The sequence below is a fragment of the Schistocerca serialis genome, unplaced genomic scaffold (assembly GCF_023864345.2).
Source record: "Schistocerca serialis cubense isolate TAMUIC-IGC-003099 unplaced genomic scaffold, iqSchSeri2.2 HiC_scaffold_1261, whole genome shotgun sequence".
In the NCBI taxonomy this organism is placed as follows: domain Eukaryota; kingdom Metazoa; phylum Arthropoda; class Insecta; order Orthoptera; family Acrididae; genus Schistocerca; species Schistocerca serialis.
Window position 1 is genome coordinate 2,982,409 of NW_026047471.1, and position 72,089 is coordinate 3,054,497.

A 72,089-nucleotide genomic window follows, 5' to 3' on the forward strand; every position below is an offset into this window, starting at 1 on the left:
ATTAATTTGGAACCCTCTCACCACATCCCCCTTGTCCCTTCCCTTCATCTCTTGCATGCCTGTATTAATACTGTACTTTTGTTCTAATGTGATCTTTGCACTCTCAATTGTGATTATTACTTTTCCTAAAGGAATTAAAAATCATTTAGCATGATGTGCTGTCTTTATGGTTTTTCAGTTGATTTTTGTTAATTATCTGTCAAAATATTGTATTGTATTGTATTTTTATTGATCCAGGCAATCATAGTATTGTACAGCTGTACATATGGTACTGGACAGGTCAAGAGAGCTATTTACAAGTAATTTTTACAAATTGATTTTTACATTATTTTGTAGCAACGAAATTATCTATCTTAAACAAAACAGTTAATACAAATCATAGAATTGTACATATGATGTTGGACAGGTCAAGAGAACATGTTTGTAAGTAATTTTAATAAATTGATTTAACATTATTTTGTAATGAGGAAGTTAGCTATCTTTAACAAAACAGTAAATACAACTGTTGCATAGTAAAATACAAACAGCCAATACAAATGTAATAGTAAAACAGTCCAGTATATGTCATCGACATGCACAGTATATAATAAATCCAGTATACTTCATAGACATGCACGGTATATAATTTTCAGAGCTGATTGAACATTTATCATAAAGTTGTGTACAATTTTAACCCCTTTCAAAAAAATGATCAGCTGCATAAAAGCAATGGTCCAAGAGATATTTTTTAACTTATGTGTGAAGGCTCTTGGGTTCTTTGTTGCTTTGATTTCATTTGGTAAATTATTATACATTTTTATCCCAACATTTAAAACACTTTTTTGGTAGCAGGTAGTTCTGGACTGAATCATATGTAGATCAGATTGCTGCCTTGTTGCATAGTTATGAATATCTCCATTGAATTTTAATGTACAGTCATTGTTTAACAGGTATGACTTGACAAATGAGATGATATTACAAATGTAAGCAGAGGGCAGTGTCATAATGCCATTTGTTTTGAAATGTTATCTGCATCATTTGTCATGTCCTAGGTTACATATTATGCGTATTGCCTTTTTTTTTTGCATTTTGAAAATATATCCACCTCCAGTTGAGTTCCCCCAAAATATGATTCATTACTGTAACGTAGAGTGGAAGTAAGCATAATACACATGTATGAGAACAGATTTTGTAACTGATTTTTTGAGTATCCTTAAAATGTAACACACAATTGATAGCTTTTTTGAGATATAATTTGTGAGAGTCTCCCACTCAAGATTTTCTTCAAGCCATATGAAAAAAAAAAAAAACTTGACAGAGTCCACACACATAAGCTCTTGGTTATTTAGAATCACATTGGGCACTTCTTGTTTTTGGGATGAGAATCTGAAGTTTATGTACGTTGTTTTCTGTATATTTATAATCAGTTTATTCTTGTTGAACCATTTGCTGAGTGACGACATAAGCGTTTTAATTTTTTGGTTGTGGTCCTCTGTATCAGTACCTGTTATTAGTATACTCGTGTCATCAGCAAATAGTGTGGTATGTCTTGTAGAAAGCTTCATGCTTATGTCATCGATGTACAGCATAAACAGTATGGGTCCCAGGATTGAGCCTTGTGGCACACCATATCTAATAGGCATTGTGTCAGAGGAGTGGACAGTAGATTGATGGGTGGTTGTATATAGCTTTTTTTTGCCTCTGTATATGTGTGGATGGATGCGTGTGTGTGTGTGTGTGTGTGTGTGTGTGTGTGCGCGTGTATACCCGTCCTTTTTTTCCCCCTAAGGTAAGTCTTTCCGCTCCCGGGATTGGAATGACTCCTTACCTTCTCCCTTAAAACCCAAATCCTTTCGTCTTTCTCTCTCCTTCCCTCTTTCCTGTTGAGGCAACTGCTGGTTGCGAAAGCTAGAATTGTGTGTGTGTCTATCGACGTGCCAGCGCTTTCGTTTGGTAAGTCACATCATCTTTGTTTTTAGATATATTTCTTCCCACGTGGAATGTTTCCTTCTAAAATATATATATATATATATATTTTCAAAATTAATTTCAACTTTTTGAAATCTCTTTGACAGGTAAGATTCTTACCATTTGTTTGCGATTCCTCTAATACCTTTATTTGCTAACTTCTTAAGGCGTGTGGTCTGGTCAATTACATCAAAGGCTTTGGATAAATATAAAAAGGTACCAGATGTGATTTCCTTATTATCCAGTGCTTTTAAGGTTTTGTTAAGATACTCATAAATAGCTGTGATAGTTGTCTTTTGCTTTCTGAAACTATGCTGGTGTTTTGTTAATAAGGATAGTTTATTAGTAAAATCTTCCAATCTGGTGTAAAATAATTTTTCAAATATTTTTGAGAATGAGCTGAGTTGTGCTATGGGCCTGTAATTGGCTACATCATTTTTAGGGCCATTTTTGTGAAGTGGGGTAATTTTAGAAGTCTTTAGTAGGCCAGGGAAAACTTCATTTGTACAGGATGCATTTATTATGTGGATTAGGGGTTCTACAATGGATTCTCCACATTTCTTTACAATTACATCAGGACTTGTCACTGCCACTGGAGTACTTATTCTTTAGTCCTTTTATAGCTGTAAGTACTTCAGTATTGGAGACTTTGTGAAGAAACATTGATGCCTGTACTGGTATGGTTTCTATTAGTGTTTGGTGTTTATTTGGTCTGTGGCAGTTTTTCTTTATCAGGTTTTCAGCTATTTTGCTAAGATAGTCGTTAAAACCATCTATTTTTTGGGGATCTGATGTGATTTCATCATTTAGGTTTAGTTTTAATGTTTTGTTTATAACATGCTGCTTACTGTTTGTTTCATTTTTTACAACTGTCCACAAGCCTTTCATTTTATTGTTAGATTCCTTTATAAATTTATCATTGTATAATTTTTTTGCTTGTTGGATTACTTTTCTGTAGATTGCAAAATAGGTCTTGTAATATGACCTAAACTGATCATCGACTTCATGGTGTTTCATGTGATTTTTAAGTCAGCTTTTTTTTTTTTGCTGGAAATCCTTATCCCTTTTGTTACCCATGAGTTTGTGTGTGTTTCCGATTATCCTGGATTTCAGTGGAAATGCAATATTGAAGTGGTGGAGAAATGTTTCATGGAAGGAATTAAATATGTAGTTTGTATCATTTTCTTTATAGACCTCTGCCCAATTTTCAGCCTTTAACAGACAGTTAAAAAGCCTTATATTATCATCATTAAATTGCCTTTGCATTTTAGTTATTGTGGGATATGACAAATTAACTCAGCACTTCTACAACCAAGTCAGTCAGTGGTATGATGTGATGGCAGAATGCTGTGAGTCGAGAGCTCCAATGTTATGATAGATAACACTTGGCATGATACTCTGAAGTAAAGTTTTTTTCTCTGGTATGTTAACTTATTTGCCTATGAATCTAAGTACACTTAATGTGTCATATATATTTTGTGATGTTTCTGGACAGATATTCTGATGATAGGCAATGTCTGAAACATTACTAATTACTGGTCAGAAGTGGCTAAAACATATACTGTTTGCTTAACATTTCCTGGTGATTTACCCATAATTTAATCCTTGCCCACTATTTCCTTTTGCATTTATTTTAAAAAATAAAAGTAACTTCCTATACATATATAATGGTACACTGTACTTGGAAATTCAATCTTTATTTTTTGCTGTTTTGAGTGTTCACTTAAATTATGAATTATTTAAAAATACATAAAACATGAATCACATAACCCGCTGGAATACTAAGAAACACTTACACAATTTCTGTAGAATGAGTTAACACCATTATTCCAATCACTTTACAGAAAACTATCAGAACAATTATTTTAACTCTTTCACTTTACAATTTATTACTATATTTGGTGGGATGAATTTGTGTAAGATACACTACTTCTTGAAAAGCTGCTGGCAACCAAAACATTTTTATTGAAAATGTATGTACAATATTGTGCAAGTGTTTATTTAGGCAAATAGTAATAATTAAATAAACTGAAAGTAAGTTGTTTCTGTACACTGCATGATTTTGAAATATATTCCAATTAATTCACAAAATTTACTTCCTTTATGCAATTTTCAAGTGCATCTTTACTTCAATGGTACTTACTCTTTACTTTCACTTGCCTCTTTTTTTCCATCACCTCAGTTAATTTCCTTCATTTCATTCTTTTACAAATGTCTGCCATGTCATCAGGCGTAGCCTATCTAACCCATAACCAGTTTAGTTGGGTCATACGGATGCCAAGGAATTTGGTTTATGTTTAGACTGAATACTTGTAAAATTGTAGTGCTGTAGGTCTACATACTTTGCAGACTTTCCACTCTGAACTGTAAAACCAAGTGGTTGTTTTTAGAGCTGGTAAGGTTGGGGCCAGACTGACCCCACCATACTGTTTGTGGGATTTCTCTAACGAATTATTTCCTGTTCCTATAGATTGAAACAATGTTATATTCTCATAAAGAAATGAAAGTGATCAACTTGATGAATGGCTACAGTCTATCCTTGACTAAGTACAGCTACACACACTGATTAACCAGACATTTTTGCATGAAATCAATGAAGCCTTGATAGGTCGCTGGAGGGAGTTGGCACCAGATCTGCACACAGAGGTCACCTAATTCTTGTAAATACTGAGGAGTGAGCTCTGATGCCACGGTCAAGTTCAATCACATGCCAGTCTGTGTGATGGGCAAAATCAAGTATGTCTGTGTGATCACCCTGTGTGAGTTCTTAAATGCAAAATTTAGGACTTCTGCCTTCCTTTTGCCCTCTTCTACAGAAAGTAACCAGCTACAACTCCAAGTCAGGCCTTTATCCGGATTATATAGCAGCCATGACAGTAATGAAAACGAGGTAGAAAATGAAGAGGTGTTGGAAGAGGTCATATTTTGATCTAGCACTTATCAGGCATTGGTCCTGCATAGGTCTCCAAAATTCTTGTTCTGAATGCAGCATCTGGTCATTCCATGTAATGGGTAATATTTTCAGAGAAATTCTTAGTGCAATGAATGATTTTTTTCTTTTTTTGTGAATCCATCGGAGATGGGATAAAGGACTTCAGATGGCTTCAAATTCTTGTGAAAAACCTTGTACCAAACAGCTGTTTTTCTATTTATAAATCCTTTACTATATGCAACTAGTTTCGGCATCCCATTAATCTTAAGGCTATATGTAAAACACCGGATAAATACATCACATAGTTGGTCTGCATTGTGCAGGTGCCACCAGTTTTTTTTTTTTACTAGATGCCATGGACTTATTCAGACCAACGTGGACACCTCAGTCATAAGACAACTAGTTATATTTATACAATTATATGCATGGTATCCATTATTTCAGACATCCGAAAGAACAGTCACCATGCATACAATTGTATCTAAACATAGCCTAGCTTGGCATTGGGGAACTTTCTTCAGTTCAGATGCACTCATATACTCAGAGCCATTTGCAGGAATAAGGGTACTACTGCAGTAGTGACATATGGAATTTTGGGCTGGATGGGAGACTTGCTGAGGTAATCCACATAGTCGGGAAGGGCACTGTGTTTGGGTAGTGAAGTAGTCAGTGTAACTGCCTTGAGAGCAAGAAACAGGTTCAAATCCCAATCCAGTAAAAAATTTCTTGTGTCACCATTGATCTAGGTCAACAACACAGCAAGGAAGCATTTAACAAAATTATCATAATATGTTTATGTCAGAGGTATCCACATGGAACTGAAGGAGACATTCACAGAATCTAATAACGAAACTGCCGGGACCTGCACAATGCAGACCAACAATGTAGATATGTTTATCTGGTGGTTTGCATACAGCCTTAAGATGGCTGCCATTGGGTCACCGAAACTACATGCATGCATGTAATAATGGATTGATCGTAGAAAAACAGCTGTTTGATCCAAGGTTCTTCACAAGAACAAATGAAAAAAAATCTGAAAAACCAGACTATTTCTCCAACAGAAAATACCTGATTGGTGATATATGTCATACAATTTAAGGAACTCTTGAGATTATTATCCTATTCAGCTTTCTTAAAGTAAAAATGTTTTTACAATGATGTCTACACAAGTTTATCTTGTCCGTCTTTTCTATAACTTTTGCAAGCTTTATAATAAAATTTATATGAAAAGTTTTCTGTACATGTTTACTTATCCTGTAACTACAGCTAATTGATGCATAACATAGTGCTATTGTGATGGGGTTTACTCATATGTTAATCCAACCGACAGGTTTGGTTCTTAAGGTTTCAAGAAAATAGTCTGGTTTTTCAGAATTTTTTTTATTTGTCCTTGTGAAGAACCTTGTATCAAACAACTGTTTTTCTACGATCAGTCCATATATTATGCACATGTCAGAACCATTTCAATGTAAACATTTAAATTATGGTGAGGAGTATGATTTTTAACATGCTTCACAAGTTTGATTTTAATTGCTTTAACCAAAGAAAACTAGGTTGAACCTCTTGCACAGCCCACTTTTGTATATTATCCCTTAACTGTCACAAAGTTGCCAGCAGCCATGGCAGATGGCTCTGCTGTGGCTGGTGTTGGCCTCACAGCACTTACCATGTTAAGTAATTAGCAGAATTAACTGAATTATTGGGCAAAAAACATGACATTAAATGGAAATTCCTCAGACATACATTAGAATGTTGGATGCACTTTTTAAATAAGACTTCTAGATGCATATACTTCATGCTCAAGGCCACAGAAAGCTGTTAACACATCAACTGCAGTTTTGTCACTGGAAGCCACACACCTGATGCCATATACCTGGTGACAAAACATCCATCACCAAGCATGTCATAACTGACATGTTAAATATAGAAAATTAGACCAAGAAATTCAGCAAAATAAATTCTCGGGGACTGTTTTAATACAAAAAATAATAACGAACTGAATAAACAATTTTCAGATTGTCCACACAAATTTTGCTTTTTGACTTCATTCAGTTGTCAAGTGGAAAACATTTGTACTGGAGGATTTTGGTGAATACTCATACTTTACCTGTGAAAAATAGCAAAACCATTTGAAATGGCTATGTCCATAGTCCAATTAATGTTATAGGATAGTAGATATTTCAGTTACATTTTCTTTATTAAGAACACTCGGATTTCCACATCACCCTGAGGTACCGAGTATGATGCGTTACTCATTGTTTTACATGGCGAGTTTCCCCAGTAGGCCTATAAACCATGATACACAAACATGCACACACAACTGTAAAAATTTAATTTTTAGAGTATGTGTGATCAAAACCAACATGCACACTCAACACTTCCCTGTCGGGTTGCACCAAAGCACTTGCAACATTCGACTTTTCAGCCAGGGTTGGTTTACCAAACAAACTTTTTGGACTGAAGTTCTGGTTATTAGATGTGCGTTGCACTTGCAACTTCTCATTGCTGGCACAGTGTGGAACTTCTTTCTTGGAGCGAGAGTTAACAAGTGACAGCAAATGGTCAACTGCTTTTTCCACTGTCTCTTCCGTTTCAGTATCTAATGAATCTACATGGTTTAGCAGGACTTTTAATTTGGCTTTCAACTGTGTTCCCCATGAAGCAGTTGCCTCATCATTTTGCTTTTTCATTGAGGACAAAATAGCAGATGCCTGTTCTATCGAAGTGGTTTCTTTATCTTTGACTGTTTTACTGAAATGTAAGTCATATGTCATTGATATAGCATGAATGTGTTTACAAATGTTCAGATTTATTAAATTGTCTGGACAACAGCAAGAGAAACTATGAATGCAAATATTACAAGTGCAACACAAAAGTCTGCAACTGAGGTTGCATTCTAGTGCTTTTAAAGTAACAGTGTATGTGATGCCACTTGTTGATTGAGATTTCACATAAAATCGTTTGCCATCACTATTGGCCGTGATTTGGCCTCTGTCAATTTTTTTGGATTCTCTATGCCGTTCTTGAATTTTCTCTATTCGATGAGTATGTCCACCCTTGTAGAGCTTAATAATTCTTTCAAAAGATTTGTCTCTTACTAATTTCATTAGTACCAGCAGCAACTTGTCCAGTCTATTATTGGTCTTGCCATCAAGGTAGCAGTACTTTAATACTCTATGCATGGCTTCCAGATGCATGTTTGTGTTTATGTTTAAATTACGGCGATAACAATACGCCCAATGTTGGGGCCTGAATCCGTAATGATTTGTGAAATACATTCCAAATTCTCTCGTGTCTTCGTCCTCTTGTAGCTCCCTCTCAAACAACTCTAGCAACTCACTGAACTTTTCTATATCTGCTTCTTCTAACAGCATACGCAAAGCTTTGTAAACCTGCGTTTGCTTGTTTGGGCCACCATGCACTTTCCTCAAGTTGCTTCTCCAGCTGCGGTCAATATGCCACGTACATAGCAAATTGTGTTCTGCCAGACCCATTACACCTGCCCAAGCACATCGAAAAACATTTGTGTCGTCTGACATAAACACAGTTGATTTGATAACTCCTGCTTTCTCCCTGACACAAGTAAAGAACTGTGTCATTATGGCTGTATTCTCTTTATTAGAAATGCAAAATGCCACTGGAATACCACTCCCAAATTCATCTAACTAGCAATGTTGTCACTAATAATTTGTACACGTTTGTGCAATGTGTCGAGTCTACACAAACAATATTGGAACCGAATTTTCTAAGCAATTCGCTTTGGAATGGTGTCATTAACACTATCATTGTGTCTTCACTTGATAAATTTCCCATGTTTTGACCAGCTTGTTTGTGCATCAGAACACAGTCTTTCATTCTTTCTAAAAAAATACTCACACTAATTTCATCACTAGAATGGTACTGGTGAGGATCAATTAGAAATTCCCTTTTGATATTGTGAAGATCCTTCCGAGTAAGGAGGTGCAGTCTCTCAACCCCCTCACAATGTATGGAATCTCTCACATCATCCAAAATCCTCTGGAACGTCACACCCTCAGCAATTTTCCCTGCAACATTTCTACTATGAATAAAGCTACAACCATAACATTAAACAAATACTACTACCTATACCTAATATTTCACTGTTTGCGCAATTTTGTCAGGACAAATACTGGTTGCCAGTAAATAAACAGTTAACACAATGCATTGTCATTGCTGCAAGTTATGATGTTAGGGTCACAAAAACAGTCATTACAACTCAAGTATATAGAAATTACACCTTTCACAGATCTAAACTGTATCTTTACTTCTAATTATATTGGTAAGGTATCCAGACAGCATGTATTCAATTGCGTATAATGTAACAGGTGAAGAATACATCAGGTGGTGGGCAAACCTTCTAAGGTCACAGTAGCACCTAATTACTACAGGGTGGATGAACTAAAAATGTCCTGCAACAAGTGTTTAGTGAAAAGTGATTACAAGACAAACAATAGAAATCTCCTACATACTATGAAATGCACATCCATTCACTAACAACAAATTACTTCCTCAAACATCAGCCAACAGTTCATTACCAACATTTTATTATACACAGGCTGGCACATTGAGTCATGGCACAGTGTTAAAATTGCCAGTCAGCGGTACTTTCAAAACCAACTGTTCATAAAACTACCACAAGGGACATTTTCACTTCTGTCACCTCAAATCAAATATTTATTACATTCTGAATTAGCACAATATATTAGGTTACCATGCAATGTATATGAAAGTATTAACTATATCAAAGACAGAAAAAGAAAATATCAAAGAATTAAAAAAATGGGAACTGATCACTAAATATAATGTTCCAGTTGTAATGTCATGATTTACCCAGGAATATGCGATCATTCGAGTGTACGCACCCAGAAAGGCAAAGACTAGTAGAAAGATACTTCCTGGACATCCAAGAAGTCGGAGAAAAAAAATTTGAGGAAGGAATTTGTTATTATAGGAAACATGGGTGCAAGAGGAGGAACCAGGTAGCCTGTTCTCGTATAGCAGTGGAGGAAACTAAAGTACTGGTAATAATTACAATAGCAAAAATCTGATGGAAATTTATGAATAATTCATGATCAAAAAATTAACAATACTTTAAGAGAAAGATATTAACAACTTCACACATTCAATGTATTTCATTCTGACTCCACACCTGAATTGTGACATTACTCAGAAATTTGTTTAGCATTTGGTTAGCAAATGGATTTGCAGAGCAGTATCATTGTGACATTACATAATTTTGCTGTGTAATGGCATGTGCAGCACCTATTCTTTCTAGTCTGTTGATGAAGTATTGTCACTGTTTTGTCATCTATAAACAAAGAGATATAAGTGTTTTGGTAAACATTTTGTTCACATAACTGTTGCAAATACTATCAGTTAAAAGGCAAGGAGCTTAAAATGGCTAAGATCATCTGAGCATCTGTTGATTAATGAGTCTCTTTACCCAACCTACCTATAACTCTGACTGCACTACAAGTTGAAGTCAACAAGCAAGAATTGAGCGTGAACCACTCACTGTAAAATTTAGTCCCACAACCTATTCAAGTAGCCTAAAAGGTTATTCAAAGTGTGCTCCCAGACTTTTCCCGTCGGTAGAAAACTGGAACTATTCATTTCCAAGAAAATAGCATTACCATCACACAATGATTTAAGATGATCACTATCTACATTCCTCATGTGAATTCCACAAGCAGGAACGCCAATCATCATGTCATATCAGATGGCAATACTTCCACCAGCAAAATGTTACGAAAATAATTCATAATTTCTTATCCAATAACGCTAACATTACATAATGAATACATACGAACCCACAGAAATCTCTTTTGAATGAATAACACACCAGATTACCTTTACACAAGGTTGATTCTAGATAGGCAACTAAATTTCATTGCCTTAAAAATTATAAAAACTGCTGTAGCAAAAACATTTATTCTAATGTTGAACTCACCCGCAATAATCTCCCTTTCAGATTTACTAAGGTGCAGAAAACCAATGTTCAGTTCATGGCCGAAATGTGTTTTAAAATAAACACAAGTACACGTTCCATTTTTTTCTTGGCTGACCTCAATGGCAGACGTGCAGTGGCCACCCATTTTGTTACTGCCTTGAGACTTCAGTAGCCTCTTGCCCTTTGACCGAGATATGAATATCCCAGACCTGTGACATACATAAGTGATTTTGGTGGCACCCTTCACATGCTTCGCACCACCATGCATCACAAAGCTACATCTCGCTAACTTCTCCTCTTTGGACTTCCATTTTAGAAAGTCTGAAACATCAAACACGAAAAACATTGCACTATTTGCAAGCCTTGGTTGTTCACTGTAAATCGGCCATACCTTTTTGGCTGTAAAAGAGAACGGCTAAAATGGCTTGTAATTCTAAACATTCAAAAGTTTTCGTGAGTGAAAGAATGTTACTGAAAGCAAATATTTGAGCGATACGTAAAAAAAGGAAACAGTTGCTACACAATTTATGGACAGTAAAAATAAAGTTTATTAATTACCCATTGTGGACTACAAAGATTGCGACTTTGTCTTCTAAGACTAGGCCGTTAATACAAATGATCCTTTCATATGAACTGAAAGAAGCTTTGCACTACAACATTGCACCATATTACTGAATGCAGAAAGAAAGAAATTCTACAGTTTTACCAGAAACATTCCTACTATTGAGTAGTAAAAACTAATTATTATACGGTGTTTCTTACCGTCCATTGACTGGAATACAATCTTTTCATCCGCAGTTCGAACCATGTGCTTTTCCTCCACATGTGCTCTCAAACAAGCCAATGGGTTGTATGAATAAAAACGAGAACATTCTCCAGAGTTGATACTCAGAGCAAAAGAACATTCTCAAAGAAAGTTCTCACTTTCGTATGAATAAAAACTAGGAAGCATAATCTCTGACCCTGGAGTACTTTCTCTCTACTTCCCCTCCTTGCTGAGTAAGTTCTCAGCAAAGATATTAAAATCCAACATCTTTGGTACTCACTCACTCTCAGTTTGTTTCGTTAGCGACTTTGCGCGTGTGTTCACTGTGTTGTGTTAGCGAAGGTTTTCTGAAGTTATTTCTGTGCCGAAATGGAAGACTCAGAATTAGCGTTTGTTAACATTATTAAAGATTACCCCGCAATTATCAGCAAATCACAAACTCCGGCCGCAAGAAAAGAGAAAGCGGATTGTCTTAAAGAAGTTCAACACCGTTATATGGTTCATTTCGGGAAAGAAATAACGGACGTGCAGATAATGAAGAAGGTGCACAATATGAAATCCCGTATCAAGGCGAAAACGGATGTGAATAAGACGGGAAACATCAAGATTTCACTGAAAAATTGGGAGCAGATATTTTTAAAGTTTTTGAACGGAGATGACTGCAACCCAACTATCCACAGAGTTCCTGGTAAGTCCCATACTTTTCGATTTTTTAATTACGCGCTTAATGCTTTGAAATTGTGATTCAGACAAATACGCATTTTTAACATGTGAAAATGAAACAATGTTTGGTAAATTTCGTTTACTACATCACCACTTTTCAGTGAAAGTATCACAGTGTACTATGCATGAAATTGGACGAACCTCCCCCACATTTCTGCGTAAATCTGTTTGGTATATTTACTAACTAGAAACTGAATCCTGACATACTACTATTACTTTTTTTTTTTTTTAATTTTCATTAGGAGCTTGTGCAGTAGGTGGTGGTTCCACCTCTATCATCCCATCACCAAGCAATTCGGAGGTAGCTGACACAGACTGCATGTATGAACAGGAGTCAATTTTGCAGCTACCACTAATTCTTCCAGCCGACCATATGGACCTCGTGGGCCCCGAAGTCGTCGTACCTTCACAATCGCCTGCTTCGGGGCATGAGAGTGTGCTTAAACGTCGGCGATTAAGCATGGAAACGGATGAGACACGTAATTTGTCTACTCCAGAGCTGCAAAGGCTGGTCCTATTGTATCAATTGGACATACTCAAACGCAAGCGGCAGAAATTGATGCGCGAAGAAGACAAACAATGAAACAAATTTTCTGTAATGTCTTATTTACATAACGAATTTATTAATAAAAACATCTTTTTAAAGTGAATGTTCATTTTCATTCCTCATTCACCAAATTCCATATCCTCTTACAAAAATTATTCAGTACAAATGTCTTTACAACGAAACAATAAGAGTAATATAATCCAATCTGAAATGTTAACAATAGTGTATGCACTTATATTGTTGGGTCTGGCCAGTATCTTCACATCATTGAAACAATTTCTGGTAAAGTAAAGCAAAAAGAGTAACTTGTTTGTATTTTAAATGCTGAGGGTTAGACAGTTGTGCACTTATTCACTGTAACACCTGGCAAATACCTTCACCACATCCTTGAAATAGTTTCTGGTAAAGTAAAGCAAAAAGAGTAACTTGTTTGTATTTTAAATGCTGCAGGTTAGACAGTTGTGCACTTATTCACTGTAGCACCTGGGAAATAAGTTCACCACATCCTTGAGACAATTTCTGGTAATGTAAAGCAAAAAGAGTAACATGTTTTACTGTAGCATCTGGCAAATACCTTCGCCACTAATTTTTGGTACAGTAAAGCAAAAAGAGTAAGTTGTTTGTATTTTAAATGCTGCAGGTTAGACAGTTGTGCACTTATTCACTGTAACACCTGGCAAATACCTTCACCACATCATTGAAACAGTTTCTGGTAAAGTAAAGCAAAAAGAGTAAGTTGTTTGTATTTTAAATGCTGCAGGTTAGACAGTTGTGCACTTATTCACTGTAGCACCTGGCAAATATCTTCACCACATCCTTGAAACAGTTTCTGGTAAAGTAAAGCAAAAGAGTAAGTTGTTTGTATTTTAAATGCTGCAGGTTAGACAGTTGTGCACTTATTCACTGTAGCACCTGGCAAATACCTTCACCACATCCTTGAAACAGTTTCTGGTAAAGTAAAGCAAAAGAGTAAGTTGTTTGTATTTTAAATGCTGCAGGTTAGACAGTTGTGCACTTGTTCACTGTAGCACCTGGGAAATATCTTCACCACATCCTTGGAACAGTTTCTGGTAAAGTAAAGCAAAAGAGTAAGTTGTTTGTATTTTAAATGCTGCAGGTTAGACAGTTGTGCACTTATTCACTGTAGCACCTGGCAAATACCTTCACCACATCCTTGAAACAGTTTCTGGTAAAGTAAAGCAAAAGAGTAAGTTGTTTGTATTTTAAATGCTGCAGGTTAGACAGTTGTGCACTTGTTCACTGTAGCACCTGGCAAATACCTTCACCACATCCTTGAAACAATTTCTGGTAATGTAAAGCAAAAAGAGTAACATGTTTTACTGTAGCATCTGGCAAATACCTTCGCCACTAATTTTTGGTACAGTAAAGCAAAAAGAGTAAGTTGTTTGTATTTTAAATGCTGCAGGTTAGACAGTTGTGCACTTATTCACTGTAACACCTGGCAAATACCTTCACCACATCCTTGAATCAGTTTCTGGTAAAGTAAAGCAAAAATAGTAAGTTGCTTGTATTTTAAATGCTGCAGGTTAGACAGTTGTGCACTTATTCACTGTAGCACCTGGCAAATACCTTCACCACATCCTTGAAACAGTTTCTGGTAAAGTAAAGCAAAAGAGTAAGTTGTTTGTATTTTAAATGCTGCAGGTTAGACAGTTGTGCACTTGTTCACTGTAGCACCTGGCAAATACCTTCACCACATCCTTGAAACAGTTTCTGGTAAAGTAAAGCAAAAGAGTAAGTTGTTTGTATTTTAAATGCTGCAGGTTAGACAGTTGTGCACTTGTTCACTGTAGCACCTGGGAAATATCTTCACCACATCCTTGGAACAGTTTCTGGTAAAGTAAAGCAAAAGAGTAAGTTGTTTGTATTTTAAATGCTGCAGGTTAGACAGTTGTGCACTTATTCACTGTAGCACCTGGCAAATACCTTCACCACATCCTTGAAACAGTTTCTGGTAAAGTAAAGCAAAAGAGTAAGTTGTTTGTATTTTAAATGCTGCAGGTTAGACAGTTGTGCACTTGTTCACTGTAGCACCTGGCAAATACCTTCACCACATCCTTGAAACAATTTCTGGTAATGTAAAGCAAAAAGAGTAACATGTTTTACTGTAGCATCTGGCAAATACCTTCGCCACTAATTTTTGGTACAGTAAAGCAAAAAGAGTAAGTTGTTTGTATTTTAAATGCTGCAGGTTAGACAGTTGTGCACTTATTCACTGTAACACCTGGCAAATACCTTCACCACATCATTGAAACAGTTTCTGGTAAAGTAAAGCAAAAAGAGTAAGTTGTTTGTATTTTAAATGCTGCAGGTTAGACAGTTGTGCACTTATTCACTGTAGCACCTGGCAAATATCTTCACCACATCCTTGAAACAGTTTCTGGTAAAGTAAAGCAAAAGAGTAAGTTGTTTGTATTTTAAATGCTGCAGGTTAGACAGTTGTGCACTTATTCACTGTAGCACCTGGCAAATACCTTCACCACATCCTTGAAACAGTTTCTGGTAAAGTAAAGCAAAAGAGTAAGTTGTTTGTATTTTAAATGCTGCAGGTTAGACAGTTGTGCACTTGTTCACTGTAGCACCTGGGAAATATCTTCACCACATCCTTGGAACAGTTTCTGGTAAAGTAAAGCAAAAGAGTAAGTTGTTTGTATTTTAAATGCTGCAGGTTAGACAGTTGTGCACTTATTCACTGTAGCACCTGGCAAATACCTTCACCACATCCTTGAAACAGTTTCTGGTAAAGTAAAGCAAAAGAGTAAGTTGTTTGTATTTTAAATGCTGCAGGTTAGACAGTTGTGCACTTGTTCACTGTAGCACCTGGCAAATACCTTCACCACATCCTTGAAACAATTTCTGGTAATGTAAAGCAAAAAGAGTAACATGTTTTACTGTAGCATCTGGCAAATACCTTCGCCACTAATTTTTGGTACAGTAAAGCAAAAAGAGTAAGTTGTTTGTATTTTAAATGCTGCAGGTTAGACAGTTGTGCACTTATTCACTGTAACACCTGGCAAATACCTTCACCACATCCTTGAATCAGTTTCTGGTAAAGTAAAGCAAAAATAGTAAGTTGCTTGTATTTTAAATGCTGCAGGTTAGACAGTTGTGCACTTATTCACTGTAGCACCTGGCAAATACCTTCACCACATCCTTGAAACAGTTTCTGGTAAAGTAAAGCAAAAGAGTAAGTTGTTTGTATTTTAAATGCTGCAGGTTAGACAGTTGTGCACTTGTTCACTGTAGCACCTGGGAAATATCTTCACCACATCCTTGGAACAGTTTCTGGTAAAGTAAAGCAAAAAGAGTAAGTTGTTTGTATTTTAAATGCTGCAGGTTAGACAGTTGTGCACTTATTCACTGTAGCACCTGGCAAATACCTTCACCACATCCTTGAAACAGTTTCTGGTAAAGTAAAGCAAAAAGAGTATGGGTGAAGTGGGGTAAGTGTAGCCATGGGGTTAATGTAACCATGGCTTATGGTGCCTTAAAGAAGCTGTATTTTTACCTTTGATTTATCACACATGTTAATTTACTCCTTTCTTTGTTATTTTTAACCAGAAGTTGTCAAATCTGACATAAATTGGTAATTAATTTTTGGACTTGAATGGACGTCTACATTTTCACTCTGCGAGAGAGTGACATACTCAAAATTCAGTTCTGCCTGAGCCTACTTTGGGTCACAAGGGAGACCTGACATTTGGTGTTACGTTTGATTCATACAACGTTCAATGACTGAATAATAGTTAGGGCCTAAGTGTGAATATAATAAGTTGAATTAGGGCAGTTTAGCATTAAACACAAATTGCCTACAACTTTAGTTCAATTTCCATGAAAAATAATAGAAAGTGAACTTATAAAGTGAATTTCTCTTGAGGCTACATATTTTATTATTTTTGTTAAATTGCCTAGTAAAGAAAAAAAATTACTTTTGTAGAATTTAAACTAATAAATTACTGGCCTAAAACAAAAATAAGTCATCTATGATGCATTCTGTTTCAGTGTTTTATGGTTTAGGCTAACACTTATTTTTTAGTTTAGCTAACATTTTCTGTGTATTTCATAATATACAAAGAGGCGTGTGCTTTAGTTCATATCTTGAGTAAAATTTAAGATATTTTAATAATTTAAAAACCTTCAAATTCAGTAAAAATTGGATAATCAGGTCACTTATCCCAAGTCTCTTTTACAATGCTCTGTATGGGTACAACAATGCGGGGTTACACTTGCCCCGAACCATGGGGCAAGTGTAATCTCACAACACAAAATTTTGAAAACAATTATTTGACCATATTATTATTTTTTTTCAAAAACAAAATGTGTATTTATTAAAAGTCAGTAAGTCAAACTTTAAGCATGAGAAATTTCAAAATCATATCTTCAATAACAAATTGCCAATTTGGTGTCAAAGTTGAACTATGCCAAAACATGGTTACACTTACCCCACTTCACCCTAACTTGTTTGTATTTTAAATGCTGCAGGTTAGACAGTTGTGCACTTATTCACTCTAGCACGTGGCAAATACCTTCTCCACATCCTTGGAACAATTTTGGTAAAGTAAAATAAAAACTTGTGCCATCAATCTGCTGAAGTTACAGTACAGAAATTACAGTAAGGTTCCAGCAGTTCATGTTAACCTGTTGTGTCCAAAGCTATTTACAGTAGTATCTCTGTTCCAAATAGTTACACGTTAAACAATTTTTGTTGAAAGTAAAATCGATGATAGAGAATGAAAAAAAACAACACTAAACAGCATTTTATTACGTAACATCAGAGCACTGTGCTTTATTTTCATGAGGGAATAATTACAAAAAAATATCAAATTGGGTTTAATTATGAAATTTTTGGGCAGACACCCGTACATTACAGTTGTCGTATTACATTCACAATTTCCCGTCTCCTATTTGTTCCACGTACACGTACGTTTGCTGCTTCCTCTTCTCCCAGTACTGGAAGATTGTTGTCGTCATCACTAGGTGCCTCAAAATCCTCATCCCCTACATGTTTTGCTACGTTGTGCAAAACAAAACAGGCTACTATCACACTGGGGATTTTTGTTTGGGCAAGCCTTATTTTATTTTGGAGAATTGGGAAACGCCTTTTCACTTGTCCAAAGCACCGTTCGATTATCACCCTTTCCTTAGAGTGAAGTCTGTTGTATGCCCTCTCATCAGGTGTTTCTGGATTTTGAAAGGGTGTCATTAACCACGGTGCAATGCCATATCCTTCGTCTCCTAAAATTAGGGCGTTGCACTGGTTCTCACGCAATATACGATAGACATCGGAGTTTCTCCATATCCTAGCGTCATGTACAGACCCTGGCCATGAAGCATCAACACTCGTAAACATTTCACTGTTGTCACACGTCGCCTGCACGTTTATAGAAGGAAAGCCCTTTCGATTGACGTATTCGTCTCCATGTGAAGAAGGTTTCATTATAGGTATGTGAGTGCAGTCTAGGGCCCCTACCGCACATGGAAACTTGTATCTCGATTGCCAATTAACTTTCGCTGTTTCTAATTCGTTAATGTTTCTCGGAAATCTGATCCACAACGGTGCTTTCCTGTTGACCTGTTGCAGAACGTACGAAAATGTTATTGATACTGTAGTCTGGTGTACTCCCAAATCTTCTCCTACACCTATCTGAAAACCAGGATCCGCTAAATAGCGCAAAAATATTTTCATTTTGCATTCATTGGAAAGGGCGCCTCCTCTTCTTTCGTGATTTTCCGGAAGAAAATGATTCGCCAGCCAATTAATGTTTTGACTGTTAAATCTATACAAACTTCTACAGTTCCTTTCTTCTGTGTTCCTGCGTACTACGTATATCTTTCTTTGCCTTCCAAGAAACATAAATTCCGCCATTTTCGCTAAAAACACTCGGTAACGCTTAATAACAACACAACACAACACAACTCACTCAGCTCGAAGTATGCTATGGAGCTCACTCACAAAAACAGAGAATGTTCTCCGCTTGTGAGAAACTTCTTTGGCTTTATTCATACGAAATCGGAGAATATACTTTGCTTTGAGCAACTTCCCCCACCCTTCACCCCACATTGAGAACATACTCGGGTGAAGTATATTCTCAGACTCGCTTTATTCATGCCAACCAGAGAACTTTCTCCGAACTTCTGAGTATAAAGTATATTCTCTGTTTTATTCATACGACCGAATGTATTTAAGGAATGGCTACAGTCGTCTTGTGGGCACTTAATCGTACCTTCTGTATTTGGCTCTACATCATGCATTTTCCTGATGTGCGCGTATAAAGTTTTTCGCAGCTGAAATGCTTTATCGCACACAAAACACGTGTTGGAATCTGCCATTATAAACACAGGCCTAGAACACACAACAGCGAAGTAATATATCGAGTTCGCCACACAACGTATCGACAGACAAATCGCCTCCTTTAAAGAACAGCGCGTTTCAGAAAGTAGCAACGATCTGGATTGGCTGGTATGGGAGAAGACGTCATCGCACGACGTAGCCAATCAGCAAACCCGATTCCCTGGCGTCCCCTAGACGCAGGTGTAATGGAGTATCTTCGAGATTTATAACCAGTGTTTCTGGCGGGTGTTCGGATGTTTACGTTTGAAGTTAGTAAACATGAAAATGATAAACTCGCGTGTGTTTTCCTTACTACGAGTCTGTGTAGGAACTCGCGTTACTTGCAAAGGTAAATTTCTGTTTCGCATCAAATTCTCTCGTACGGAGTTGCTGATAAGAATTTGCGTTTAGTGTTTTTGGTTATCACAGTTCGTAACGTGGTAAATAATTCACTTTTGCAACTTCTTGGTTTAAAGGAAATATTAGATGTTGCAGTACTTCAGGAAAAGAAAGATGGGATTTGCTGAGCGGCGTATGTTTGGAGAGAGACCCGATTATTACAGCTGATATGACGGACATAGAGAAACGATTTTCGGAGTACTTGCAAACTATTGAGTTCGAGAACAGCATGAAAAGCGATCATGAAATACGTCACGAGCGAGACAGGTACTTTGCATGGAATATATTAACGTGTTTCAGTCACAGTAACACATTGCTGTATTAACTGTAAACAAACGTATCTGCACCTTTTAAAGAACATGGAGTATCTGTGTTGGCCCTTTTCAGTTGGATGAACTGCTTTAAATCACCTTGAAATTCTTCTTGCACGTAACTCTAAGTAAATATTAAAAATTAAAGTATAGCATGAAAAGGTGAACTGGTCATGTATTGTCATAGCTTTTTGAATATTTCAGTGATATTGTATGTTCTTTTACTACGTTTTATAGTGGCCCTGAAAAGTAGCAGAAATAATTGTATGTATAGCCTGAACGCATGGACAATAATTGCTCATCAAAACCAATTCCGTTTCAACATTGTTATTAAGTTATTTTTTAAAAAAAATTATTGTAAGTGTGCCAAATCTTCCTTGTATATTTCTAACTTGCTGTGTGGAAGTAGCTACATCTTATGGACTATACATTGATCATAAAAATGCGTGTGAGACATGGTTGCTGATTTACAAATATTTTGAATTTTGTTACTGTGAGGACTGGTTTGATATAGCTCTCCAACCTTGTCCATCCTGTGTAAGGTCCTTCATCCTACATAACTGTTGCATCCTACATCCATTTGAACATGCTCGCTGCAGTCAAGCCTTAGCCATCACTACAATTGATTCTTCCCACTTCTCTTATAACCGAATTGACTATTTCTTGATGCCTCAGGACATATCCTGTCAAACTATTTCTCCTTTTAGTCAAGTTGTGCCATAAATTTGTTTTCCTCCTGTTTTGATTCAGTACTGTATGTCTTTATTAGTTATCTGTTCTAGGCCTACCCATGTAATGTTATCTTTCAACTATAGAATTCATCATTTCATAATGTACTGAAGTATGCCAACTATAGGCCTGTAAGCTTTTAAAATATATCTTGTTGTAGCTTTGAAATTAACTTCTGTAGAACACCTAGAAAAAAAATATTGGTGTATAGGTCTATAACTGAATTACAGGCTTTTGGCATTATTACTACTTTTTTTATTGTTGTTGTTTTAAATCAGGAAACAAGCTGAGCTGTTGAAAAAAGGTGATATTAAAGATGTAGACTTAGATCAGGTGGTGAAGCAAACTGCACAAGACTTTGAAGATGCATGCCAAGAAGAACTGAATAAATTTCAGTCTGCATCTAGGTTAACAGGTTAGTAAAAGAAAAGTGGCGGAAAATTTATATTGTGGACTTCTGTATAATAGAAAAAGTGAATAGTTTTCATTTAATTGTCTATTATAACCAACATTAATTATGCTATCCAGTTGTTTACCGTAGTATTTCCTTGTGTGTTCTTTTTTTGGAGTCACCATTCTGTGAACAAACCTGCGTTGAACTTGAGTTTTGTAGATTTTCTCCATTAAGCAAAGCATTCCATGTTTATTTTAAAAAATATTCAACATGTTTAAATGGAACATTAGAAGAAACTTAATTTATTGAGAGGTAAGGTTAATTACTATAGGCCTATTTTCATCTCCCTCCTATGTCAATGCAGTGGCCATAAGTGAATAAATATCTGTCCGGTTTTGGCTCCTTTTAAAAACTGATATAAAACTTATGTAATATAGAATTGTACTGCATCAACGGTTTTCAAACTTTTTGGGCCAATGGCTCCCTTGATCTGAACATAGGTTCCTTTGGCTCATTTTGCGCACTAAATCTGTCTTGAAATGTGGGATAAAAATTTCTTTGTCAAATGTTGAAGTAACACACTTTGATCATCTTGTAATATTTTTACTCTGAAGTCTTGCAACAAAGTCAGTGGGAAAAATGAGCTTCCTTCTTCATATTCAGTTCTTCAAATTTTGACACAAAATTGGAAGTTGCTACATGCATCTTTTTCTCCACATTCATTTGCAATATATATTTCGTGTTGATGACTTCAAATGCTGAAAAACCTAGCTCATATAAGTAGGATGTTGCAGAAGGCATCCCAGCTTGTAGGTAGGGTCTTGTTCCCTACTTGCAGATACTCCTACTTCACTAAACTCCAAAACTCAGACAGTGATGAAGAAGTAAACTTCAATTTCAGTGTAGAATCTGGAGAAACATAATAGATTGCTCTCGCTCTTCAGTGATGAATGTTGATGGAAGTTCTGCATTAAAAGCATCTGTGTTGCTGTTGTGTTGATCAACTTGTTTTAAAAAGTACTTCAGAAAGTCATCACTGAGTTTGGTTAAATGACCCACAAACACAGGCTTCAATTCTTCACATAACTGAAAGTTACTGTCTGCTGAAACCGTGTGAAGAGTGGAGAAAGTGTAATGTACATATTTATCATCCACCATTTCTTCCACTGTAGTAGATGCGTTCTAAAAGCTGAAATTTTTTTTCTGGAAGCTGCAGAATTCTCATTACCTTGAAGGGATACATTCAATGAATTTAGTTTTTCAAAGATGCCACAAAGATACACCAGCATGAAAACGGTCACTGTCTGCAAACTTCTCATTAGTCAGATGTTTCTCTTGAACAATATTCCTTAAAGCCAACTAGAGTTGCTGTAGTAAATTAGGAAAATGTGCTCAGTCCCCACGTCAGTACACATTTGTTGGAAACGTCTCGATGTAAGTGGTTGTTATTTAATAAAGGTCAACACAGATCACAGAGGACAAACAACAATTAAAAATGACGTGCATTCAACAAAACTAATCTTTATTATTACTGAATAAAAACAAGTGACCTGCTTAGTATGATGAACCAAAATGTAACACAGCCATAGCAACCACACCTTTTTTTCTCCACATCTAGATATCAGTACTGGTACACACATTGTTCCTTCATTCAGAAAGCTAATAAACCAAATTATTATTTTTGTGGAACCACTGTGACACCATGATGTAAGGCTGCAACATCCCAGGGAGCCGCAACGCTCAATTTGAATTTATTTTATTTAAGCAAGATTATTTGAAATACTTGTGGTACTTTTTTTATACCATCTTAGAACTAATTCATAGCACTGCCTCGACATATCATATTAATTGATCTATGCTTGTAACATAGAACAATATGCAGTAAGAACTATGAAAAATATACCGTTTTTAACTCAAGGTCTTTGTGTTTTACTTATATGAAAAGTAAGTTAGCCAAAGAATAAGAGATTTCAGTATTCTCCCAGTAGAGATAAAAATGTGCTAGAAGTTATTGTTGAGAGACAGTTGTACAACACTTCAAGAACACCATTAGGAAATACAATTTCTGGTATATCTTCAATAAAGTGTACTGGGTACTGTGGCACACATTCTTAAGAGAGAGAAAAAGGATTGGTTGACTTTGCGTAATTTAGTTTAAGTTAGATTAAGTAGTGTGTAAGCCTAGGGACCGACGACCTTAGCAGTTTGGTCCCTTAGGACCTTACCACCAACACCTGGCTCCTAAAGGGGAATTAGTCATAGATCCTCAGGGCTGTCAAGCTTATGATGAGTCTTCTAACTCTGATTCAGATCATTGTTTGCAGTGATTGGTACTAGAGGATATGCACATTAGAAAAATGGAAAATGGACAGATGAGCTGTGAAAGTTCCTTCAAGCACACAAAGAATGTATTTAACTCATTCTTGAAAGAAACTGAGATTCCCCAGCCTGCTGTAATATTTGAGACAGACTGACTCTCCATTTGAGCAGATATTGCTGGAAAAACCACATCATATTTCCCACTTTACATCCCAATTCTGTACATATCTTACATCTACTAGATGTAGCAGTCTTTGGACTAATGAAAAAAAAAACTATTTCAGACATTGTGTTCTGACAACAAGAGGTTTAATATTTCAAAATCTGAGGTACCTGCTATTTTGTTACAAATTATTTCAGAATGTAAAACGGAGCAAATGTTCAAGCAGGCTTCAGAGCAACTAATTTGATTCCATTTGATGCAAACAATGTGAATTATACCAATATAGTTGCTTGTCATATGCCAGCTTCAGCTACAGTCCAGTCAGCTATGGAGCTTAAGATTCATTTTATGTATATAAAAAACAAATTGATGCTGTCCTTCTAGATGAGTTTAAAGTAACCGAGAGAAGGAATTTTGACTGGGGAGGAAATCTGGAGGCATTATTACTTTTAAAGTTCTAGAACAAAATAGCTGATGACGTAGAAATGCTTGCTGCTAGTGGTTTTCATGGTTCTTATTGTATAATTTACTATGTTACAAACAAAGATAAATTGATATGAGATGTCCAGGAAATGGTATTAATTAATTTGATCAGAGTCTACTAGCTGAGGCCCTTTGATGACAATCCATCAAAGAAAATTTCAGTACATGAAGATAGGCATAATCCTTCATCCATCCAGAGTCTTGGTACTATTCAGATATCTTCATCACATAGTAGCAGTTTACATAATAGTGATACTACTTGATGGCCCACCAAAAGTCTTGTTCCTTTCTAAATATTGGTGACTCTAAATAACACTTCACAGAATTTGGATACTTCAACATCTTTTGTCTTTGATGATATTCAGTCATCACAACCAAAATCAATAGCAATAATTTTTGGAAATGTTATTTATCACTGTGATCAGAATCTGAGCAACGAAGCACAAAGAGAAAGAAAGAACACACACCTAGTGTTGTGACTAGTGATGGAACATCATGAATTCAAGGAAAAAGAGAAGCAGGAGAGGAACATGAAAAAGGAACAGAAAAGATATGAAGGAGATAAAGTGAAGGAAAAACTATTGGCAGATTTTCATTCAAAAAGGTGTTAAACAAGAAACAGACTGCAATTAGCTGATGGGCAAACAAGTTCTTCGGAGTAAGCAGATTAGATGACAGCATAGAAGAAGAAAAGGATAAAATGCATGTTGTTGTTGTGGTCTTCAGTCCTGAGACTGGTTTGATGCAGCTCTCCATGCTACTCTATCCTGTGCAAGCTTCTTCATCTCCCAATACGTACTGCAGCCTACATCCTTCTGAATCTGTTTAGTGTATTCATCTCTTGGTCTCCCTCTATGATTTTTACCCTCCACACTGCCCTCCAATACTAAATTGGTGATCCTTTGATGCCTCAGAACATGTCCTACCAACCGATCCCTTCTTCTTGTCAAGTTGTGCCACAAACTCCTCTTCTCCCCAATCCTATTCAACACTACCTCATTAGTTACGTGATCTATCCATGTAATCTTCAGCATTCTTCTGTAGCACCACATTTCGAAAGCTTCTATTCTCTTCTTGTCCAAACTATTTATCGTCCATGTTTCACTTCCATACAAATACTTTCAGAAACGACTTCCTGACATTTAAATCTATACTCGATGTTAACAAATTTCTCTTCTTCAGAAACACTTTCCTTGCTATTGCCAGTCTACATTTTATATCCTCTCTACTTTGACCATCATCAGTTACTTTGCTCCCCAAATAGCAAAACTCCTTTACTACTTTAATTGTCTCATTTCCTAATCTAATTCCCTCAGCATCGCCTGACTTAATTCGACTACATTCCATTATCCTCGTTTTGCTTTTGTTGATGTTCATCTTATATTCTCCCTTCAAGACACTGTCCATTCCATTCAACTGCTCTTCCAAGTCCTTTGCTGTCTCTGACAGAATTACAATGTTATCGGCGAACCTCAAAGTTTTTATTTCTTCTCCATGGATTTTAATACCTACTCCGAATTTTTGTTTTGTTTCCTTTACTGCTTGCTCAATATACAGATTGAATAACATCGGGGAGAGGCTACAACCCTGTCTCACTCCCTTCCGAACCACTGCTTCCCCTTCATGTCCCTTGACTCTTATAACTGCCATCTGGTTTCTGTACAAATTGTAAATAGCCTTTCGCTCCCTGTATTTTACCCCTGCCACCTTCAGAATTTGAAAGAGAGTATTCCAGTCAACATTGTCAAAAGCTTTCTCCAAGTCTACAAATGCTAGAAACGTAGGTTTTCCTTTTCTTAATCTAGCTTCTAAGATAAGTCGTAAGGTCAGTATTGCCTCACGTGTTCCCATATTTCTACGGAATCCAAACTGATCTTCCCCGAGGTCGGCTTCTACCAGTTTTTCCATTTGTCTGTAAAGAATTTGCATTAGTATTTTGCAGCCGTGACTTAAAACTGATAGTTCGGTAATTTTCACATCTGTCAATGCCTGCTTTCTTTGGGATTGGAATTATTATATTCTTCTTGAAGTCTGAGGGTATTTCGCCTGTCTCATACATCTTGCTCACCAAATGGTAGAGTTTTGTCAGGACTGGCTCTCCCAAGGCTGCCAGTAGTTCTAATGGAATGTTGTCTACTCCCAGGGCCTTGTTTCGGCTTAGGTCTTTCAGTGCTCTATCAAATTCTTCACGCAGTATCATATCTCCCATTTCATCTTCATCTACATCCCCTTCCATTTCCATAATATTATCCTCAAGAACATCGCCCTTGTATAGTTCCTCTATATACTCCTTCCACCTTTCTGCTTTTCCTTCTTTGCTTAGAACTGGGTTGCCATCTGAGCCCTTGATATTCATACAAGTGGTTCTCTTTTCTCCAAAGGTCTCTTTAATTTTCCTGTAGGCAGTATCTGTCTTACCCCTAGTGAGGTAAGCCTCTACATCCTTACATTTGTCCTCTAGCCATGCCTGCTTAGCCATTTTGCACTTCCTGTCGATCTCATTTTTGAGATGTTTGTATTCCTTTTTGCCTGCTTCATTTACTGCATTTTTATATTTTCTCCTTTCATCTATTAAATTCAGTATTTCTTCTGTCATCCAAGGATTTCTACTAGCCCTCGTCTTTTTACCTGCTTGATCCTCTGCTGCCTTCACCACTTCATCCCTAAAAGCTATCCATTCTTCTTCTACTGTATTTCTTTCCTCCATTCTTGTCAATTGTTCCTTTATGCTCTTCCTGAAATTCTCTACAACCTCTGGTTCTTTCAGTTTATCCAGGTCCCATCTCCTCAAATTCCCACCTTTTTGCAGTTTCTTCAGTTTTAATCTACAGTTCATAACCAATAGATTGTGGTCAGAGTCCACATCTGCCCCTGGAAATGTCGTACAGTTCAAAACCTGGTTCCTAAATCTCTGCCTTACCATTATATAATCTATCTGACACCTTCCAGTATCTCCAGGCATCTTCCATGTATACAACCTCCTTTTATGATTCTTGAACCAAGTGTTAGCTATGATTAAGTTGTGCTCTGTGCAAAATTCTACCAGGCGGCTTCCTCTTTCATTTCTTACCCCCAATCCATATTCACCTACTACGTTTCCTTCTCTTCCTTCTCCTACTATCGAATTCCAGTCACCCATGACTATTAAATTTTCGTCTCCCTTCACTATCTGAATAATTTCTTTTATCTCATCATACATTTCTTCAATTTCTTTGTCATCTGCAGAGCTAGTTGGCATATAGACTTGTACTACTGTTGTAGGTGTGGGCCTCGTGTCTATCTTGGCCACAATAATGTGTTCACTATGCTGTTTGTAGTAGCTTACCCGAACTCCTATTTTTTTTAAATTCATTATTAAACCCACTCCTGCACTACCCCTATTTGATTTTGTATTTATAACACGGTATTCACCTGACCAAAAGTCTTGTTGCTCCTAAAATGCATGAGAAAGTGAAATTGTGTTCCAGTGGGAACTTGGAAATAGGGGTAACTGTTCTGGTAAAATTTTGTTCAGTTTGGGAGAGAACAACAAGGCCTGCAATTTTTAAGTAGGTGGCTCTTATTTTGGAAGTGGCATCTGATTCCGAATATGGAATTCAATGTCTAAAAAAGTTCTAATGCTCAGAAAATTCATTTTGATTACAATGAAAATGATGTTTCAACCATAACAACCAAAGAAATTTTAGGGAAACTGCCAGGACCAGTTTTGATGCAAGGAGTACAGGTACTAAAAACAAAGTTACCCAAATCTGTTGACACATGTGAGAGATAAACTTGTCTAGAGGTTGATTTAAGTAGTTTGAAGGCCAGTGATTATCATATTTATTATTAATTGTTTTCTGATGCACTCAGTTCACTTTTAATTACTTTATTTGTGTTTATTATCTTTTTTGCTTGAATAAAGGTCAAATTTCTTTGTAGAAAATAGATTCTATAATTATTAAAGCCCCAATTTTATTGTAATATGTAGTCTTCAAAAGTGAGGAAATGATTAGCCATAGCTAGGGTTAACATGGCGAATACTGGGGAAGTACACTAACTTAGAACACTTGATCCAACTTGATTGTAACATACAGATTTTGAAACAATAGACACTTTTTTTAAAGTAATACATAAACTTTTTTCGTATACTAAACATATTGTCTAAAATATCTCATTCATTGAACAGTAATCTGTATTCAAACACACCTTGCCAAAAGGGGCAATTGTATGAACATAGAAGTTGTGAATACTCGACATTTTAAAACCACTGTGCATGATCCACTTCTGTAATCTCTGATTTAGGCTGCCTGTGGGAAAGCAGTAGTTGGAACTACAACCTCATTTATGGGCTTCGAGATGTTAGGCACCTCAGGAAAATTCACCCCAAACTGATGTGGAATGTTTTGTGAGTCCCCTGTAGCTGGTCAGCACTTACTCAGTGGAAGATGAACAATTCAATTTTCAGAGTAGTTTGCAGTTAAGATTTTGCTACTTGTTAGGCAGTATAATGTGCCTCAAATGCACTAACCTCATTATTGCACAGCTTACACTTTCATTCATCTTAATGAAATTTTTAGTAACAGACTATCTCAGTGCTTTTTGATATTTTTACTAGTCTCTTTTGCATGATAAATTATTCTGAAAACTAGGTCTTTTTTTTTTCTAGTTTCTTTCTCCCCCTCTATACCCTCCCTTACCATTGTCTTCAAAGAAAAGCTCTGTATTATACAAATTTTGGACCAAGAGTGTGAATGCCATCAGAATTCAGTTCTTGTCACTCCAGTTTCTGTTTTCTTATTGTTCCAGATTCTGTTTTCTTATTGTTCCAGTTTCTGTTTTCTTATTGTTCCAGTTTCTGTTTTCTTATTGTTCCAGTTTCTTTTTCAATTCATTTGACTTGAGGAAATTTAAAATGGTTTCTTGTGCAAAGCATCTTTTTTCCACATAGTTTATGAACTGTTGCAAACCACTGTAGCACTCTACCTGTTGAGTGGGTCCAGGTATCACTATTTAATCCTTTGAGTCTCAGCAGTAAGAAAACTTAGATAATTTTTAAAAATTTGCAAAATTAATGTTTATTATTGTAGTGAGCAATGAATACACGAAGGAATTGGTAAAAGTAAACAATCAGTAGTTTTATGAAGATGGTTTTACTTTTGAACCATCAGTGCATGCAATGAAAACTTTGTCCATCCATAATATCAAGGAGATGTTTGAAAGAAAATTTGCGTTTTTTTTAGACACAGTCCCACATATCGAAATTTCCAGAATAATGATACCTAAAACAAATCTTAAACCTAAATAATAAGCAAAAATAGGCCTAAAATTTAGTAGTTATGTATCAACAGTACATACTGTCTCAGTAGTTTCATTTCAAAACCATCATAAAAGCAATAGTACAAACTCAAATTTACATTACAGCAATTGTAGATATAGTTACTTTTGCTGTGAGTGATCACAGTAAGGTCACTGACAAAAAGCTACATATCACAATCTCCTACAATCACGTAGCGTATCTGCACCAACTATTGCACTGAACGTTATATCTGACTATTACTGTACATTATATTCGTAGACGTATCTCTGTATGCTACTAGATGTTTCTGTCTTGCAACAGCATTGGCAGTTTCCTGACAAAGGTACTGGTACTTCACAACAAGCTTAATAAAATGGTGGTTTCAGGCAGAAACCATTGGTACTCAACGGTTTGATGTAGATGATGGTAATGAATGCACAAGTTGTGTGATATTGTATTATCTTATGTAGGAGAGAGAGAGAGAGAGAGAGAAGTTGGTTAGTTAGTTACATGTTCCTTGTAAACGTTATGATGTGTGACGTATCAGCATAACAAACCTAAAGCCCATACTCAAAAAAAATTATGTGGCTACATGCTGCTCATTTACAGATTTTTTGCCGTATAAATGACTAATCAATTTTATTCAAGACTTCCTCAGTGGTCTAGAATAAGCTATTAAGCCATTGTCAGCCCATAACATCCTACTCTTGGACAGGTAATGAAAATGTCTTCCATCCTTGGAGTCAAACCAGTTACGTCTGGTCTAGCATCTGATGATCTTTATCACATTTCAATAACTGTTCCAGTCCTAGTGATTATTTTTGATGACCTCAGTGTCATTGGGGTCATTGAATTCCAAGTGACATAGGAGTTCAAGCTCAACCATCCTTCATTTTGTTGAAATTTTTACAGATTACACTTGACGGACCAGCAGAATATTTACTAACTTTCATCTCTGTCTGTAAGATTATTTAGCTACTAGAGCCATTTTCACAAGGGCTACTTCATTTGAAACTGCTGTTATGCTGTAAAATCCTTGTTTGGCTGCCATTGTTGCTGTCCTAGTAGAGATAGGATCCTCGGACCTAGCAGAGATGGGATCCTGCTACCTACTATTCTGACACAACATTTTGTGCAGAATACAGACATAATGTAAATGAAAATCTGAAAGCAATGCTCGTGGCACTATCTCTCTTCAGACTTATTGAAAAATTTTGTAGTGACAGTTTTCACCTGATGTTAACAAAGAATAGATAATGACTAGAAGTTACTGGAAATGTGATCATTTGTCAGTGTTTTGTCTGCTTACCTGTCAGAAAATTAGAGAATTATGCCTTATCTGTCAGAAGTTAAGAGGATTATGAACTTTCCTAGAAATGTATTCACTCTGTTGCCAGTCTCTGAACTTATCAAATATACCAAATTTTGCCGATCTTAAAACCACGTATTTCGAAATTCACAACGCTGATATTACAGTTATTGAAAATACTAATAAATGCATTTAAGGGTGTCGGAAACATTTAAATTATAATGTCATTTGCATTAAGATGTGCAAATTCGGCTCAAATTGTGGTGTTTTATCAGTAACTGTACATTTTTAATTTAGTGTTAGATAACATTTACATTACTTTTTGTGGTTCAGGAGGGAAGCGCCAGACTGTATATCCAAAGGTCTGGGGCTGGATTCCTTGTCAATAATAGGATTTTTGCCTGTTGCTTCCAGTCTATCATCTCTGGCACTGTTTGTTACTGTGGAAATTACAGAGCTGCAGCGTGGTTTGAAATTTATACTATAGATCTCCCTGTAATTGACTGAATAAATAAGTCCTAAAGGTCAGAGAAAGGCAAGTGCATCCTATCTCCAATAGGCCTATGTCTGTTACAGCATATGTGAAATAAGTGATAAGTGACAAAAAATAAAAATCCCAGGACTGACGAGATCAAAACCATAGTCTGGCAGTTAACCACTGAAATACATGCAACTAATGGGAATGCTATCAGGCTCTAAATTAACCCAAAAATTTGAGCCAAATTTGTACTTCTTAACCAAACAACATCAAAATTAAAATGCTCCTCATAGACTTAAATGCACTCTTTTTTTGGTAGTGTCAGCATTTATAAAATCAGTGGTGACTGTATTAAGACACATGCCGTTAACGGTAAGCAAAATTTCGTACATTTGGTATTTTTGGTAAATTTAAGAGGCTGATGATAGTGGTTACATTTGTAAGTAAGTTCATGATTCACTCATTTTATGACAGAATGTTGGCAAATGAAGATATTCCCAATACCTTTCACTAATTAGTTACTCCTGATTAAAATGTAGGGAAAATTGTCACTACAAAATTTTGTAGCAAGTTTTCTATGAACAATGCTTTATGATTTTCATTTATATGATAAAGGAAAACCCTTTTATTTGATTTGCACAGCAAGACAAAAACAAGTGGTCTTGGTCCACTATTGCCCACATCGAAACTGAGTTTATTGTGCAGTTTCACTCCCTATGATTCTAGTAAAGCCAGCCAAGCACCCTTGAAGATAGTAGGAGCCCTTTTAATAATTCATTATTAGACATGGATTCTTCACAACTTAATGAACTGAATATTTTGTGTATTTTGACATCCAACACTTTGTACTGGAAGATTAGGTTTGGTGCAGTTTCATAACCCTCACCACATAGTCTCTACTTAGGGGCTTCTTTCTCTATACTCATCACATGTAGGTGTCTCTTAAAGTCCCATAGCCAGTCATTAACCCTGCAATGAATTTAATCTGCCTCCTGTTCAAGTTCAGGATTACAGAACTTCTCTTGAAACATGGCTTTCTCATCATTAGCTTACCATGTTTTTGTTTTCGACTATATTTTAATATCCTACTTGCTGCTTCCTCACTCAGCTGCGCAATTTTGATTGTACCATCACCTTGATGATGATTAGCACAGTTTCTGGTCCAATATAGGGAGTCATCACACCTGCCCTGGCCAGCTATGAGCATTTTAATAGCCATGGAGCTTTCCTATGCTTTCCCATTGTCTGACAAGGGCATCATGGTATGCTGCTACAATCTCTGATCTCATTGCAGGGGCTGGTAGGTATTTCAGAGCTGCTTGTTTGTCTAAATAAATGTAGATGCTATGATCCTCGTAGCATGTTGTACATGTTGTACATAAATTGAAATTGTCCTACACACACACACACACACACACACGCTCATAGCAGATACAGAAAACCCTTGGTGGAATATAAATAATTTAAAGTGTGAAGGAACAACTTACAAGTAGTAGAATCACAAAGTAGTTGAAAGGGACAGTCTTCTACATATAACTGAGCATCCCTAATATACATTTGTTATTTCTGTATTCTGAAAAAAAAAGTTTTCAATATGGCAGGTTGCAAGGTGTATTAAACCAGAAAGAATGGCTTGCCAAACTTCAGAATTTTATAGACATCTGCAGTTTCAAAGAACGTGGCCCTTGTGAACAGGCTGAAGTACCTACATCAAATTACAGACGGAGACAAAAGCTGGCAGAACTTCATGTGGATCCCATGAATATGTTCTCTACACATTTCATCAAAATTGAAGATGATAGAGATGGGGAATGATCTATTATGGATCAAATTGCAACTTTAATTTTCTTTTCATTTGATTTATCTTCTGGCCAGACATCTCCCATTGCACTTCTCTAACCATTCTTTTCTTATAATAATAGTGATTTGCTCATGGATGTGTGGAACATTAAGTAAAATAAATATTTGTCCTCGAGATTCCTTACTCTATCATGCATTTCGACATTCAGTTTTCAGTCTTGTCTGTTGCATTACGTTTGTTGGAATTGGTGTAATTAATACTGATGGACTTAATAATTCTGATTAATCTGATACCAAAGGATTAAGGCGAGATACTGGCAGAAGTAAAGCTGTGAGTACCGGGCATGAGTCGTGCTTCGGTAGCTCAGGTGGTAGAGCACTTGCCCGCGAAAGGCAAAGGTCCCGAGTTAGAGTCTCGGTCGGGCACACAGTTTTAATCTGCCAGGAAGTTTCACCAAAGGATTAAGCTTGACAGGAAACCCTTTATTCAGTGAAAACAGGAAGCTAATGAATTGTAATCCAGAGCAACAGTACAGAATAAAAAAAAGAACATGGAACATGAAAAACACAGGAATAAATCCAGAATGAGATTTGCACTCTGCAGCGGAGTGTGCGCTGATATGAAACTTCCTGGCAGATTAAAACTGTGTGCCAGACTGAGACTTGAACTCGGGACCTTTGCCTTTCACGGGCAAGTGCTCTACCAACTGAGCTACCCAAGCATGACTCACAACCCATCCTCACAGCTTTAATTCTGCCACTACCTTGTCTCCTACCTTCCAAACTTCACAGAAGCTCTTCTGTGAACCTTTCATGCTTGCCCGTGAAAGGCAAAGGTCCCGACTTCGAGTCTCGGTCCAGCACACAGTTTTAATCTGCCAGGAAGTTTCACAGAAATAAATATTGCACATGGAGAATGGAGAATAACACATGAAAAATAAAAAACCAGCACCCCAGCCAATTGGACATAGAAGCCTCTGACAGCTGCAATTCACTTATTACATGCAAAACACAGCACCTTGATCAGCCTGTTTAGCTCTTTATAACTACCTCGACAGCCGCAATTCAGCTGTTACATCACACGACACTGCACATACACAGACTATGCGACACATCATGCCTCCACACTAGCAGTTAACAGCTATTGTGTTGGGCTCTGTATCAGCCCCATTGATTGAAGTGGAAAATTGGTATCAAGAAAACGGGCAGGGAACTGGACACAGCATCCAGAGTTCCTCATGTGGCCAGAGCATAGAAGTCAATGGGATTCATCACACTGCTCACACATGAAAGACAGTCCGCCACAACATTACCAGTTCCCAAAATGTGTCAGTAGTGAACTGGGCTACAAACTCTAGATGCTTGAATTGGCAAGAAGGGCAGTTGACACTTTCATGTTTGAACGCAAAGGTCATTCGTTTATGGTCCGTGAATATAAGGAACACTTGCACTTCAATTTTAGGGTGGAAGTATTTCACTGTTTCACATACTGCCAGGAGTTTGCGATTGTAGGCGCTCCACTTTCTCTGAGATGGTGACAATTTTCAAAATAAGTATGTCAATAGTAGCCATGAACTGTCTGACCACTGCTGTAGCACCACGCCGATAGCCATCTGGCTTGCATCCACCAGTACTGCTAGAGGTGCATTGAGCTTAGAATCAGCTAGAAGTGGTATGTCTGCCATGCTCTGTTTGGCGGCCTTGAAAGCAGAATACACAAACTCGGTCCACTGCACTGGGGAGTTGCCCTTCTTCTGAGGACTAGTCAGTGCTGCAGTCAATGGTTCCTGCTGGTTTTTTATCTGCTGTACATATGAGGCCAAATATGCCTTTGTGTGGTTATCTGAGAGCACTGTCTCTACTTCCTTGTTTGTGTAGTAATTATCAAGTTGAGTTAGAATACTCGTAGACGTCTTCAAATATCCAACTTCTGTAGTAAGATTTTTTTTTACTTTTTTTCTTAGATGTAGTTTAGTGACATACTTATTTAAGTGTGTTAAAATGTTCATATATTTGTCCTTTGTAGCAAGATTATTTAGTTTTTTTGTAAACATCGTATGGTGACTGCATCATAATAAATTAATGGATCAATTACATCTACGAGCCTTTAGCCTTCTATGTTTAAAAGAAATACAACCCTCATTTGTTTTGAGGATCTTACTCAATTCTGTTTCTAAATGCTTTTTGTTCACTACAGCATGTTGCATGAGGCAGGTGGCAGTGATAAAGATTCAACATACCAAAGAACCGACAAATTCCTTGATTGTGATTGGCCTAGGTAACTGTAAAATTGTGTCCACTTTCTGTGTCGGAGATAGGGAGCCCACAGTAGAGATTCTGTGTCCCAAGAAGGTCACTTCAGATTGTCCAAAAACACACTTGGTGACATTCATCCTGACTCCACAATGCTCCAAACTCTTCAACACCTCTTGTAGATATTGTTGCTGTTGTTCTTCAGTCTCCGAGAACATGAGCACATTGTCCAGGTACGCAAAACAGAATGGGTGGCCTTGAATAACAGAGTCACTGAATCTTTGCCATGTCTGCGTTGCATTTCGTAATCTGAAGGTCATGCCCCCCATACACTCAAACAGAGTGAATGGTGTCGTAATTGCAGTCTTTGGAATGTCCTCTTTAGCCACAGTATCTGAGTATAGGCTGTAGCATAGTGTAAGATGTTGAATATCATCGCACCATGTAATGCGTAGTTGTAGTCTTTAGAAATGGCACTGTTCTCACATTCAGTACCCAGTAATCTCACACAGGTGCCAGGCCTCACCTTCTTTTGGCACCAGATGTAAGGCAGAGGACTACACACTGTTCAATGGTCTAATAATGCCGTCTCACTGCATGCTGTCAGATTCAGCTTTTGCGGTTTCAATATGGCTCAGTGCTAAACTTATACATTGGCACGACACTGATGGTCCATCTGCGGTCCTGATGCAATGCGTTGTATTGTGTTGAATGTGTTCAGGTGTACTGGGTGGTCTGATCGAATAAGGAAACTGCTTTAACATGTACTGCATTCACCCTCAGGTGCCTGCATGACCTTTGCACTACAGATGGTTTCATTGCGATGACAACTGATGACAGTTAAATCAGTAATGCTGTCCACGAATTGGGCATTTGCCAATATCCAGGAACTGGTTGTAACGTGCCAGGAGATATTCACTGATGGTGGTGTCTGTGATGTTTGCAACAGTGAAGTTCCATGTGAACATATGACGTTGCCCTAACATCAGCTCCATTCTCTGTGTTCCATAGGTTGCAATAGTCGAGTTATTGTCAGCTGTAGACAGTTGGTTGCCTACAGTGATCCAACAAAGACTGGCAGAATACTGATGTTCAAACCAGTTTCTATAACAAATTTCAAGCCAGAATCTCTTTTGCTGATGAACAGCCACCTGGATGGTGACAGGCGCCTACGATTGACTGCCGCTGGTATTTGGGTGGAAGCACAGTGATGTGCATTTTCATGCATTCTCGGCAAACCTGCAATGGTACCAACACAGAGGCTGCTTACCTTGCGGAGATGTAGTGTTGCTCAAAGACCAGTTCCTCCAATGTCTGCGGTAACACACTCTGTTGTTTTCTGTCAGTTTGTAATGCCACTACGCCATAATTTGTGCTGGTAATCTACTGCTTCATGATGTACCGGTATGCAATAAGTTGTCTGGCACTGTGACAGTTTTCACTTTACTGTGCAGATACCTCAGATATTGTGACGGCTTACGATCACCGACGTCTTCTTGTGTAAGAAAAACAAATTCAGTCTTCCTGTGAAGCAGCAATTCTTCGTATTAGCTCTGCCTTGAGTTTCTTTTAGAAATGTCCCTCTGGGGTGCATTGAAAATTTCTTGCACTTTGGTGACGAAACGGTGGTCCGACTGGCTAACAACAAGTGTGAACTTCATGGTATCGGCTGTAATTCCAGCACAACAAAAACTTGTTTCCATAAGATGGGGTTATCAGGCCAAAACGATGCGAAGTGGACTGCTAGTCTTGATACAGTAAATTCTCCAGACATCCCCTGGCCTCAGTAGGGAAAACAGCTGTAGTTAATTTCCTTCAGCATGAGTATCGTGTCAGAGTCACCACTTGCCAGGTTCGGTGTAATTAGAACGGATCATCTTAATCATTATTATTAATCAGACACCACAGGAGTAAGCTTCACAAGAAACTCTTTATTCACTGAAAACAGGAAGCTAATGAATTGTAACCCAAAGTGACAAAAAAAGAAAAAAAAAGAGGAACATAGATAACTCAGAAATAAATATCACGCAGGGAGAAATACACAAGCACACACAAAGAGTAAAAAAAAAAAAAACATCCCACCTGTTGGCCAAGTGTTGGCTGAAGTGGAACTACCATAACAGCTGCGGTTCAGCTGTTACAACACGAGAACATTGCATGTACACACACTATGCAACACTTTACTTCTCCACACTAGCGTGCAGCAGCTGTCATGTCGGACGCTATATGTTGTTTGTGCCAGGATATTATAACATCAGATCAGTAAACTTCTCTATATTTTAACCATTCAGAGCAGCATCCACTGCCATAATTGTATTGTAGTCAACAAGAGTTCACATAGAAGGGCACCTTCATTGAACTGAACAAGTGTTAAAATTGAAAACAAGACAAGAAAATAGTTTTTTTTTTTTTTCCCCCAAAAGTAAAATAAAAGGGAACCTGGCTAGCGATACAGGCTGCCAAAGGTGGCACCTCAGTTGACATTTTTGACATGCAATTTTTGGTTAAATATACACATCAAAAAAAGTTTTGCATCTCCCTGGTGCCCAGAACTCCTGAAGATAGACATTGACAGTGGATATTGTATCACAGACACAGTACCTTTGACTGTTCAGAGATGTCACTAAACCTGCCCAAAGATGTAAACAACGATGCATGAGCAGCACCTGTTAGACGGAGGGGTCTAACAGCAAAACAGTTCCAGCATTCCACCAGGAAGGAGGTGCACGGCTCGTGTTGTCTGTAGTTCAACCATGCCTAGGTGGTCACACATTGTTACTTTGTGCCAGAAAGGGCTCTCAACAGGGGAAGTGTCCAGGCATGTCGGAGTGAACCAAAGCGATGTTGTTCGGACATTGAGGAGATAGAGAGAGACAGGAACTGTTGATGACATGCCTCGCTCAGGCCACCCAAGGGCTACTACTGCAGTGGTTGACCACTACCTGCGGATTATGGCAAGGAGGAACCCTGACAGCAACACAACAATTCTGAATAATGCTTTTTGTGCAGCCACAGGATGTCTTGTTATGACTCAAACTCTGCACAATAGGCTGCATGATGCCCAACTCCACTCCCGATGTCCATGGTGAGGTCCACCTTTGCAACCACAACACCATGCAGCGCGATACAGCTGGGCCCAACAACATGCCGCATGGACCGCTCAGGATTGGCGTCATGTTCTCTTCACCGATGAGTGTTGCATAAGGCTTCAACCAGACAATTCTCGGAGACATGTTTGGAGGCAACCTGGTCAGGCTGAACGCCTTAGGCACTCTGTCCAACGAGTGCAGCAAGGTGGAGATTCCCTGCTGTTTGGGCTGATGTATGCTGTTGGTGATCATGGAAGGTGCTGTAATGGCTGTATGGTACGTGATTGCCATACTCTGACTGATAGTGCAACCATATCAGCGGCATATTGGCGTCTTCATGGACGACAGTTCACGCAACCATGATGCACATCTTGTGAATGACTTCCTTCAAGATAACGACATCGCTCAACTAGTGCAGCCAGCATGTTCTCCAGACATGAACCTTATTGACTGTGCCTGGGATAGATTGAAAAGGGCTGTTTAGGGACGATGTGACACATCAACCACTCTGAGGGATCTATGCCAAACCGCAGTTGAAGAGTGGCACAGTCTGGACTGAGAGTGCCTTAATGAACTTGTGGATAGTATGCCATGACGAATACAGGCATGCATCAATGCAAGAGGATGTGCTACTGGGTATAAGAGGTACCGGTGTGTGCAGCAATCTGGACCACCACTTCTGAAGATCTCGCTGTATGGTGGTACAAACATGAGCATTAGAAAGGGCAGAAATGATGTTTATGTTGATCTCTGTTCCAATTTTCTGTACAGTTTCCGGAACTCTTGGAACTGAGGTGATGCAAAACTTTTTTTGATGTGTGTATTAAAATGCATTAACTCTGTATTGGCTCAGAATATTCGTTCTTTGTTTTGGGTACCATAGCAATGGGTCTATTAAAAGAAAGTGGCATTTTCTAATTTTGCTGGTAAATGTCTTTAAAATACATTTACATTCCCATCATTATTTTATATTCGGAGAGTAATATGATGTATTGTATTTTGTACAGAATGACAATATCACTTGAGAATGGCCTAGAAGGCTGAAACTAGTCATGCACAAGTAAAATTAATACATTAAAAGTGGGAAACGCCATCTTGTTTCAAAATATTTTGTTACTTGTAATTTTATTTCAGATATGATGCTCTGAGTAGTTTGGAAATGTTTTTCTCGAATAATCTCATTTCATTTTATTAAAGTTCAAAAATAATTCCTTCATAAAGTGCCATTTTTCCTGTTAATCATTATCAACAGTAAGAACAGAAAAGAACTCCCCTTTTCCAGTTTAACAGTTTTTTAACCGGTGTTTGTGTTTTAACTTCCTTATCTAATGCCTTTATTGCTATTATTTTATAAATCAAAATAACCAATCCCAGAAATTCAGATAATTTTACAAGAACTGTATATCAAAGGCTACTACATATCTAGAAAAGGGAAACGCACCATCTTGTTCTGGAATATCTCACAAACATTCTTCAAATTAACCCTTGGACTAATATGGTGGAATAAAAACAATAAATCAAATAAAGTTTTATCTTGGTGAATAGAACCCTACAAAGTGTCAGTCTTTGAAATAGTATGCAAGCTTTGAGATCATTTCAGAACGTAACAGAATCTTCTAGAATAATCTGAAAGTGTCTGGATGATTCTGCATGTTTGGTCAAGTGTATAAAGGTGAGGATACATGGACTTACAGTTCACTTTCTTTTCCCCCCTGACTGGTTTGATGTGGCCCACCCCGAATTTTTTTCCTGTGCCAACCTCTCCATCTCATCTCAGTGTAGCACTTGCAACCTACATCCTCAATTATTTGCTGAATGTATTCTAATCTGTGTCTTCCTCTAAAGTTTTTACCATGTGCAGCTCCCTTTAGTACCATGTAACTTATTCCCTGATGCCTTAAAAGCTATCCTACCATCCTGTCTCTTCTTTTCCCTGTTTCCGTATATTCCTTTCCTCACCGATTCTCCAGAGAACCTCCTCATTCCTTAACCTCTTGGCTCTTGTACATGTTATATATTTCCCATCTTTCCCTATAGCTTAACCCAATTTTTCGCAGAATTTCAAACATCTTCCACCAGTTTACATTGTCGGGCGCTTTCTCGAGGTCGACAAACACTAAAAAAGCATCTTGATTTTTCTTTGGTCTGGTGTCTTAACTCTTACTAAAGCCAGACTGATTATAATCTAACACATCTTCAGTTTTCTTTTGTATTCTTCTGTATATTATTCAATTATCAATAGACAAACTAAGGTATCAGGTAACAAAATAATGTTGTATGTTAAACTCAATAAGCTTTTGTGAAATTACTGTTTTATTTTATTTTTATGTGATTGCATTTGAAGTACACTACTGCCCATTAAAATTGCTACACCACAAAGATGACATGCTACAGATGCGAAATTTAACTGACAGGAAGAAGATGCTGTGATATGCAAATGATTAGCTTTTCAGAACATTCACACAAGGTTGGAGCCGGTGGCGACACCTACAACATGCTGACATGAGGAAATTTTCCAACCAATTTCTCATACACAAACAACAGTTGACCGACGCTGCCTGGTGAAACGTTGTTGTGATGCCTCGTGTAAGGAGGAGAAATGCATACCATCATGTTTCCGACTTTAATAAAGATCAGATTGTAGCCTATCGTGATTGCAGTTTATCGTACCGCGACTTTGCTGCTCGAGTTGGTCGACATCCATTGACTGTTAGCAGAATATGGAATCGGCGGGTTCAGGAAGGTAATACAGAATGCCGTGCTGGATCCCAACGGCCTCATATCACTAGCAGTCGAAGGCGTCTTACCCGGATGGCTGCAACGGATCGTGCAGCCACGTCTCGATCCCCGAGTCAACAGATGGGGACGTTTGTAAGACAGCAACCATCTGCATGAACAGTTCGACGACGTTTGCAGGAGCATGCACTATCAGCTCAGACACCATGGCTGTGGTTACCCTTGAAGCTGCAGGAGCGCCTGTGATGGTGTACTCAACGATGAACCTGGGTGCACAAATGGCAAAACGTCATTTTTTCGGATGAATCCAGGTTCTGTTTACAGCATTATGATGGTCGCATCCGTGTTTGGCGACATTGCGGTGAACGCACATTGGAAGCGTGTATTCGTCATCGCCATACTGGCGTATCACCCGGCATCATGGTATGGGGTGCCATTGGTTACATGTCTCGGTCACCTCTTGTTCGCATTGACGGCACTTTGAACAGTGGATGTTACATTTCAGATGTAGCTGTACCCTTCATTCGACCCCTGCGAAACCCTACATTTCAGCAGGATAATGCACGACCGCATGTCGCAGGTCCTGTACGGGCCTTTCTGGATACGTAAAATGTTCGACTGCTGCCCTGATCAGCACATTCTTCAGATCTCTCACCAATAAAAATGTCAGGGTCAATGGTGGCCGAACAACTGGCTCATCACAATACGCCAGTCACTACTCTTGATGAACTGTGGTATCATGTTGAAGCTGTATGGGCAGCTGTACCTGTACACACCATCCAAGCTCTGTTTGACTCAATGCCCAGGCATATCAAGGCCGTTATTATGGCCAGAGTTGGTTGTTCTGGTTGTTCTGGGGACTGATTTCTCAGGATCTATGCACCCAAATTGCGTGAAACTGTAATCACATGTCAGTACTAATATAATGTATTTGTCCAATGAATGCCCGTTAATCATCTGCATTTCTTCTTGGTGTAGCAATTTTAATGGCCATTAGTGTATGTTCTGCTAGAGAGTGAACCGTACTGATTATTTGCATGTTCATAAAAAGAGAGATGTATAACACTAGCAAAAAGTGAGACTGACTTTGGGTTGGGAGTACAAGTCCTGTTTTAAGTAAATATGATTCCAGTGAGAAAACTTCCTCTGTTCCAGATGCTTTGACAGAATATCAATAATGACAGCAAGTGGACAAGTAATTTCCCATAGTATGGACAATATAGATTTTGTGTCTGTAAACGTGTATATTAAAAGGCCAGAGAATTTACTGATGCTGTGGATGATTTCATCAAAACAAAGCTGACCAATCTCTTCAGAATAGAAGTTCTGTCTTCATAAGAAAATAAACCAAACTATCCTAGTACAGATTGTCAGGGATTTTCCTCAAACATCATTTCAGTTGTTCAGTTGCATGCATTGTACAGTGAAAAGGTGAAAGTTCTATCAGTTATCCCAGTATCCACTTTGAAGAAAACTAGCTTGCACCAAATTTCACGTGCATTAAAACACGTGGTGTAAAAAGCAAGATGTGCCCAGATAGTCAGTTCCACACCTATTACTTATTACTAGAGATATTTGTGTATGTGTTTATTGCAAATTTTGAACTTCAAAATGGCTCTGAGCGTTATGGGGCTCAACTTCTGAGGTCATTAGTCTTTTGAACTTCACTTGTTAGCTTTTAAGAACTTGCTTGATTAGTGACATGACAAATGCGAAATCATTTGTAATATGTGATGCAGAGTCAGGTATCTGTTGGCTTCAGGAATGTGGACACTGCTCTCACAGACATTTGGTTTGGAAAATATAACAAATGACTATAAAGTTATATATGGAGGAGGTTAACTGCATTAACAGGACGTATGTGAATTACTGTCAAAAAATTGATTCTCTGTATTTTACTGAACTAGAAAAAGCTTACTTCCAGGAAAATGGACGACAGAAAGTACCGTAATTAGAGGAATTTAAAAGTGTCTGCACACACCACAACATCCCCATGGTGCACAGTCAACTCTGTTAAAAATAAAGTTTCGCTCTCATTTGTTTTGTTTTTATGACCTTTCAGTACCTTAAGGGGCCCACACCCTGTGTATCTAACCCATGTTAATGTAGGCAAGTATTTGACCCATTCTTGAAAAAACTATTTGATGTAGGATCTTAATATTTGTACTGTATGTTACATGATGCTAATAGTGTCAACTGTACTAAAATCTAATTTATCCATTTTATAGTTATTAAGAAATATTTTTTGTGAACTTTCTAATGGGGGAATATTAATGAATGTAGTACCAGAGGTAGCTTTTTTGTTATGCAGAGTCTCTGAAAATTTCATTCATTTGTCTATGATAGTTTCTGATATGATGGAGCATATGTACTGAAAATTTTAGTTTGTGGGAAATTGACTTTAAAGAAAAAAACTTTTGAAATTTGTTACTTACAGTTAATTAAAACTGTCCTGCTGCATATGATAGCCCTTCTTTAGCCTCTAGCATGTCTTTCGGTTTCCTTTTCACATTCCTGGATGTTTGTCTTGCTTTCTTGGCCATATTAGATGCAGACCTGTTTGCACTGGCTATCCTCATTTAATTGCAGTGTTGCAGCCCAGTGATCATATTTTCACCAGGATTAATTCCCAGCTTGTTCAGTACCCAACACATTCCGGCACTACCACAATTGAATGTAATAACAGCATCATGAACCCCTAGTTTCATTGTATGCACGTCTACAAATACAGTTTTAGGAAGGCGGTTCCAAATTATGCTGTTGAAACATTCATTTGGGTTCTGTGTCTGCCCGTGCAGACATTTCCTTAGAAGGTCAGGATGAGCCAAGTCTCTGAAAATAGGTTTAACTGCAGTAATAACAGTAGCAGGAAGAGAATGCTGGTGAGAATAAGATTCTCCAGTTGCCTGAGCCCTGTTGTATTAGCACCACAAATGTTTTCCTGATGGACACAATCCATGACATGGCTTATCATCAGTAGAGGACTTACTGGAGAATATGTCCCAAACATCTCTCTTCATTGCCTCCAAAGGTCCCGAGTTCGAGTCTCGGTCCAGCACACAGTTTTAATCTGCCAGGAAGTTTCATATCAGCGAACACTCTGCTGTAGAGTGAAAATTCCATTCTTTCTAAACTTGTTTCCTCTAAATTGTCGTTTCTTGAAAATGCCTTTATGTTTCATCATCTTCAGTAAACACAACTAAACACATGTAAACAAGCACTACAAATGTAATTATAACAACTACTCACAATCACACTTGAACAAAACTAACTTCGTGTTTGAAAGCATGTTGTTTACAAACAGCAGAAACAAAAGAGTGCCGATCGTTGCATTCCAAGGATAGCCAACACAAAAAAACCCTAACATGCAATGTAGGGGATATGTTGTGTTGTTGCTGTGGTCTTCAGTCCTGAGACTGGTTTGATGCAACTCCTCCATCCTACTCTATCCTGTGCTAGCTTCTTCATCTCCCAGTACCTACTGCAACCTACATCCTTCTGAATCTGCTTAGTGTATTCACCTCATGGTCTCCCTCTATAATTTTTACCCTCCACACTGCCCTCCAATACTAAATTGGTGATCCCCTGATGCCTTAGAACATGTCCTACCAACCGATCCCTTCTTCTTGTCAAGTTGTGCCACAAACTCCTCCCCAATTCTGTTCAATACATCCTCATTAGTTATGTGATCTACCCATCTAATCTTCAGTATTTTTTTGTAGCACCACTTTCGAAAGCTTCTTTTCTCTTCTTGTCCGAACTATTTATTGTCCATGTTTCGCTTCCATACATGCCTACACTCCATACAAATACTTTCAGACACGACTTCCTGACACTTAAATCGATACTCGATGTTAACAAATTTCTCTTCTTCAGAAACACTTTTCTTGCCATTGCCAGTCTACATTGTATATCCTCTCTACTTCAACCATCATCAGTTATTTTGCTCCCCAAATAGCAAAACTCCTTTACTACTTTAAGTGTCTCATTTCCTAATCTAATTCCCTCAGCATCACCCGACTTAATTTGACTATATTCTATTATCCTCGTTTTGCTTTTGTTGATGTTCATCTTGTATCCTCCTTTCAAGACATTTTCCATTCTGTTCAAGTGGTCTTCCAAGTCCTTTGCTGTCTCTGACAGAATTACAATGTCGTCGGCAAACTTCAAAGTTTTTATTTCTTCTCCATGGATTTTAATGCCTACTCCGAATTTTTGTTTTGTTTCCTTTACTGCTTGCTCAACACACAGATTGAATAACATGAGGGAGAGATTACAACCCTGTCTTACTCCCTTCCGAACCACTGCTTTCCTTTCATGTCCCTCAACTCTTTTAACTGCCATCTGGTTTCTGTACAAACTGTAATTCTTCATACTAGTCATGGACCGAGCGAGGTGGCGCAGTGGTCAGCACACTGGACTCGCATTTGGGAGGACGACGATTAAATCCCACGTCCGGCCATCCTGATTTAGGTTTTCCGTGATTTCCCTAAATCGATCCAGGCAAATGCCGGGATGGTACCTTTGAAAGGGCACGGCTGACATCCTTCTCTAATCCGATGAGACCGATGACCTTGCTGTTTGGTCTCTTCCTCCCAAACAAACAACAACAACAACATACTAGTCAAGGACAATATTTTAATATTAGTAGTATGTGATTATAGATTTTTTCTTTCGTTACTTGAATGTCAAAGATTTTTAACTTGTCTGTTGTATGTTACATTTGATGATTAAGAGAAAATATTTTTTGAAAATAATGTGGTGAAATTATCAATTTTTGTTAATGAGTGTGGTATACTAAATTAAAATTTTTCCCACAGATGCAGATCGTAAAGGCAATAAGAAATCACTGGAACGTTGTTTATCAACAACTTTAATGCTTTTGGGACAAATGAAAATTGGTAATGGCCATGTGTGGGCATTTCCTCAAGGCGTGCGTGTTGAAGGTGAAACAATGCGACAGGTATTTTTACACATACAGTTCTCAGAAACATATTCATTTTTAAATATATTAATAAATTGAAAATGAAATTAACATAACAGTACAAGATGATGATTAAAATACATTGAAGATAGGTGAGGCAATACTCACTAATGATGCTGGTAGATTTCCCATATAATTATTGAATAACTCCAAAATGAATGATAGGTATGAATTTAAGCAAAAGAGGGCAAAATTTTGTTGCACAAAAATCAATATTGTCTCCACATATCACAATCCATTACCTGTTTTGCCAAATTTCAATTAACCGGCCACACAGTTTCATGAGTTTACGATATTTCAAGTGTAGTACATCAGTGTAACTGATTATAAAATATCATCACTTTGATAAAAATAATCTCGCGCATATTTCTTGGAGAAATAACTTTACCTCACCTACAATGAAAGAGTAATGCAAACAAGAGAGATTGACAAAATTTGAAATTTTGAGGCTTTGGAGAACTTAACTTCCTAGAGAAATGAACAAGGAAAATACTAGAGGCCTAATAACTGTGTTACATGCTAGTTTCATTGGTAGCTTACCAGATGAGATATGTGCTGAAACTTAATATTTTGTTTTGTGTCAGGACTTCAACCTATTGTTTTATTGCTTTTAACCACACTTGTCTCTCCAGATTTTTGTGAGAACGCTAAAGTTGTCATGCAACTAACCCAACATACCATGAAGATTACCATTTTATTTTTCTGAAAACTTATGTAACATAACTGTCATTGCATCTGTTTTTCTACAGTTCTATCACATACTTAAGAAAAATTAATCCAAATGTAAAGATACAAGGGTTGCAAATCAACTTGTTGAATGATCGTTTTTTAAAGCATTTTGAATGTTATGAAATTAAGCTTTTAATGCCAACAGACAGAAGTATAACTTTTATGCTGATGTCATATAGAGCCTGGTGTTGCATCCAGCACAACAGTGACAACAGGAACATATGGTTTCATTGTATGTTCCATGTTCATACTTTCTATCTGTAGTGGAACATCACAGTTTCGTACAGTCCCATCTCTCATCCCCTACTCACACTTACCCATTGTTTTTTACCATTTCTCTATCCATAGTCTACACTCTTACCTGTGCATCTTCCTCCACCTCTTTCCATTCCATGAACAGGGGTGGCAGAAAGGTGTGGGGGTGGGGAGTGGGAGGTGCTGGTGCTAACCTAAATAAAAAATATGGAAGATACAATTCCAATTGGTTACTGTTATGAAGAGTTTCATCCCATTGAATATAGCTGGAATACTATATATGTAATGTTGTGCCATCTCTATATCACTGAAAATGGCATGTTCTTGCTTTACACTGTTCCTCACTTGTTATAGTTGGTAGTTGAAATATCTACTATTACATACTGATCAAGTATACTAAGATCTTTAATGGATGACCAGTCAGAGGACTTCGTAGTCCAAGATGGCACAGTAACGTATCATAATTGGGTGTCACTAATACTCTCTGAGACTCAGCAGTATTCTGTTGGAGTATGTAGATCGTGTACTACTCTAGAAAGAGGAGGAGCTTTGACTGCAGCTTTTTATGGCTGTGCAGTAATGCAGTAATGATGATTTCCGTTTCTGCAGTCTGGCTTAAAAACTGTGCCATTATGCCGATGCCTCTTCTTAAGTCTTTCTCTTCTTGTATATCCCGGCTTCTTGAGATCCCTTGTGAAGAGACATGATACAACAAGTTCCGCAGTGGTGTTGAACAATCACTGAAGTTACACAACAGTTAATAATTTAACTTTTGAAATTGCCGGTTTATTGGCATTTGTGGAAAGAAAAACACTCTCATGCAGTCAGCAAACTTTGTGTAACATTTTGTGTGTGTAATGGGCTTTACTACATCGCAAATCATTCTAATGAATTAATTAAGCTGCCTTACAGTGTTGCTAGGCAACATAATCAATAAAGTGGTACATGTCTCAATTTAAACTGGACCTCGATATTTTGAATAAACTTTTGCTTAATTTTTGTCAAAATCAGCACTTGTCTCAAAATTAATTTCCAACTTCGTGCTTTAAGTCCACACACATTTGCAACTATTGTATGTGATTTACTGGACAGCTCAATCACGCGCTGATGTGTAACATATTTCAAACCGAGCATGCAGGTTTCAGTTTTCCCCAATGGGGTAAACGACTCTTTTGTAATAACTTGGTGTGTCTTATCTTATGTAAAGTTTAAATGAAACTGGATTTACTCTCCATTCAGGTCAAGGTCACAAAATAAAATTCACCACACAGGTCAGCGAACTGTACACATGCACTTTTAGCACTCTTAAGTGATAACTCGTCTCAGAGTAAAAGCCGCACATAAATTCACACTTTTTTTATGCATACAAAATTCAAAACACCTTTATATTAAACAAATAAATTATGGCATGTAATTACTAATTAAACATTTCCAATTCTGAATAAACTTCAAGAACTTGTATTTCATAATCAATAAAATTTTATTGCCTGAGAGAAACTATTAGTTTGCTAAAACGGATTCAGATTACAGTCAACTCTTGTCTAGATGATGACATCATGAACGACTCTTGCTTGGAATAAATGAAATACCTGTATTGAAAAATACTGTCCATTGAGTAATTTACTGATTTTCATAACAAATTTGGTGCCCCTTCCACTGCTACACCATTTCAGATGAGGCCTTCTTGGTGTGTAGTTGGCAGACCTGTATGCTTTGATACTCTGTAGTATTATACATGAAATTCCCAGAAATGATTTCTTATTCTTAATTCATTCTTCCAGGCATACATTATAATGCGTAGGTTTTTCAGTACTGTTTCGAAACGCCTTGAATGTAGTGCATAATATTATAATTTATCGTTGATAAACTGTGCATGAAGCTCAAAACAGTGAATTTGTTATGCAGAGAATTGGAACACGCAGTGTTAGAGAGAAAAGTGTAACCCTAAAATTTTGATTTAAGGATGTGTACTTGTTCCACAAATGACAAATTGACTAGTCAAATGAAAACAAGACAGATGGAAAAAAGTAAGTAAACTGTTTGTTTTTTCAAGTGTAATTGCAATAACTGTTACAACATTTATCCCATTTTGAGAAAAGATGATCAATGCCTTCATGGAAAAATGTTTGTAGTTGCCTACAAAACTGTGATAGTACCCATGTGTACACCTCTTCATCTGAAGCAAATCGTTGGCTGTGAATGTCTTTCTTTAGGGCTCCAAAAATATGGCAATTGCATGGGGAGAGATTAGGATTGTATGGAGGACATGTAAAGGCTTTCCTGAGTAACTACCGCTTTGTAGTCAAAACAGTATTTGGAGGTGGGGTGCTGGGGGGGGGGGGGGGGAAGCACATATTGCCAAGCTGCAAAAATTTCTTTAGTAAGCCCCCAACACATCCACTATAGAGTCCCGGTATCTCCCCATCTGATGTTTTAGGAGCCCTGAAATAAGACATTCATAGCTTCAGACAAAGAGATGCATGCCTGTGTACAATCATGGTTCTGTAGACAACTGCAAGCATTTTTCTATGAAGGCATTGGCCATTTTATCTCACAGTGGGATAAATGTAGTAACAGTTATGGTAATTACTTTTTAAATAATACACAGTTTTTTTACCTTTTCCTGTCTGTCGCCTTTTTATTTGACTGCCGGTTATACTAAAGGTGGGCAAAATGTGTTTTGTAAATGAAGATCTTAGGAGAACAGAAGCAAATGTAAGACAAGTAGGAATGATTCCAGAAATACACATGTGATGGGAAGAGCTCTTGGGAATGGGGAAGTAACCAGTGGTAAAGACATCTTAGAACTTTGGGGAAAGTTGATCATTTTACTTATTTTCAGTAAGAATCTTTGCTTGAGTATATTTTCACGTAATAGTCTTCATAACTAAAACTCGTATTTATTTATTTATTTAAAAAAAGAAAACAGCACTTTGCTGTGCTGTTCAGGTACTAAATCAAAATATTTATCATTTTACTTGAAAATGTTTTCAAGTGTACTTAAAATGACTTGTTTAAAAGACACTTAGGAAATTCTGAGAAAGTTATTTTTTTTTCCCTTCTTGTTCTGTAGGCTGCAGAGCGAGTCCTTAAGGAAAGTTGCGGAAATAATTTAAGGGTTCAGTTCATTGGAAATGCTCCATGTGGATTCTATAAGTATAGGTACCCAACAGCAGTTCGCAATGAATCAGTTGGAGCTAAGGTAAGGTATTTGAAGCTTCACAAACCAGAATTTTGTTTGAAGAACAAGTAGGTAGTACATTAATAATGAAATAGTGTAATTTGTTTTATTACATGCAGGACATTTAGAACTCATCCATAAGGTTCTACTGATATATTCCCATGTAGTAGCGAGCAACTGTTGACACTGAAGCCCTAGCTCATACCACATCATTAAGAAGGTGCTGTTTGTTTTGTCTTAGAACTATGTACCGTATGACTAAATAAGGGTTCCTACCTTTTTACTCAGTCTGAAAAAGAAAGCAAACATTAAGTGTTCTTCCTTTTTGTATTCCATGAGGTCAAATTTCACTGTGTTGAGTCTGCATATTTAACTGATTTCATAATTTCTCCAGTAATTTTATTTGTGATTTCCCTTACATTTTAATATAATAACTTACGTTGTTGTAAATGCCCTTGGAGGGGGGGGGGGGGGGGGAGGAGGAGGAGGAGGAGGAGGAGGAGGAGGAAGTTGCCTGTAATATGAGGGGAATAAGAGGTTAGTGACTTTAAATCATCATGCCATATTGCTTGCAAAGTATTGGTGTGCTCACTTTCATGAATCTGGTATTTAATCACTACATAAGCAGAAAGTCGAGAGTTGGAAGACTTAATCACGGTAGACAAGCAATATCAATTTATTTACTGTACCATTTTAGCCCAGACAGAGTATTACTAGCATTTGTCCTTTTGTGTTATTATTATTATTATTATTATTATTATTATTTCTCTGGGACCATTTAAAACCATGTTAAATCCTCTTACATTTGACATTGAGCTTTGCTTTCTTTGAAGCCCAGATTTCTTTCCTTCACTCTTTGTGAGTGGACTTCTTTACACACCTCCATCTAAGGGCACAATGTCTACTTTTTGGTTGCTCATCTTGGTGTAGCATGTTCGACGCTATATTCTTACGGAAGCTATCTGTCTCACAGGTGTTGTCAGGCTTTATTTGTGCGTTTGGAAGTATTCTCAGTATTTTTAAACAAGGGCATTGTTGTGGTTATGGGATTTGAATAAAAAAAGTGGAGGATCTTCTTGATCAACCTGTTCCTTCCATTTGTTTGAGATGACTACCAAATTGCACACATTTTTTGGAGATTGAGTCTGTAATTTTTTGTATTTTGCCTTAAACTTCCGTATTGGATCTTTTGTGGTGGATACTATTCTTGTAATAGGATCCGATGATCACCATAATGATATTGCACTCTTTTCTCTCAAGTTCTTCAAGGAGGTCTTTATTTGCATTAAGAGATAATGTTTCAGCTGCATACATAACTACTGGCTTCAGAACCATTTCAGAGTGAAGTATCTTAGTGTTTAGTGAAAGACGTTTTTTATTGTCGATATAGGTGACATTTGGTAGGTGCTTCAAGTTTGTTTATTCATTCCTTTAGTGCTTCCTTGTCCAGTCCATTTTTCATGCAGATCTCACACAGTTACTTAAATTTGTCTGCACAGCTAAAATTTTTCTTCACTGCTAATGTCTTCATATTTCGTCTAGGGATGTTGGAGGCATCTCTGATGTTAGTTGTTCTGTTTTTTTCAAATTATGTCTGCAGGCCAATTCATTCGTTGGTTTCCTTTAACAGTTTGATTTGAATCCTAGCAGTTTATGTGTCATTATTCTTGGATATAAGGTCCATCCTTTATGCAAAAAACTGTTTTTTTCATGTGACCAAAACACCTCTGTGCCATTATCAGTGGGTTTTCTGTATTCAAATCTAACAAATCTGAATATATTGGAAGTGATAACTCATCTACGAAAACTAGGCCTAAAGACAGTTTTTGTTTGATTTTGTCAGTACCTTAATTTTACATTCCGAGGTTATGTCAGACAATTTATACATTATCCTATACTTATAGCTTGCCATCTGCAACCAAATGATTTTAACATGAATTTTGTTGGTGAAAAGTTATAAATGAATACACTACACTCTACACTCTGCACATGCACACTTTTGAACACATTAAAGGGACCTTATGAAAAGATAACGCAAACAGCTAAAAATTGTGCGCACTTACACACACACACACACACACACACACACACAACCTACCTTGTCAGTAAAGTACAGTGTACTAAAACTGAACACCTGTTTGCAGAAGAACGTTAGGAATGAAATAGGAACAAAACATTATGAGTAATACTAGTAATTTAATACTGTTTAAGAAGCAGTTTAAAACATGAGAACTGTTTTTGGTTTTCGCAAACAGATTCGAAAGAAAAACTATGTTATTACAATGATCACTAAAGATAATTTAATATAAAGCGTGAAAGATGTGGTCTAATCAAGATTTTTGTTATAGTTTGGAAAGACATTACATAACCTATATTACTTGAAAACATTTCTGCCTACGGGAGAGTTTTCATTTCTCATTTTGAGAAACTATTTTACTAATAAGAGGAACCTTTCTAAGTCCTTAATGGGCCTACACACCACCTGCTGTTTGTGGCAAAATGGCATCATGCAAGGTTAAATGCTTACTGGCTAACGTTTATGATGTCATAAGAAAGGCAGCTTGGTCATTCAGCATGAACCAGTAAATATCTGTGCAACCAATATTTTGTAATCCCACGCATTAGAGACAGAGTAAAGCAACAGCTCATTAAATCTTCAAATGGTACTTTCATTGCAATTTTAGATTCAGTTACTTCCTTTTCTGTCCTTGTAACTGAAAATCTGCCAACTTCGTTATCATGACTTACATGAGTTTTATAGGAAGAAATAATTTATTCACTAAACTATGAGAGTGTGTTTATTGGTAGTACCTATCATGTTTGAACTATTCTGCTTTGGTGTAACATTCATTTATTTTTTATTTATCACTTCTTTTCATCACTGGCAGTGATTTGTTAAAGTGGAGAACGTCATGTTGCGACATGGTACAGAGTCTCCATTAAACTGGATAAGCCAGTCTAAGGTTAAATTATTATCCTCTGTTATGTGTATTTAGTTTAGTGTAAGTCCCACGTGCTTGGGAAATATTCAAAGATGGGACAAAGAATGAGTGTTTTGTAGGTGTCTCCTACGTAAATGCCCTCAGAGCATGCCAAGTTACAAACCTGAAATTAGTTTCTTTTCTAGTTTGGGACTTCCACTTTTTAGAATGTTGTGCTGTCTAATCTCGAGGTGTCTATCTCCATAATAATCCCATATTACCGGCAATGTTATGAAATGTATTTCAGATGTAATTTACATCTGCAAACTGGGTATATCAGTTCTTTCACAGGCATTGTCTATTTTATGTGCTGAAAAAAACACGGCTTTTCAAATCAATATCATGGGCGCTTTTAGGACAAACAAAACTGGGTAGCTATAAGTAGTTTGATCCATTTAATATATAATGCAAGTGTTTGAAAACTTATGAATCTCTTTCAATACTTTGCTATGAAAACTATTCAGAATATTACTGCTAGGAAGGGCCATGGTACTGTGAGCAAACTGCAGAGATTCAGAGACATCTGTTGGTTCATGCTGAGTGACCAAGCTGCCTTTCTTATTATGCACCTTAGCCAATCAGCAGACTGAGTGGATTACAGAAACACGTAACAGGAAGCAGCATTCACTCTAGCTTTGGAGCTCTTGCACTTTTTCTAGCTAAAGTACACACATTCACTCACAAATCATCAGATGCACTCAACACACACTGATGAGGGCACTTAAATCACTTCTTTAGAAGAACCGTGTGTCTAATTTTGCATTCCTTCCTCTCACTTATGTTAACATAACAATTTTTTTTATAACAACTCTATTTTCATATCATCATGCATGAAATAAAATTTATCAGTTTTATTACATTCTGAAAAGTGTATTATATGCCATTTTTCTCCGACAGGTGTTTTTCTTCAAAGCTCGGTACCTTTCTGGTGACGTCAAAACAAATAAGAATAAGTTAAATGATTTTCAGTGGCTCAATAATGATGAACTTCAGTCCATTTTGCATAGAGATTACTATCGCAGCATCAGTCAGTTTCTTGTAGTTTGATTAGAATGCAGAGAATGTGAATGGTTCTCATTTTACAGTATTTATTTTGTAAATATGTGTTTAATAAAGTTTGTTTGTAAATAAAAGGATTTGGATACTGTTACAGTGTGTTTTTAATAATGAGTGCTTTGTATATGATTCCTTCTTTGTATGCACCCTTTTAGATAATTTCGCAGTTTCCTTCTCCACATATTATATACTATATGCATTTAAGTATATTTACGAAAATACGTACAAATGTCTATCTTTATGAAGCGCCATTTGAGTTTCATTTTGTTCATGTAGTAGAATTTTCTGCAGTCATGTTGAGACAACCCTTATTTTTCTGTCTGTAGTGATCATATATTTTAGTGATAGGGGATATGAACTGTCTGAAATATATACTTATTATTTGGAAAGTGCTAATTATTTTCTTATAATGATTCCCAACTCCCAATTTGAATGTTGATGTAACTGTTTGTACCTATGAAGTGACTCAAGACACATGAACAAATAGAACCTACGGTTGACGGAAACATTAATTTGTAAATCTTACTTACTTTTTTTTGTATACTCAGTTTGTTAAACCAGCTTCAAAGAATTAAATGCGGTTCAGGAATTAAATAGCAAAGGTCCTCCCCACCCAACCACTTAAATGTTTTCTCCCAGAACAAGGGAACATTATTATGAAAACTGTGTATATGACATCAGAAAGCATGTAGGAACAAGATGGATGTGTACCACTGATGTCTGAAATGCCTAGAAAAGTCTAGAGGAAACCTTTGTCCAGCATTTAGTTGATGCTGGTGAAGTTTTATATCTTCCCTGTACCACTTTTCTGTGGGTGTCTTGTTTTAGTCAGTATCATACAAATGAAAGTGGAGAATATTGTCTGATATGGCAGTAAATTTTCGTCCTGTAGGATTTATTGCCTCTGAATTTAATTGGGTTCTGCTAGGGGCTGGCTGTAGGGTTGGAAAATTGCTGCTGACCTTATATATAATAGCTTCTGCACTGTTGTCAATCAGATGATCAATAAAAACTCGTGAAACTGTGCTGATAAAAACTAACAGTTTCATACTTGTGTAATATCTTCAGTGAGATAGTTACTCAACAGGTCAGTGGATATTATTCCTTCATTAGCACATCAGAAATGAGATAAACATATCACTGAATGCCATTAAAGTAGGTATATAACTTGACAAGAGTAGCAATGTGAGAATGAGGTTAGAAAACTCACTCTTTGATCGCCACATGAAGTAAGGGAGAAAGTAGCTGTTTAATAGAAGAGAAATTAAATTCCAGTACACACAAGGAAAGGAAATGATGAAGCAATTGTATAATGATAGAAGCAATAAAAATTATTCATACAATATTTGAAACTACAGAACGCCTCGAGGTCTGTTACTTGAATTTTTTGGGTGTAGAAAAACTTCTGTTTTGAGATGCTTAGATGCCAATACGTCAGTCTCTCTCTCTCTCTCTCTCTCTCTCTCTCTCTCTCTCTCTCTCTCTCTCCCCCTCCCTACCTCTTGACAGTCTTCTGAAACATCTCATTGGTCCCTTGATGCCACTAGAGGTTTGATGAGGAACTCAGAGTATACTCTGTGTTTCGCTATTGCTTATATAGCTTAGGCCACTAACTCTGCCACAACATACAACTTGAGGATTAAGATACTGTAGTCAAACTACTATAAGATGAGAACTTAGAGAGTCAGCACATATTCTGGATAAAACAGCAACAGCAATATCATACCTAAAACTCATGCTTTTTCATTTAACTGTTAGCATTAATGCACTGCTCACATCTAAATATTCACCAAATTTCACACATTAACATTAAGATCACTCTGAGTGTACTTTCAATTTATTTTATAAAATGCTAAAATAACTGACGATTTGGTCATTTTACAGCAATATACCTGAGACCATAGACTAATTTAGTTAGGAGTCATGGGAATGGGTGCTTAAGTTAGTGTGTGTGTGTGTGTGTGTGTGTGTGTGTGTGTGTGTATTTTAAATGAACACATCACCGTTTTACTGTATTGTTTATTATATGGCATTTTATGCCATTTTCAGGTGATTGCTAAAAGCAAAAATTGCTTACAGTAAGGCCATGTGAAATTTCAAAAGTTGTAAAGTGGCTTAATTAATGTATGTAAATTAGTGTATAATTACGAAATACTGGAATGTACTTACAGTTTATGTTGTTAACATATTTTGCAGGACATCGAGCTCAAAATTGGCCATAAATTGAGAAAAATATTTACTCCCAACAAAATGCCAGATGTAAAATGATCATCTTGTAAAAAGATCAGTAAATACTAGTGAGTCGTAATTATAGCGAAATCAAAGAGTATGGGCAATAGAACAACTGAATACTAAAATTGGCAATAAACATGTATACAACAAATTGTCAACAACTGTAAGTGAACCCACATTAAGTTGGGTGAGGAACTTATGTGTAAAAGGAGCAAAATAAAATAAAATTCAAAGACAATTAATCACTAAAAGATATAGTAAGTGCTATTGATAATAAAAATATGAAAGTTAACAACAGGAGTTGAAACAGCGATGGGAGGGTAGTGTTGGGGTGGGAAGGGGGTAAATGATAGTTGGAAAGGTGTGTGTGTGTTGGTGATACAGATTTGGGGGGAGGGGGGGGGGTTGGATAAAATGACAGAAGGGACATGTTAAAGCAGGAAAGATCAAAATGAGAGTGCAGATGTGGGATAAAGTTGGGGTGGTAGATGGGGGGTGGGGGATAGAACAGGTAAGTGATTGAAAGCTCCAAAATAGGGGGAGGGGGGGGGGTGTTACAAGAGACTGAGATATAGACCCCCAACAAAGCATTAAGGAACAGGGGGCAGTGGGGGGTGGGGCAGCTGGGTGGAGGAGAATGGTAATGCATTGGATTACATTGGTATAATAATACTGTCCGGCTGGAGAGCTGGGGATGATGGAATGGGAGAGAGACCAGAAGACACAGGAGGGATGGGAGGGAGTAGGGGTGTGGGATGGGATAGGAAATATGAGACTGCAGTCACAGTGCAATATTTATGAAATATAGTAAAACTAGGAAAATATGTAGTAATCATACTATGCTTGTGGAAATGTAAACATGCATTGCACTTGCTTGAAGTAGAGTGGTCGTCCCTTAGTAGGGAAAAATCCTAATGAAATCTATTTTGGTGTTACATACTGTAAATAGATTCATGTATGTGTACAGTCTATCTTAATTACAATAGATACAGATCTTATTCATTACAAGGATGTTAACTAAGGACAGTACAATGACGGAATTTACAAACTTTGACTTGACTTAGAGGCTATGTATATAATACTTGTTGTATGTTTAGCTTGTGGATGTAAGAGTAATAGTGAACTGGAAGGGAAGGAAATGTAGTATTAGAACTAGGTATTAGAGGGAGGGGAGTGGGGGTGGTTGGTTAAAAATGTGTGGAGAGTAGGGAAGGTGGGGAGCCAAGGGAGATAAATGGGAATAGAGAATAAGGGACTGTAACTGCACCACAACAGTGCAGCATCCACACTTGCATATGATGCAAAATACATAAATAAAATATACAGGGTGTTACAAAAAGGTACGGCCAAACTTTCAGGAAACATTCCTCACACACAAATAAAGAAAAGCTGTTATGTGGACATGTGTCTGGAAACACTTAATTTGCATGTCAGAGCTCATTTTAGTTTCTTCCACCTACGCTCAATGGAGCATGCTATCATGATTTCGTACAGGATACTCTACCTATGCTGCAAGAACATGTGCCTTTGCAAGTACAACACAACATGTGGTTTATGCACGATGGAGCTCCTGCACATTTCAGTTGAAGTGTTTGTACGCTTCTCAACAACAGATTCGGTGACTGATGGATTGGTAGAGACGGACCAATTCCATGGTCTCCACGCTCTCCTGACCTCAACCCTCTTGACTTTCATTTATGGGGGCATTTGAAAGCTCTTGCCTACGCAACCCCGGTACCAAATGTAGAGACTCTTCGTGCTCGTATTGTGGATGGCTGTGATACGATACGCCATTCTCCAGGGCTGCATCAGTGCATCAGGGATTCCATGCGACGGAGGGTGGATGCATGTATCCTCGCTAACGGAGGACATTTTGAACATTTCCTGTAACAAAGTGTTTGAAGTCACACTGGTACGTTCTGTTGCTGTGTGTTTCCATTCCAGGATTAATGTGATTTGAAGAGAAGTAATAAAATGAGCTCTAACATGGAAAGTAAGCATTTCCGGACACATGTCCAGGTAACATATTTTCTTTCTTTGTGTGTGAGGAACGTTTCCTGAAAGTTTGGCCGTACCTTTTTGTAACACCCTGTATAACAGCTGTGGTGGAAAGTAAGCGTTTCCGGACACATGTCCACATAACATATTTTCTTTCTTTGTGTGTGTGAGGAATGTTTCCTGAAAGTTTGGCCGTACCTTGTTATAACACCCTGTATAACAGCTGTGATACGCCTTCAGAAATGTAATAATGTGTTATAAATTCCATAGTCTGCAGTAACTGGTCCTTAGTAGGAAAATACTTAAATAAAACAAATCTGGTTTAATTAAGCAGTAATACATCAGTACACATGTACATAATATCTTATTAGCAACGAACATAAAACCATTAAACATAGATATGATGTGACTCAAGGAAGGTGTAACATACATATTGCCAATCACAGAAGCAACAAAAAGATGCATTTGTACATACAAGCCACAGTACAGCATCTAATATATACAATATTCATACAGCTCATGTACATGGGTTTTTTCTTTTCTTTTATTTTTTTAAATTTTTTAATGTTGTTCATTGGTTCATAATACCTTTGTCACACTTACTGATATTGGAAGACAATGGGCTATATAGAAGTAAAATGCCTCATACTATTTCTTATTGTAACAAATAGCAAGACAATTAAATATTGTGGGTATGATGCAAGTCTACAGACACAGTGTATCAGAAAGTATTACGACATTTTCTGAGGTTAAAAGAATTGTTTGTGCTTTTAGCAATCACTTGAAAATGGCATAAAAGGCTGACCAAAAGCCATGTCGTAATTAAACAAACAACATTGCAGTCAAATGGCAATGTGTTCATTTAAAAATTATTGTGTAACTGTTGTTCTGCAGCGACATCAGAAATCAGTATATTGTATTTTTAACAGTGCCATAAAGTCACTGATATCAAAGTTTTGGCCCTAAAATACCACTGTTGACTACATGGATCATTTGGCTTCTGAATGTGATTAACTGGTAGCCCACTGCAGATCAACAAGCTTACAGGAGGCATGTTTTCCTGTTCTTAGTTGTGGAAAGACAATGCATGTGATGTTTGTGTAACTGATTGTGGCTATGGCTAGTGAGGCTGTTGTTCACCAAGTGCACTTGGCTCATCAAATTGGGATTGCTGGCAATCAGGACATTGCAAGACTGTAAATGTCCTCTCTATGGATGTTGTTAGGTTTCTTCAGGTCTTCCATTGCTCCTCTTATGTTGCGTGTGTGCAGTCATGGGTGTCTCACAAGTATTGTGGGTGCCTGGAACTGTATAAGCTGCCCATAATCACAGTGGTGCTCTGGTAGTACCGATATTTTGTGCTGACCCAATCAAACATAGAATTCATGTTGTACTGTGAGGGTGCTAACAGGCATTCTTATCTCTGCAGTATATCTGGTATGCTCACAATGTATCTCAATTACACCTGCAGTGTTGAGAACTTACAACAGTGTATGTGGACCCTAAGAATTTCTGCACAATTACTGCAACTTACTTCCTCATCAAATAACAGAAAAATCATATTAAAAAAAAATTCTGCCATCTGGATTTAATTTCAGATAATCAAAATGACTCTATTGTGACTGCACACTAAAAAAAAACTGGAGACTAAATAGCAAATTGTAAGCTCAAATATTGGATTACTGTGATTGAAAAGAAGTGTCACTCAACTGATCAGTATGAATTCAAGAATAACCACTCTGTGAAAGTTTACTGTATTCATACACAAGAACAGGTAGGTTTTGTCTTTCAAGATTTCCAAAATGTGTTTGATACTGTACCATATCATCTTATTAAATTTAAACATCCTATTGAGTGCAAGAATTAAATGACAAGCATGCGCAGCCCTGTTAAGAGAGAGGTTATGTTATACAATATGGAAACTGCAAATGGTGTCCATGAAATTACTATCACTGCATCTAAAGATTTCTTCAAATATTTCAGCTGCATTCTGGGATTGGGTAGATAGTGCTGCGTGGGTGCTAGCTGACTGATCTCAACAACAAGCTAAGGCTCACTGAATATCCAAGTAAAGTTGTCTCGAGGCCCAACCGCAAGAAGGGAATGCAGGACATAGATGCACCATGTTCAGTCTCATGGGCAGGATGCTGTATTATTATGTGTTTTCAGTGGTCGAGAAAAGTAACTACGCACTGAGATCTGGGGACATACCCTATATGAGAGTGACAGCTGGCGTAGAAGAGGCAATTTTGAAATTACCTAGTGACATTGCAGAAGAGATTAGGAGGGGACACCTGTCAAATTTTAACATGAGCTCCACCAAAAGGTTTTAATATCAGTTCAGCAGAAAGGAAGGCTCTGCTAGACTTGAAGGTGGACAAAGACTTTGTCATTCTATCTGCTGACAAGCAGAACGTGACTGTCCTTCTTACAGGAATTGAATACAACGGCAAGACAGAGGTGCTACTCGATGATCGTGTTTATAGCAAGCAAAGAGAGGATCTGATGTGCAAGATCCATAGCAAAACATTAGACCTTCTCAAGAAGAGATCTATTCTAACTAAAGACATTAAGGGCCTGCACCAAAAGGTTTCAGTTCCCCCAAGACTGTTCTGTCTACTGAAGATACATAAGGACGAATCTCCTCTTCGCTCAATAATGAGCAACATTGGAGTTCCTACTACTTATTTCCTGGCTAAACATCTGACTTCATTTTTGGGACCTCTCATAGGCGAAAGTGACCACCATATCCAAATTCAGAGGACATTTAGCGAACCTGAATTCACTTAAGCTACAAGTGTCAGATATTTTGGTTAGCTTCGACGTCCTATCTTTATTTATGAAAAGTGCCTCTGCAGGACTCATTAGCATTTATCAGTGTAAGAAAGACGTTGTATTGTTTAACCATGTTCTTACCTCAACTTATTTCTTATTCCATAACCAATATTTTGAACAAATGGACCGTGTCACCATGGGAAGTCCTATTTCTCCCACAGTGGCCAACTATTTTATGGAAGATTTTGAGAAGAAAGCGCTGCAGTTGGCGAGTCACCAACTTTCCCGCTTCTGGAGGTATGTAGACAATACATTTGTGGTGTGTCCCCACAGAATAGAGCCGTTACCTATGTGTATCCGGCATCTTAACTCGCTCCATCCAAATAAACAGTTCATCATAGTAGTGGAGAAAAATGGCACATCACCAATCCTAGATGACATGGTCAAAAGAAAAGCTGATGGTACACTGGGCCATAATGTCTACTGAAAATCAACTCACACAGAGCTATATTTGAAGGCCACAAGCTGTCGTCATCCTTTGCAATGCGGTAGTGTCTTACCTTTTGGTACGTAGAGCACGTGTGGTCTCGAATGCTGACAGTTTGCCGAAGGGCAGTATTCCAACAGAACGGCTGTTCTGGTAGATACGCCATGCTCTCCTTTCTGAGCAAGTTCAGAGCAGTGATGTAAATGAAGATGTGGAGGCACCCATTGTAATGGCGCTATTGCCATATTTTGGTGGCATGTCTTCAAGAATATAAAGAATCCTGAAGAGACACGACATGAAGTATGTGTTTCAACCATCAGAAAAATTGAGGAAGTATTTTGTTTGGTCAAAGACGCATCTTGGCTTAGGAAACATGGTGTATATAAGATTCCCTGCCATTGGGGGAAATATATTGGGCATACATGTCGAACTGTGCAGCAACATTGTGTTGAATGTCTCGTCATACACGCTTGGGGCAACCTAATAAATCAACAATAGCAGAGCATTGCCTGGACACAGGGCATTGCATGTTTTACGAGAAGACTGAAGTTTTGTTGGCAGCATAATCTCTTGAGAAGGCCATGCATATCTGTACAACAGACAGTCTCATCAATAGGGATGCAAGTTTTCAATTAAGTGCCATCTGGAATCGAGCACTGGCTGCCATTAAACTGAAACCGAAGAAACAAGAACTTTAAAGTGCCTGGTAGCACAGTCTTTGCCCACAGTGCAAGTGCGGAAGGCCTTTCTGCGGCTCCCCGCAGGGGACAGTGTCATCGTCACTTTCCTCCATCAGCGAGCCTCTTCTTGCGTCGTGGCGTGATAAATGTCGATGCCACCGCTCGATTATCACCAGTTGCTTCTTGCAGCAGTGACAACAGCATCTACCACCATCTGAATATGTCAAACAGTTGTATCGATGGAATATTGTGGGATTTCCACAATACGATCTGGCGGCAAACACGAGAAGTGTATTTATTACAACACCTGTTTCATCTTGTGGCGGTTGGTGTTGGATTAACTTCTTATTTATTATAGGCTTTAAATTGAACCAGCTGAATACTTATAACTAACATGTGCAGTGGGTTCATCAAACAACAAAATAAAATAGTCTGAATATCAACCCTGAAATTCTATCCTACTAGATAAGGTAATGAAAACTTACACTCAATATTTTAAGTTAATCACTTCTTTAGATTATAATCATTTTCCTCTCTTAAGTAATTTAGCAACGAAAATATGTAAATGACTGATACATGTAATGGCAATATTATGAAAAAGGATAGATTGCTACTCACCATATAGAGGAAATGTTGAGTCACAGACAGGTACAACAAAGAGACTGCTGCACATGTGACCTTTTGGACACAAGACCTTCTCCTAATATTGAAAATGTACACATATTCACTCAAGCACAACTCACACACACATAACCACTGTCTGTGTTCACTGAGGCTGGACTGCAAGCAACTGCGCCTGATGGAAGAAGCAATTTAAGTGGTGGGGGTTAATGAGAAGGTTGGCGTGGGTATAAGGTGGGATATCAGGGTAGGGGTGGGGGAGGGTGTAGTGCTACTTGTTGGAGTATGTAGGGACATAGTGGGAGCAGAGTAAGGTCGCTAGATGCAGTTGGGAAGTTTGCAGGGGAGAAATGAGAGATGTTTGGGGGGGGGGGGGGGGGAGACTGATGGGTATATTGGTGCAATAGAAGGCTGTGTAGTGAGGGAGTGGGAGGGGAGGAGGGATAAGTGGGTGAAGGATAGGGACAAGCGAAGGTTGAGCTCAGGGGTTTATGGGAACATAGGATATATGGGATGAGTCACCTAACATTACCGCTGGATATATTTCGTAAACCACATCAAATACTGACAAATCGATTCCACAGACCGAATGTGAGGAGAGGGGCTAGTGTAACTAGTTAACACAAACCATAAAAAAATGCACGCAAGTATGTTTTTAACACAAACCCCGTTAGTTTTGTTAGCACATCTGAACATATAAACAAATACGTAATCAGTGCCGTTTGTTGCATTGTAAAATGTTAATTACATCCGGAGATATTGTAACCTAAAGTTGACGCTTGAGTACCACTCCTCCGTTGTTCGATCGTGTGTATCGGAGACCACCGAATTACGTAGGGTTCCAAGGGGAACAGTGATGGACCTTAGGTACAGAAGAGACTGGAACAGCACATTACGTCCACATGCTAACATCTTTTTATTGGTCTTTTTCACTGACGCACATGTACATTACCATGAGGGGTGTGGTACACGTTCGACGGGCGTTTCATAGGACGTGGAGGACGCATAAATTGGCCAGCCCGTTCTCCTGATCTTACGCCTCTGGACTTCTTTCTGTGGGGTACGTTAAAGGAGAATGTGTACCGTAATGTGCCTACAACCCCTGAGGATATGAAACAACGTATTGTAACAGCCAGCAGCGACATTACACCGGAAGTACTGCGACGTGTACGACATTCATTATGCCAGAGATTGCAATTGTGTGCAGCAAATGATGGCCACCACATTGAACATCTATTGGCCTGACATGTCAGGACACACTCTATTCCACTCCATAATTGAAAACAGAAACCACGTGTGTACGTGTACCTCACCCCTCATGGTAATGTACATATGTGTCAGTGAAAAAGACCAATAAAAAGGTGTTAGAATGTGGACGTAATGTGCCATTCCAGTCTGTTCTGTACCTAAGGTCCATCACCGTTCCCTTTGGATCCCTACATAATTCGGTGTTCTCCGATACACACGATCGAACAGCAGAGGAGTGGTACTCAAGCGTCAACTTTAGGTTACAATATCTCTGGATGTAATTAACATTTTACAATGCAACAAATGGCACTGATTACGTATTTGTTTATATGTTCAGATGTGCTAACAAAACTAATGGGGTTCCATTTAAAAAAACATAGGTTTGTGTTAAAAAACATACTTGCGTGCATTTTTTTATGGTTTGTATTAACCAATTACACTAGCCCCTCTCCTCATGTTCGGTCTTTGGAATCGATTCGTCAGTATTTGATGTGGTTTACGAAATATATCCAGCGGTAACATTAGGTGACTCACCCTGTATTGCAGGGAGAGTTCCTACCTGTGCATTTCAGACAAGCTGGGATTGATGGGAACAATTCAGATGGCACAGGCTGTGAAGCAGTCATTGAAGTGAAGCATGTTGTGTTGGGCAGCATGTTCAGTAATGAGGTGGTCCACCTGTCTCTTGGCCATAGTTTATTGGTGGCCATTCATTCGGACAGATGGCTTGTTGGTTGTAATGTGCACATAAAAGCAGACAGTAGTTGCAGCTTGCTTTCACACATATCCCTGCCTTTGTGGGATGAATGATGCTTGTGACTGGACGGAAGTAGGTGGTACCAGGAGGATGTATGGGACAGATATTGCATCTAAGTCGATTACAGGGATATGAGGCAAGGGGCTGTTCGCAGGCATGTTTGATTAATAAACATCAGTAATAGCAGTTATCTATGGCAATTATTTACTGAAAACTTGCATTACCTTAGAATGTATTCTGACTGACTGAATAAGCTCTAAAGCTGAAGGAAGACCTAAGCAACATTTTTTGCAGAATTGGGGTTCTTAAAACGGCAGTTATGCATTTTATATTTTCTAACAGTCAGTGAGTAGACTAAAAATGACTGCAGTGATCTTTGAACTAAGTGCGCAAGCGTACCTGGAATCTAACTCGACTGACAATCAAAGATGTGGAAACTGCAGAAAAAATGACTTGAAATAAAATATATTACAGAGCTCCTAATGGTAACAGACTTTATTTACTAAGTACACAAGTATGTTACCATTTTAATTATGCTAACCTGTTGTTTTCTTTCATGTGATTTTCATTAATTTTTATTTTTCATCTAGCCATGTTATTACTTTGGGACTTTTACTGTGGACGATCAGTTGGGGTACTATATTTTTATTTTCCTTTCTTGCACTCAGGTGCTCTTTTTGTTTTCTTTCTTTGCTCTTGTCACAAATTTCTGGTTGACGTTTGTTTACATGGTTTGTGTTGTTTATACAGATTGGAATGGCTTACAGTAAAGTTATTATTCTATTGCTTGACATTATACTGTTGCATGAGAATGAATGACAATATTTTACAGATTGATTTTTAGCACTTTACATTATGTCATTACAACGTTTTGGATAATACATACATCAGCATAAAATCATTGTCATTTTTCTGTATTGAGGTTGGATTCTAGTGTTACCCGACTTCAAATTTATAATTTCACCCTCCTACTCTGGTGTATTCCCTGCAAACCCAAGGAAATCTGAGGTGGGGCCTTCAGCTGTGTAAAATATCTATTGATTTTATAAGTTTTGGATGATTTATAATATTCATTTTAGGTATGTGTGGCTTTGCTTACGTAAAGTATAATTTTTACAACACAATTACCTTTTGTTATAGTTCTTTAACTTTAGTTTTGTTGTTGAAGGTACAACAATATTGTCCTTTACTATGGTTTTTAGACAAGTCTATTTCTAAAAGTTACCGTTTGTTCATTGGTTACAATATTGTTGCTTTTAGTTGTTATAGAATGTCGGTAATGCAAAGGTATTGCACTAAGTATCTTTCTTAGCAATTTTGCTGAGCAATAATGGGTATAGCAGATGATTTGTTGATTGAGCAGCAAAGCCAAGGATGCAATTCTTGGATCCAACAACTAGGCCCTCAATACAATTGGCAATGCTACTTGCAGAATTGCCATGCAGGTGCACATGAAACAGTCTTACAAAAGTCTCAGGATCAAAGAATTTGAGACAGAGGTGTGCCTCTCAACAAAACATAACATCCTAACACAACTACATATAAGGAATGATCAAAACGTTTCTGTTTGAAGGCATTGCTGGAGTGTATGCTGTAACGTAAATGTTACATTGATGACCCAGAACAGTTGTTAAATGAAAACATGATTTTTTGTTTTAGAAGTAGCTGGATTGGTTAGTTATTCTGTGACTGTGAAATTTTAATTATTTTATCTGCACCGGTCATATTCGCACCGTTGCATCAGAGTCTGTGATTTTAAAAATGTCAAGCAGGTTCTGTATAATTACTGCAATTATTAGTTATCTGTATGAGGTAATCATAATGGCGGCTAAACAGATTACCTCCAGGCTCGCTAATTCTGGTCATGTGACAAGCTCACTGACACTTACGAAGTATAAGCTGTTAAAGTACATACATAGCAGTAGTGACATGGTAGAGATAGCCACAATATATGTGTCTAATTGATTGTACTTATTATTATTCTTCTTCAAAACAATAACTTACATAATTCATGATATGAATATAATAGAGGGAAACATTCCGCATGGGAAAAATATATCTAAAAAAAAAGATGATGTGACTTACCAAACAAAAGCGCTGGCAGGTTGATAGACACACAAACAAACACAAACATACACACAGAATTCAAGCTTTCGCAACCAACGGTTGCTTCATCAGGAAAGAGGGAAGGAGAGGGAAAGACAAAAGGATGTGGGTTTTAAGGGAGAGGGTAAGGAGTCATTCCAATCCCGGAAGGGGGGAAAAGGACAGGTATACACTCGCACACACACACATATCCATCCGCACATACACAGACACAAGCAGACATTTGTAAAGGCAAAGAGTTTGGGCAGAGATGTCAGTTGAGGCACAAGTACAGAGGCAAAGATGTTGTTGAAAGACAGGTGAGGTATGAGTGGCGGCAACTTGAAATTAGCGGAGGTTGAGGCCTGGCGGATAACGAGAAGAGAGGATATACTGAAGGGCAAGTTCCCATCTCCGGAGTTCTGACTGGTTGGTGTTAGTGGGAAGTATCCAGATAACCCGGACGGTGTAACACTGTGCCAAGATGTGCTGGCCGTGCACCAAGGCATGTTTAGCCACAAGGTGATCCTCATTACCAACAAACACTGTCTGCCTGTGTCCATTCATGCGAATGGACAGTTTGTTGCTGGTCATTCCCACATAGAAAGCTTCACAGTGTAGGCAGGTCAGTTGGTAAATCACATGGGTGCTTTCACACGTGGCTCTGCCTTTGATCGTGTACGCCTTCTGGGTTACAGGACTGGAGTAGGTGGTGGTGGGAGGGTGCATGGGAAAGACAAAACCACTCCTTTCAATACATTTACACGCAGTTTTTTCGAAATTTTCCCGAATTTCTCCACCCTTTAACATGTTTTGCCGGCAACACAACCACCTAACCTTTGTGCACATCGTTGTCTACCAACCCAAGTTCACCACAGGATCAACATAGCCCAGCTTAACCAACACTTTTTCGTATTTTTTCACACCAGATCTCCAGTTGCTTTCTAGTTCCCCTTTATCTCTCCCCACATATTTTTATTTTCATTTTCATTTCAGCCTCATGTTACACTTTCCCCCTTCTAATACCATGTCACCCTCACAACACCCCCACAACGACCCCATTAAGTTTTATTTACATTCCCTCCGCAAACATGCCTTTGCCCTAGCCAGATTACGCTCCCATATTTTATTTTCTCAGGCTTGTCTGACATTTGGCGTTACCCCCAAAGGCCTCACACTTAAAGTTCCCATCTCTGGCTGTAACCCTCCTTTCCATCAGTCCCTATACCAGTTCCAAACTGAACAATCCATTGCCCTCACCCACCTAATCCTTCACCTACACATTAACTCAGCCAATGAACACACCCGTCAACTCCTATCCTTAATAAAAGTCCTCAATGTTTCCTCTCCCACATCCACACCGGCTGTTCAGAGCATCCTCCTACAGGCCAACTGAAAATTAGAACAGCATGCCACCCTCCACCTCAAAAAACTGTCCAATCTCCTGGTTTCCCACCTCCGGAAAGGCAACTCACTCATCCTTCACAACCTTTCCAGCAAACCTCAACCTCCTCTCATTGCACATAGACCCAGTCTCTCCCATCTACTCAATCTCCCACTTCCAGCTCCACTCCCCCCAAAACCTCAAAATTCCAATCAACACAATCTGGAACCACAACACCGTAATTCAGTAGTTAACCTTTCCTTCAAACCTCTCTCCTAATCCGAAACCTCTGTCCTATCCAAAGGCCTCACCTTCAGCCCCACTCCCAGATTCAACCAAACAGCCCTCGTCAAAGATTTACTGTCCTACACTCATACTCTCTGCTGGAAATATCACTTTGCCACGAAGAAAAATGATCCTGATCCTACTCTTAATGATTCAACTCCCCAAGACACTATCCAAATTGAACCCTGCCTGTAACAGTTCCGCCCTCCATCACAGCGGGACCCACCTCCTCTTTCTCAAAATCACCCTATCCAAACCTTCCAGGAATTCTGACTTCCAGCGTTGCCTCTCAATCCTTCTTAAAAAACCTTAATCCTACTCCCAACATCACCACTGCCGATGCCCAGGCTATCCGTGATCTGAAGGCTGACCGATCCATTGTCATTCTTCCGGCAGACAAAGGTTCCACGACCGTGGTACTTGATCGTCGGGAGTATCTGGCTGAAGGACTGTGTCAGCTTTCAGACAACACTACATACAAAGTTTGCCAAGGTAATCCCATTCCTGATGTCCAGGCAGAGCTTCAAGGAATCCTCAGAACCTTAGGCCTCCTACAAAACCTTTCACCTGACTCCATCAACCTCCTGACCCCACTGACACTGAGCACCTCTACCTTCTACCTTCTTCCTAAAATTCACAAACCCAATCATCCCGGCCACCCCATTGCAGCCGGTTACCAAGCCCCCACAGAACGTATCTCTGCCTACGTAGATCAACACCTTCAACCCATTACATGCAGTCTCCCATCCTTCATCAAGGGCACCAACCACTTTCTCGAACGCCTGGAATCCTTACCCAATCTGTTACCCCCAGAAACCATCCTTGTAACCATTGATGCCACTTCCTTATACACAAATATTCCACACGTCCAGGGCCTCGCTGCGATGGAGCATTTCCTTTCACGCCGATCACCTGCCACCCTACCTAAAACCTCTTTCCTCATTACCTGAGCCAACTTCATCCTGGCCCACAACTTCTTCACTTTCGAAGGCCAGACATACCAACAATTAAAGGGAACAGCCATGGGTACCAGGATGGCCCCCTCGTACGCCAACCTATTCATGGGTCGCTTAGAGGAAACCTTCTTGGTTACCCAGGCCTGCCAACCCAAAGTTTGGTACAGATTTATTGATGACATCTTCATGATCTGGACTCACAGTGAAGAAGAACTCCAGAATTTCCTCTCCAACCTCAATTCCTTTGGTTCCATCAGATTCATCTGGTCCTACTCCAAATCCCATGCCACTTTCGTTGACGTTGACCTCCATCTGTCCAATGGCCAGCTTCACAAGTCCGTCCACATCAAACCCACCAACAAGCAACAGTACCTCCATTATGACAGCTGCCACCCATTCCACATCAAACGGTCCCTTCCCTACAGTCTAGGTCTTCATGGCAAACGAATCTGCTCCAGTCTGGAATCCCTAAACCATTACACCAACAACCTGAAAACAGCTTTCACATCCTGCAACTACCCTCCCAACCTGGTACAGAAGCAAATAACCAGAGCCACTTCCTCATCCCCTCAAACCCAGAACCTCCCACAGAAGAACCCCAAAAGTGCCCTACTTGTGACAGGATACTTTCCGGGACTGGATCAGACTCTGAATGTGGCTCTCCAGCAGGGATACGACTTCCTCAAATCCTGCCCGGAAATGAGATCCATCCTTCATGAAATCCTCCCCACTCCACCAAGAGTGTCTTTCTGCCGTCCACCTAACCTTCGTAACCTCTTAATTCATCCCTATGAAATCCCCAAGCCACCTTCCCTACCCTCTGGCTCCTACCCTTGTAACCGCCCCCGGTGTAAAACTTGTCCCATGCACCCTCCCACCACCACCTACTCCAGTCCTGCAACCCGGAAGGTGTACACGATCAAAGGCAGAGCCACGTGTGAATGCATCCACGTGATTTACCAACTGACCTGCCTACACTGTGAAGCTTTCTATGTGGGAATGACCGGCAACAAACTGTCCATTCGCATGAATGGACACAGGCAGACAGTGTTTGTTGGTAATGAGGATCACCTTGTGGCTAAACATGCCTTGGTGCACGGCCAGCACATCTTGGCACAGTGTTACACCGTCTGGGTTATCTGGATACTTCCCACTAACACCAAACTGTCAGAACTCCAGAGATGGGAACTTGCCCTTCAGTATATACTCTCTTCTCGTTATCCGCCAGGCCTCAACCTCCACTAATTTCAAGTTGCCACCGCTCATACCTCACCAGTCTTTCAACAACATCTTTGCCTCTGTACTTCTGCCTCAACTGACATCTCTGCCCAAACTCTTTTCCTTTACAAATGTCTGCTTGTGTCTGTGTATGTGTGGATGGATATGTGTGTGTGTGCGAGTGTATACCTGTCCTTTTTTCCCCCTAAGGTAAGTCTTTCCACTCCTGGGATTGGAATGACTCCTTACCCTCTCCCTTAAAACCCACATCCTTTTGTCTTTCCCTCTCCTTCCCTCTTTCCTGATGAAGCAACCGTTGGTTGTGAAAGCTTGAATTTTGTGTGTATGTTTGTGTTTGTTTGTGTGTCTATCAACCTGCCAGCACTTTCGTTTGGTAAGTCACATCATCTTTGTTTTTAGATATAACTTACATAATTATATGCATCTGCCCAGAGAGAGAGAGAGAGAGAGAGAGAGAGAGAGAGAGAGAGTAGGAGGAGAACAGGTAACACACTAAATGACAGGAGAACGTAGCAAGGGTGGGAAAAAAAAAGATGGTTGCATGTTATGCAACAGTCTTTTTCATCATAAAAGGAAATATTAATTGTCCTCCTAAAATTAAGTCACAAAAGAAAATTGTCTTTACACTGTCCCTTTGATTTAGGCTTGAAAATGATCTGATTTTTGTCGTGAACTCAACAATAGATACTTTTCAGTATGAAAACGTCCATGGTTCACAAACATGTTGTGGGATATGTGATTTACAAAAGCTTATCCATTGCAAATATGAAAATCTTCTATTTAAATTGGATCATTGTATTAGACTCATTCGCTTAATTGATTATTGTCCCCCCATAGGGGCATAGGCCAGCAGAAAAGCAAATAAATACTGTGGTGGGACCTTCACACTTTACTGCTTTCATACAAATGTTCAATTTTGGGCCAGATCAGTTCATGTAAGTGTGCGATTCTGCGCTAAAGCCAAGTCTTTTATGGTGTCTTTTGTCAACCCATTCACTGTAAATACATATATACATAGATAATGATAAAGTTTTTGGCACATTTAGTTTTTCAACTTGCTAAAAGTTTTTAAATTTTCAGAACTGATGTCGGTTGCATAAGTATCACAAGGAAACAAGTAATTTTGTTATTCATTTAGCTTATTTGAACACTCATTACATAACACAGGGTATTAGGT

At 38.1% G+C, this 72,089-nt stretch overlaps 3 protein-coding genes across 3 annotated transcripts; 2 read left to right on the forward strand and 1 right to left on the reverse strand.

The window, feature by feature from the left end:
* Nucleotides 1-3,858: 3,858 nt before the first annotated feature.
* On the reverse strand, nucleotides 3,859-11,441 carry LOC126438162 (uncharacterized). The gene is made up of 3 exons (XM_050090539.1): nucleotides 11,409-11,441; nucleotides 10,851-11,171; nucleotides 3,859-4,311 (listed from the first exon to the last, which is right to left on the reverse strand). The coding sequence occupies exons 1-3, from the start codon at nucleotides 11,410-11,412 to the stop codon at nucleotides 4,214-4,216; spliced, it is 423 nt and encodes a 140-aa protein (XP_049946496.1). The 5' UTR covers nucleotides 11,413-11,441; the 3' UTR covers nucleotides 3,859-4,213.
* Nucleotides 11,442-11,933: 492 nt separating this feature from the next.
* On the forward strand, nucleotides 11,934-12,944 carry LOC126438165 (uncharacterized). Its single transcript, XM_050090541.1, has 2 exons — nucleotides 11,934-12,304; nucleotides 12,582-12,944. Exons 1-2 carry the CDS (start codon nucleotides 11,986-11,988, stop codon nucleotides 12,920-12,922), a joined length of 660 nt encoding a protein of 219 aa, XP_049946498.1. The 5' UTR covers nucleotides 11,934-11,985; the 3' UTR covers nucleotides 12,923-12,944.
* Nucleotides 12,945-19,419: 6,475 nt separating this feature from the next.
* LOC126438160 (39S ribosomal protein L46, mitochondrial-like) lies at nucleotides 19,420-54,259 on the forward strand. The gene is made up of 6 exons (XM_050090537.1): nucleotides 19,420-19,587; nucleotides 19,715-19,904; nucleotides 20,956-21,092; nucleotides 45,800-45,942; nucleotides 50,021-50,149; nucleotides 54,007-54,259. Exons 1-6 carry the CDS (start codon nucleotides 19,518-19,520, stop codon nucleotides 54,154-54,156), a joined length of 819 nt encoding a protein of 272 aa, XP_049946494.1. The 5' UTR covers nucleotides 19,420-19,517; the 3' UTR covers nucleotides 54,157-54,259.
* The last annotated feature ends 17,830 nt before the right edge of the window (nucleotides 54,260-72,089 follow it).

What these genes read in the sequence shown, in the direction of transcription:
- LOC126438162 (XM_050090539.1), bottom strand. An exon ending in TGAAAGGGAGATTATTGCGG is followed by an intron (nt 4,312 to 10,850) that starts GTGAGTTCAACA and finishes TTGGTTTTACAG; the next exon opens with TTCAGAGTGGAAAGTCTGCA.
- LOC126438165 (XM_050090541.1), top strand. Translation starts at nt 11,986, where the DNA reads ATGGAAGACTCAGAATTAGCGTTTGTTAACATTATTAAAGATTACCCC. An exon ending in AACTATCCACAGAGTTCCTG is followed by an intron (nt 12,305 to 12,581) that starts GTAAGTCCCATA and finishes AATTTTCATTAG; the next exon opens with GAGCTTGTGCAGTAGGTGGT.
- LOC126438160 (XM_050090537.1), top strand. Translation starts at nt 19,518, where the DNA reads ATGAAAATGATAAACTCGCGTGTGTTTTCCTTACTACGAGTCTGTGTA. An exon ending in AACTCGCGTTACTTGCAAAG is followed by an intron (nt 19,588 to 19,714) that starts GTAAATTTCTGT and finishes CTTGGTTTAAAG; the next exon opens with GAAATATTAGATGTTGCAGT. An exon ending in ATGAATCAGTTGGAGCTAAG is followed by an intron (nt 50,150 to 54,006) that starts GTAAGGTATTTG and finishes TTTCTCCGACAG; the next exon opens with GTGTTTTTCTTCAAAGCTCG.